Here is a 72,089-nt window from a genome sequence, read left to right on the forward strand (position 1 = left end):
CGGGTTTTCTCCCACGTAAAATTGGAAGTGTCTTGGCGACGTTTCGACGAAGTCCCATTCGTCATCTTCAGGCTGGTGCTTTCAGCTTCATGCTTTGAGCAGCAATGTGAGTTGCTGCTCACAGTTGCACAGTTGCTGTTTTCTGAGGTTTTCGCAGCTCAAAGCACGAAGCTGAAAGCACCAGCCTGAGATGACGAATGGGACTTGTCGAAACGTCGCCACGACACTTCCAATTTTACGGTGGGAGAAAACCCGAACAACCAAAGACCTACATATTATATGTGCTTTGAGCTGCGAAAAATCTCAGAAAACAAATATATATATATATAATATATATATATAATATATATATATATATGTATATATTTGTTTTCTGAGGTTTTCGCGGGTATTTGTATGTAGGTCTTTGGTTGTTCGGGTTTTCTCCCGCGTAAAATTGGAAGTGTCTTGGCAACGTTTCGACGAAGTCACCATTCGTCATCTTCAGGCTGGTGTTTTTAGCTTCGTGCTTTGAGCAGCAATGTGTGGTTTTAGCTGTTTCTTCCTTTTAACTGCCAGTGAGGGTATGAACTGATTGGGTGGGAGCTTGGCTGTGTTCTGATTGGGTGGAGGTGTGTTCTGAATGGTTAGGGGCTTGGCTGTGCTCTGATTGGCTGGGGGAGTGTTCTGTTTGGTTGTGCTCAGGTTAGTCTGAGTTGCAGAGGGGTTTAAGATTTTGGGGTTAGGGAGTCGTTTGTCAATAAGGGCAGGTTTCCAAATGGCTGGTAGGCGGGAGGTATCATCTCGCTTGTTCATGCTGTGTGGGCGTTTTTCTATCTCGATGGCTTCTCTGATTATTCTGTTATTAAAATGTTCACTTTTGGCAATGGTTCTGGTATTTTTAAAGTCAATTTCGTGTCCTGTGGCTTTAAGGTGTTGGACCAGGGAAGATGTTGGTTCCTCTTTTTTGACTGAGTTCTTATGTTCTTCAATGCGTGCACTTATTCTTCTGTTGGTAGAAGAAGGTGTTGGACATCTTCCCTGGTCCAACACCTTAAAGCCACAGGACACGAAATTGACTTTAAAAATACCAGAACCATTGTCTGGTATTTTTAAAGTCAATGTAAAAGCAGTTTTCATCAACTACTGCCTTTGCTTTTCATCTTATTAGGTTAGACATCATCTGCAGTGATATCAGGACACAGAATCAGATCTGTTCACGTAACTTTCTATCAGATTATTACAATGCACTTTTCATGGGATATGCAGAAAATTCAGTTACTTCAAAACAGATCTTAGATTACCAGAGGGTCAGTACAGTCAAGTGACACCTCCAGTAAATAAATCTGGGCAAACAGCTTCAAGGGAACTCAATTTACAGTGGGGCCCACATGAAGTATGACCTTTGTTGGAACCCATGCTTTGGTGATTTGGTGCCAGACTAAAGCATTTATCTTCTCACAGGCATTTGCACAGTTTAGTTTTGGATTTAACTATCTGTTTTCATCAGGACGGTGGCATTTAGATTTTTCATATTTTTATTTATTTTTTCCAATGCTACAAATACTGTATATCAGTTGTTAATGCTTTACTATTTTATTACGCTTGAATGTAATAAAACTTTGGCTAAAGATTAAAAAATAGCAAATATCTGTAGAATAGCCATAAAGCATAATAGCAAATGAAACCCTTTCCTATAGCTTCCCGCTTGGGAGTCCACTCACTCCTAGTGCTACAGGTATTCCTCGACTTATGACTGGTTGCTTGGCAACTTTTCGAAATTACATCCAAAGGCACCTATTAACCTGGTTCCAAAGTTCTGATGGCTGTGTCCTCCCAATCATATGAATGCATACCAGATGTTCCTCAACCAGCCACATTTACTGCTATTTGCAGTATCACACAGCCACATGATACTTTATACGTTTTTGCCTGTAAAACTATATTTACTTCTAGTTTTCAGCAAAAACGGCCCATAGCAAACAATAAGTTTGCTTAATCAATGCAACATTTGCTTTACAACCACCAGAAAAAGAAAATATCGGTCCAGTCACATGGTGGCATCACAAAATGTAATGGCCGGCTCCATTATGGTTGTAAGAAGGACTGCCTGTATTCACTTCTTAAATCGCCTAAATATTACATGTACAGGTGAACAACCTATGTCTGGACATGCATGTGCTGCAAAGAATTTGGTTCATAAAACTGTTCACAGTTGTCCTTTTTTGCCAGCTATCAATGGCAAGATACTAAGAAATCTGACAGCAACTAACAGTCAGTTGATTATCCACTGCATAGGCCATGGGGTGGCTAAGAAAAAAAGGGGAAAGAGATGGTATTTGAAAGGGGAATATGAAATATGTATGTACTTGTAGTTTCCAACTTGTGCATCTCTGTGGCTTTCAGGACTGAAAATATTATCCACTTTTGCCATCGTCACTGAATTTGCAACCTCAATCTATAGGGTGTACTTAATTTTAATTGCTATGTTTATTTCTGCGATATTAATAAGACAGCAACATTAAATACATTTTATTATCCAACAGTTGGGTATAAGTGTCAGAAAATTATTGTCAAAACCTAAACAAGTATTATTTTGCTTTATATAGAAAGTGTGTGCACAGGAACTTTCTGACTGTGGCAAGTTTAAAAGAGAAAATAAAATATTCTAATCAACATGCGGAAGGACAATTTGAGGAAACAGTTGCCTTTGAAATATACTAAAAGGGCAGCAGTGCCAAAGTGAGAATGCCATGGTGCTGCTTATTTATGAATGATTGATTACAATTAGGAGAATGTTAATGTCATAGCATTGTTTAAAAAAAGGGAGGGGAGGAGGAAATGAAAATAAAAGAAACATTTAAAGAGATTGAAAACAGCACTGAGTGCTCTTCTAAAGGTAATAAAATAAACAAGCTGTACTAATTTTATATTTATATTGGGGCCTCAAGACAGGTGGCAGACTAGGTCTTCACGGTCTTTCGGAAAGCCAGGAAATGGATGTGGACCTCACCTTGAGGGGCATGATGTTTCAGAGGGCTGGAGCCGTAGCAGATAAAGTTCTTCTCTTGGATCTGCCAGCCAGTCTTCCTTGACTGATGGGATCAGTAGCATGCCCCTTCTGCTGGAGCAGGTAGGGTGCGCTAATCCCCTCAGGGTGAGATAGTTCCTCAGATAACCTGGACTTATGTCATGAAGGGCTTTAAAGATGATAACCAACACCTTAAATTGGAAACAAACTGACAACCAGTGCAGCTCACAGAATAACAGTGTAGCATGGGCCACCCTAGGGTAGCACATTGCAATAGAGGTAGTCCTTGACTTATAACAGTTCAGTGACTGTTCGAAGTTTATAACGGCACTGAAGAAAGCGACTAATGACCATTTTTCACACAACTGTTGTAGCATCCCCATGGTCACGTGATCAAAATTCAAACGCTTGGCAATTGACTATATTTATGATGGTCACAGTGTCCTGGGGTCATGGGATCACCTTTTGCGACTGGTTGACAAGCAAAGTCAATGGGGAAGCCAGATTCACTTAACAATCATGTTACTAACTTAACAACTTCAGCAATTCATTTAACAATTCTGGCAAGAAAGCTCACAAAATGGAGCAAAGTTCACTTAACAATTGTTTCTTAGCAACAGAAATTTTGGGGTCAATTGTGTTTGTAAAATCGAGGATTACTTACATTCCAAACATAAGATAACCAGGGCTTGAGTACTGAGCACAGGGACTCCCAATCCAGGAAAGGGTGCAACTGGTGCACAACATGAAGTTGCACAAAGGCTCTCCTAGCCACAATTGCCGCCTCTCTGATTAGGAGTCGCAAGTCCAGAAGAAGCCCTGAATTGTGTACCAGGTCTATCTGGGGGCAGTGCAACCCGATCCAAAACCAAATGTTAAAGTCCAGATCTCGAACTCCACATATCCAAAGTCCCTTAGTTTTACCAGGATTCAGCCAAAGTTAAATAGCAGAACAGAAATGCATGGAACAGCATTTCTCCTGAAACATGTGCCTGCTTTTTGAAAGACGTTAAAAATTTGGGTCTTTTAATCCAGCATTGAGTTGAAAGTGATATTTCCCTGGCACATATTTTTGTAAGCTGTTTTGGTTACTTTTATACTTTAGCCTATTGTGTGATCTTTGCTGATTTACTACTGTTTATTGATCATGCACACTGGCTTGAGTTATGTGCCAGCAGAGTGGGCTTTATAAGTGATTAAACAAATAGGATGGCCCATGCCTACCTGGGGTACAGTACCTATTTTGGTAAAATAGTTCTGCTTACATTTATGCATTTTTTTTTGTTTTAGGTACAGAGTCTGATTCAAATGGGAGACTTTCTCAATCTAAATTAGAAATAAAGAAATGGGGTGTATTTAAGAAAGCAACTGGCAACCACTGTATCTCCTTCCACACAGGATGATATGGCATGTCTATAGTGTCACTTAATGTAATGGAGCCTGACCATTAGTTACAAGCAGAGACAGCCATTAAGCAAGACAGCCTCTACAACTTCCTGATGCAGTTGTAAAATAAAAGTTCTAGTATTGAGCGCATGGTGCCTTAGGGCCAGGGGAGGCCCTGGGAGGCCACATACAGAGATACCCCGGGCTCCGGTACTCAGCCCTCTGGGTTCCTCACAATCCATGGGCCTGTTTCTTCACATTTAACTGTATTGTTTGCTTATGGAACAAATATGCAATGTTTTAACTCAGGGGCCTTCAAACTTGGCCCATTTTAACTGGTCTGCAAAGACTGCAGAAATGCAGATTGGAAGAGTGCTATAAGAAGGTAGCAAGAACAAATGCAAAAACTACATTACTATTTGCTTAAGCACTCTGAGAAGGTCCTTGGCAGAATTTTTATTGAAAAAAAAACGCAGTGAAATTTGGAAATGGGGGGGGGGACTTCATGCTGAGCTAGGGTACACAGATCAGTTTTGCTTTTTAGCAAGCCATTGGGAAATATATGCATACAGGAAAAAAAAAAGTTTATGTGCATTTGCTGATTTAATCAATAGGCTTGCATCGTGGAATTTTTGCATGAATAGAAAGACTGCTGAATTATATTGCTGAATTGCTCTATTATGTTGCCGAATATAAAGAAACATACAAAGCATATATTCCACGATATCATTCGTGTTTTTCGTCACCACTAAATGAATTTAATATCAAACTAAAGCATTTTAAAGTTTTAATTACATTTTAAAGAATAAGTAACAATGTTTTATTAATTCTATACTGAAACTAAAAAATAAAATCGGTGAAAATCCCGATGATTATTGATCTTACTTATATCAGCACCACAGCCCCCCGAAAGAGTCGAGGCACAAAACAATAAAAGTTACACCTCCATTTAAAAATGAAGGAAAATGCTATTCTTTTCATTGGGAAATATTTCGATCCTCCTTTTCCATCCGGTGGGAAGCTTTTTAAGGTAACAGGAAAAGTTGACTTGTAACTTGGCAATACGTAGGGCACATAAGGTTTGGGCCATTCTTTAGTTCTCAGGAAAGGCGAAGAGGTAAAAGCCAGGGCTGGGGAGACGCAACCCTGCCCGAGGGGCAAGAGGATCGCTTTGCATTCATTGGCTGGAGACTCGATCGACTAAAACCGGCCACTGGAGAGTTGGACTGCAAGCGCTAGGAAAGTCATGTGCCGCTCCAGGTCCCTTTGCAAGGCTGGGCCCGCTCAACTGGCTGGCCGCGTTAAAGTGGCGGTCACGTGACCACGCTGGAGACGGGCTCGGGGTGCCGCCGGACTCGGCGTGCGTGCTCTCGGACAGGCAACATGGCGGCTACCGCGGCAGCCCGGGTAGCTCTGAGGCTCTTTCACCATCGAGGGGGTTCAGCCCCGACCTCGTCCTCCCTAGGCCGCGTGAGCCCGAGGAGCTGTTCAGGCCTGCTCGCGCCCGTGACAAGATACAGTTCCGAAGCCAAAGGCCTGGAGGAGGAGGAACTGCTGGTTCGATATTTGGATGAAGAGCATAAAGGTAACGGCAATAGCCGGTGTGGAAGGCGCGGGGTCTTTTTTTTTTTTTTTAACCTGTCGGCTGCAACCTGAAGCTCCATTTCCCAGCTCCAAAACCATCTGTCCCTCCCTCCCCCCCCCCGTTCTGCCCAGCAGGTAAGGCTTGGATGTCCCTTTTTGCTTGTCAGCAGCGGAGACTCGTCTATGAGACGCATCCACCTCCAATTATCTGTCCGAAATGATGAAGCTGCCTGACCCTTTAAATTCTCCCGTTGGTGGGGGCGGGTCGTGCAAGCTGTCTGAATCATAAGGCGCATGCGCAGCTCGTTCTCGACTTCCCTGATGTTGCCTGGTTAGGGAAAGCCTTTAAGCTAGTTTAGGAGACTGGGGAATATGGAGGAAATAACGTAGGTTGTAAGATCAGGTTGTCCAATGTGCAGACTTTGAAAGCCCTGTGTTTTATTTGAAGGTGGCTTGTCTTCTATATACAGTCTATATTCTTATTTGAATTCTTATGTTCTGCGTCTTTGAGAATGCAGAACTTCCTGGAAAAATATACACAGATCAAATCATCTTGAAATCTTAAATTTATAAATATATCAAAAATTTCTGCCCAGTCCTTAAATAAAAGCACAATAAAGTCTATGCATTTTAAATTGAGCTGATTGGACGCACTGAATACAGATATACTGATTTCTGTAGTGATGTACAGATTATCTTTTGAATATCATACTTTTGAATTTTACAATATATTCAGAGATCAATATAAATGATTATTTTAGATAAGTGAAATGAGAAAAGTGCACTTTGAGAGGAAAATCATTAAAATCGTGCTTTGTGAGAAAATTCATCTCTAATTTTATGTTTGCTTTAATTCACTTTTCCTGCCTTTTTAATAAACGTGGAAGATTGGGACATGAAACACATCTATTTTGATTTCTAGTGTATTATTTATAGTGAATAGAGAGTTCTAGATTAAATTTTCAACTAGTCATGCAGCTGTTGAGAGGCTGAGGCGCATAAATTATGATTTTCTTCTAAGGGATGTTGACTTTCTTAAGCATTTGAGTATAATTTATTTCATAAGTATATAACAAATCTGCAATTGTATTTTTGTCTGAAGAAAGTAGGCACAACTATTGGTTTGTAATTTTGCTTTTTTGCCATTTCGTACTGTTTGTCTTTTACATTTTTGGAAAGTAGTTTTATAGTACAGGTAGTCCTTGACTTACAAGAGTTCATTTAGCGACCGTTTAAGTTATAATAGCACTGCAAAAGTGACCTGTGACTGGCTTTCACACTTAACGACCGTTTCAGCATTCCCAATTCCCCATGGTCATGTGATCAAAGTTCTGAGTCTTGGCAACTGGCAACTCATATTTATGATGTTTGCAGTGTCCCAGGGTCATGTGATCATCTTTTGTAACCTTCTGACAAGAAAAATCAATGGGAACGCCAGATTCACTTAACAACTGTTTTACTAACTTAACCCTTATAGTGATTCATTTAATAACTGTGGCAAGAAGTTCACTTAACTGTGGGGCAAAACTCATTTAACAAATATCTCACTTAGCAACATAAATTTTGGGCTCAATTGTAGTCGTAAGTCAAGGACTACTTGTATAGTGATTGATCATAAGTATTTACTCCTTTAGAACTTATATTTTATTATTCTGTTATTTCTAATTTATTTTACTTTCCTTGTTTTGATATTTTTTTTACAGTTTTTATATAATTCGGTTACATGATCATATGCTGTTTTAGTCAGAGACATAATAATGTTCTGTTCTGAACTATTTAGACCAGTGGTTCTCAACCTTTCTAATGCCGCGACCCCATAATACAGTTCCCCATGTTGTGGTGACCCCCAACCACTTATACATCACCGGGTGCCAGGGGCATGACCAAAGAAAAAGGGAAAAAATGGCGGACAGCCTTGTTTGGCGACCCCGTGAAATGGTCGTTCGACCCCAAATGGGGTCCCGACCCACAGGTTGAGAACCACTGATTTAGACAGTCACTATATGACACATATATGCCTATTATATTTTATTTATTTGGTAAATAAATAGCTGCTCAACTCACATACATGACTGATATACAAGTTAAAAACAAGACACAGTAGAACCGCCCCCATAAACAACAACAAAACTTATTTTAAAACTGTAGAAGCAATAAAAATTATATAAAACCAAACCATAATCTGCACTGGTCCCCTAATCCATTTTATTATGATTTGGGCATGTAAAAAAGAAATAAAACTAAAGTCTCAGTCTATCGTTACTTGACAATGGTTATGCTGCAAATATGATATGATCCCAAAGGGAAAAATGGAGCAATAATGTAGGTATAAATAAATAAATTAAATAATAATAATAATAAATTAAATAAACAATATAAGTATAAATTAAGATTCAATATGTTAAAACAAATTTTGTGTTTTAGAGGGAACCTGTTTTCTCTAGTTTCAGAAGGAGAAGGTACATTCTCAAATATACGTTTGCGATAATAAACTGTGCATTAAAAAAAGGTGTGAAAATTTCCTACTTTCTGTTGATCGGACTTTGGAAAATATAAAAAGCAAACTAATTTAACAAGTAAACAGATTTGTTCCAAAATATTCCTGAAACTGAACTTAATTGACATTTGTCTGTCAGTTTCAAGTAAAACAATTACACAGTAGTATGAAGTTAACAGTTTTGCTTTTGAAATCCTAACCCTTAACTTTGTAGAAAGAATAATGTTTTAAAAGAGAAAGATGTCAGTTGTTTGGAGATAGACATTCTTCTTTCTCCCCATCAGTTATTGACAGTGAATGCTCTATGCCTAATTGCTATATAGGGGCACTTGGTAGGACATTTTGGGAGGAAAGGCAAATCCACTATAACACAATTCTCAAAAAACTATATGATATAGACTCCCATTCATTAGATGTATCAGTTACACACATCTGCCCTTTAACATTACTCCTTCTTACAATTCTCCTCTGTAAGAATGTCCATTTTAGTAACATAATAAATGGAGCTCTGGTAGTGTAGTGACTAAAATGCAGTATTGCAGGCTAACTCTGCCTACACTCTGCAGTTTGATCCTGACTGGGTCAAGGTTGACTCATCCTTCCAAGGTCATTAAAATGAGGCTGACTCTGTAAACCCCTCACAGAGTGCTGTAAAGCACTATGAAGTACTATATAAGTCTATGTGCAAATGGTATTGCTAATTCTGCCCACAGCCAGACGCTCGATCCTGACTAGCTTAGACTCGACCTTCCATCCTTCCAAGATGACCAAAATAAGGATCCAGATTATTGGGGGCAGTATGCTGATATTTGTAAACCACTCAAAGAGTACTGTAAAGCACTATGGAGTGGTATATAAATCCAAGTATTATTGCTATAATGGAATTGTGTTTATGTAAAGCTAGGTCATAGAAGTATTTTTTAATGTTATCAGCACTGTTACAGCCTTTATTATAAATACTATAATATGCAAGTAGTCCTCGAGTTAAGAATGTAATGGAACCTGCCCATTCCATTTATAACTTGAGAATTCGTAGGAGTAAATCTCGTACCTTGAACATGATTCACTCCCAGCTTTTGCCCATGCATCCGCTAATTTAATGGGGTAATGCACGGCTTGTTAAATTAAGATGAGTATCTCAGGGTGAGGAAGGCCATGGGGGGGCCTAGTGATGGAATAGGCCACCGGCTTCAGACCACCCAAGTCCACCCACTGAGATACTTCATGCTTCTGCCCCTGGGGTCCAATAGTTGCTCTGCCCCCCTAATCCTGCCACACTGGGTCATTTACCTTGTGAAGGTCTGTCTCCTCTCCAGCCTCACTGTTTCTTTCTCTGCTCCCAGCAAGAGCAGAGGGAGGCCTCGGAGGTCCAGAACAGGCCTCTGGAAGCACATGGCTGAAGCCCACAGACTCCATTCTGGGCCTTCAAAAGCACGGGGCTACCACCCATGGCCTCCAGAGGCCCGCGGAAGCACCCCTGGCCTCCTTTCTGGGTGGCAGTAGCCTGGAAAAGGCCTTTCTGATACCCGGATCAGGTCTCCGGAGGCACGCAGAAGCCTCCCCCAGTTTCTGTTCCGTTCTCTGTTGCAGAGAACAGAGGCCTAAACTACTGTGAAATCACATGAGATCAGTAGCATGAGATCTCGCACCACTCATCTTGCGTGATCTTGCATTACTTTAGTCCTCCATTCTTTGCAAAAACACCGAAGGCCTGAGCAGCCAAGAAAGCGAAGAATCTCTTGATCTTCACAAGGTGAGTATCCATAGGCCTAGTGCCTAGGGAGACCCGGGGTGGCAGGGGGGAGGGAGGGAATAGCCAGAATGAATGTTGCAGGGCCACTGCGGTTGTTTGTAAGGGTGAACGATTGCTGTGATACGGCAACATTCGTAAATTTGGGACTTTTTTATAAACACTAGGGGGCACTTATTGCATAACTTAGAATGTTCGCTAAGGGAATGCTCGTAACCTGGGGATTACCTGAACTGTATATGTTTTATAATACCCCAAATTATTTAGTATAGCAGTTTTTCAAATAAGAAATATATTAAAATGTATTTATCAACTAAGTATTAATTGTGTATTTTCATGCTAGTAATTATGATAGCTATTTTAGGAGGTAAGAGATATAGGTGCATATCACCTAAATTTTCAGATAAATGCCCAGCAATAATTATTCATATAAATTCCTGCATTTTCCCCAAAAGACAAAGAAGTCTTAAAAATTAGCATTAAATGTTTTGGAATGCTTAACTGAGTCTTGTAATTTTTTTTGTCCTGCATACAGGAATTGTTGTACTTGGAATAAACAGAGCACATGCAAAAAATGCACTTAATAAAAATCTTATTAAAATGGTAAGTAAATGAACCTTTAGCTAATTATTAATGTGGAAAACTGAAAATTAGTGTTGATACTGTCCACACCTTTTCTCTGTAGATATCAAAAGTTATGGACGCTTTGAAAACAGACAAAAAAGTACGGACAGTTATATTCCGAAGTGAAGTTCCTGGGGTATTTTGTGCTGGTATGCAAACTTAATTTTTATTATCCATCTGGAAATCCATAATCTATTATACTCAGCAGAAATAACTCAGAATCCTTTATTTGGGAACTAAATATAGATAAGTTCTATGTCTAAGTAACATTTGCTATGCCCTTTAAAAAAAAGTTCCATAATATATAATGAGATATGTAGACTGGAGAGCTTTCCTGACTTTGCGTGTGTGTGTATGTGTGTCTAAATATTTATATCTGTGCAGGTAGTCCTCAGATGATGACCATTTGTTCAGCAATTACAAGTTACAACAATGCTGAATGATGAGGACTTAAGATATATCCTTGGAATTACAGCTCTTGCCATATCCCTGAAGTCATGTGATCCATATGCTTGCACCTGGCTTGTGATTATGACCTCTCAATAAGCCACAGTCACACTATCGCAATGTCCAACGTTGCCCAATTGCTTCTTAAAAGCAAAGTCAGTGGGGAAGCTGGCAGGAAATTGCAATCATGTGACGTCCTGACTTAATGATCTAATGCTTTATATAGCCTCTCATCACATTCATGATTCTGGATGGCTTATAGTTAAAACATAAACATTTAAAATTGCCATTCTTTTAAGGACAGCAAATATTAGTTCCATAATTGTCATTGTTAAATGAGGCAATCATGTGACTTTACATTTTATGACAGTGATAGAGGTCCCAATCTCAATTGCCATCGTGATCCATGGACTACCTTTGTCTGTTTTGAACTGAAGCCTCTAAATATTCCTCAGTAGGAATTAATTAGGGCCTGAGCATAGAAACCTCCTGATCTAGGATTGGGCGTGACTGGAACACAAATGAAAGCTGCACAAAGACTCTTCTAGCTACAACACTCACCTCTTCAAGCAACAGTTGTGACTCCAGAAGATATGCCCCTCCCCCAATTGCATATCTGGTCTGCCTGGGGAAGTGCAACCACGTATAACTTAGAGATCAGTAGCTCTGATAGACCATGACAATCCAATATAGTATCTGAAATTAAGCATTGAAACAAGATCTGTCAAAAAGGACAAATATGGTGAATTTTGTATCTGTTTGCATTGTCTAAAATTAGAAATGTAGTGTATATTATAGCTTTCTAAAATTTGTTAGTTAAGGGTGTTTAATCTGACTCTTCAGCTGCATCTTTGGAGCATCTTATGATCAACAAGAAGCAACGCTTTCAAACCAGTAAAGAAACTTAGGCAACCTGTGACTCACTGGATCACTGTTTCAAAGATATTTCCTTACTTAAACAAAGATATGGAATGACCATGGACAGCAAAAACTCAGTGGGAGGAGGAGTGATTTTGAGTTTCTGTCAGCTTCCCCATTGAATTTCCTTGTAGGAAGCTGGCAATGAGCACTGGAAATCTCTTCTTCCCTTCCCCGTCCTGCCCTGCCCTTCCTCACAAAGAATTGTGTGATTGGCTAGGAAGCTGTTAGGGAAAGTTGGAAATGAAGATCACATGACTATAGCAGTGTGGTTGCATTACTGAAACAGTAGTAACTGGCAGGCTGAAGCATCCACTATTTCCCAAAATTTTCATTCCTTTGGGGAATAATGGGTGCCCGCATTCTGCAAGTTAGTCATTTTAGATATCTTGGTTTTAAGATTACAGACAGAAGATTTGTAATAGTATATGGGTGCAATAAAAAGCTACAGAAGAGGGTTAGCCTCCTCTCTTACTAATCATTTTACAGTGTTAGATTTATATTGAAGAAAGATTTTTGAAGTAGAGTATCTAGTTTATAGCAGCCAGTAAAATATTACTGTTTACTCCTCATATTGGGAGTGAAGCAAAACTATATGTTTAAATATCTACTCAGTTCATTATTTTATGTTGCTACCATGGTATGACATCTTCTCTCACTTTTAAAAGTTTCACAATGTAACTTGAGCCTTATGCTCAGATAATTCAGTATTGTTTAAAGTACAGTGCTACAGTAATTGCATATTCATGCAGCTCACCGTTATTAATTTTTATCCATTTTAGCTAAATAGCAATTGTAAAGACAGTACATATTTTATTGTAAGTGTAACTAGTGGCCAAGACAATAGTTTTGAAGAGACTCTTATTTCTGTTGCCATAATTTTAGCAGAGATCTGCTGAGTTGTGTAGGCTGAGAATAACCAGAACATATCATAATGTTATTTTCTCTTCTGATGCCACTGACTTAGTGCTTTGTCAGTTGTTTAAATTTTCTGATACTTAAGTTTGATTGCTAGATATCTAGATAAGATTATAAAAAAGGTATATACTCTGCTATTGTTGCTATAATTAGAGGCAGAAATTACATAGCTGGAGAACGAAGAACCTTCACCCTCATTCAAACATTCTTCCATCTAATAATTCTTCTAATTATAATCTTTCCATAATTGCACTCCTCAATTTCAAATCCAATGAAAATAAGTTAAATGAAGACTAATATAGTAATCATTGAAACAGACAAGATAAATTGAATATTTGTAATTTCTTCAATTAGGGGAGCATATAAATTATATATCAGTAGAAAATACTGTAGTAATTCTTATGTCCTACTCCAAATGCCTGATATAAATCTGGTATCTCTGAAAATGTACAAGTGGCACTTTTTAATCTAGCTCTGACTCAGATTTTTTTTTTTCTTGTTATTTTTTTAAAAATCTTGGCAGAAGTAAAAATGACTTGCATCATTAATTTTTGTCATCTTGGACTTTTAATATATGTGAGTGGGATAATTATATGAAATGTTTCAGTCACATTTAATTATGGGTACACATGCATGTGGGCTACAATCATAAAACGTTTTATATAGCTTTTACATAGAAAACTTGTTTTTAATTTAAATTTAAATAACTGGCTGTAGAATTAGTAAATTTCTTCTCTTGTTACATTGACTGTATAAAGCAAAGCCTCTTAAGCACTCTAATGGAGTGCTTTGTCTCAGTAGAGATTTAAGCATGAAATTTGAAACAATTATTTTCTGGTGTTGGATAAAATGTATGACTTTTATAAATCATTTGTTGGATTGTTTAAGAAGACATTGTGTTCCTTATTTTCATTTTCCTTATTTTGTTTGTAAAATTATTCATTCTGTCATAACATTCAGAAGATAGGGTCCTGTTTACTGTATAACACCAAGAATTAGAGCTAGTTTTCAGAGTTATCATGAATAAACAAATCCCTTTTTACATGAACAGTTGCACCCATCTGGAAATTACCTTGATTTGTTTTATTAACTTTCTCCTTTTCTTGTTTTGTCCTTTATGAAATAAGGACTGGTTTATTTCCATGTTTTCTATGAAATATACATATAAAACATGCAATGAAGTACATTTTAAATACTTTGTAAATTGTATATTTTTTTTTACTTAATATCCAAATATTTATAAAGAGAGGTGACTGAATTTCCACATCTTGTCAAGAAATAGATTTACATTTACATTTGTTCCATGTTGCTTTTCCTGAAAGTATGAATGGATTATGCCATTTTGGTTTATTTCACTATATTGCCTAGCTCCCAGCATTCCTAGCCAGCGTGACCATTCATGAAAATGCTGAAGTTCAAGCATTTGAAGGATATTTAGGTTGGGGAAGATGGGTTGATTCAAACAGAAACTATGATGGTATTTAAATATGACCAGAAAATGTCATTTGCAGGTGCTGACCTTAAAGAAAGAGCTAAAATGCATGCTAGTGAAGTAAGCTCTTTTGTCTCAAAGGCAAGATCCACTATTAATGAAGTGGGTAAGTACAAGTCTCATTGAAATATTGCTGATAGCTAATCAATCATGAATAGTAGTAGTAAGTAAATTCTCAGTAATTAAAAAAGCCTGTTTAAATTTTCATAACTCTGTAATAAATTAAGACTAATTATCATCAGCATGACAAAGATATATATCATATAATTGTCACTAAATAATATTTTCTTATACCTTTCTCTGCTGTTAGATACACTAATATTGAATTGAGTGTAAATAACCCCTCTAAATATATAGACAGTTAAATGAATTTATTTCAGTTGGCAAGTAAGTTAAACTCTCAAACAATTTCAGTAGGGTCAAAACAGAAAAAAAAATCAAAATGTTTCCTACAAAACTTTCATCAGAAACTTCAACTGACTGTTAAAACAAATGTGTTCATTTCTGTTGATGATGAATTAAACAGTGGATTGAGGGATGTAGTCAGAAGGAGTAGAGTCCAAGGTATTTCTTTTTTCAACAGTATCAGAATATCATACTAGTAAATAATTCAGAGAGCTTACAATTATTTTATAATTACATCTCAAACTGTCAGTTCTGTTTTTTATTTATTTTATTTATTTGTTAAATTTATTTGCCGTGGGGCTACTCTAGGCAGCTTACAGTAATAAAAAGAGTGTAAACAGAAGTAAAATAATAGAACAGAAAAATAAACAATGAAAAAGGAAACAGTGAGAATATTACATCAATGTGATAAGCAAAAAGATGGATGGGTAGAGACCAGAGGGCAGGGGAGGATGGAGGCTGCCATCAATCTAGCAGCCACCTCTGTTCATGGATCTATCACTGAACATGCCAGTTGCTAGATATTCTTTTGTAGAGCGGGAAATTAAATTAGAAGGAGTGTTTCCAAAAATTCATAAAACGTTTTTGATAATGTGGTTAAGAATTAATATTGTAGGTATGCTTGAACATGTATCTGTTATTACCTAAAATTGGAATGGCTATTTTTTAAGTATTTCTTGTCCTTCAGCAATAATTTCCTGTTAGGATTTAGTCAGTTAACTTATATTGAAACAAGCAACTAATTAAAATTTACATATTCACTGGTAGTATAGGTGTGTGAATGCTGATGACAAGCAAGGAATAGGGTTGTTATTTTCATGCCCTGCTTATGTGTTTTCCAGATCTCTATTAATAATTTTCATCTGATCCTCTTCATTTTATAGCTCCTACTTGAACAAAAGGTGGAGTCTATATTCTTGGCTATTTGGAAATGGAGTGAAATATAAATTAAATAATAAAGTAAATAACTTCCATATGTGTTAGTTTCATGGATAGAACAACATCTTTTGATTTGCATATATACAAATCAGGAATTGCTGTTTTATCATAATTGCTCCTTATTACAATTAATTCTGGTATCTTGTTCTTTTTTATTGCTGTTAATATCCCAAATATCTCTGTAGTCAGAATTTAGTTTGCAATTAATATTGGAAAGAAACAAAAAATGCTATTATATAGAGTTGCCATAAATTAATAAATAGAAATTTTGTAAAATTAATTTTATCTTAGAAATATTGACAACTGGCTGAAATTATTTTTGTTAATTTTTCCTTTTAGCTAATCTTCCAGTACCAACTATAGCTGCAATAGATGGCATTGCATTAGGTGGTGGCCTAGAATTGGCTCTAGCCTGTGATATAAGAGTGGCAGGTAAGATTTAGTCCTATTTTTAAAATTAAAGCATTCTCTAAACTTTTTTAGTTCAAGGGTAGAGAAAATGATTTCTTAACGTTATTTTAATGCAATTTTGAACATCTCAACTGTGATAATTGTTATAATACTTACATTAGTGTTAATATGTATCTTTTAATTTTTGGATCCAGGGTAAATGTATTTAACTAATATAACAATTTTGTAATTTGTGTCATGAAAGGGTTGTTGCTAATAAGTATAAAAGAGGATAAAGAAAAAGGAACAAGTTAATGAAGTGTTCACATTAAGACAATCATTTCCACTTTACAGGAGTAGGTGAAGGATTTTTAGCGTGTCAGCTTTCTTGGAAACATTCTCCAGCTAGGAATATTGGATGGAGGGCCAGAGATGGTTGCCCAAAACTGGAATGGATTCTTCACCTCTTACTTGTCTCATTCAGATACAGAAAATTACAACATTAATAAAACCAATGTTGAAAAAAGATAATCAACCTTTGTACAGCAGTAGATCAGGCTTTTCAAGGCTTTTACTCATAGAACCAAACACTAAATGTAGGCAAGATAATTGTATGATGGATATTGTTCTGTAGCCTTGCTCTAAATGAGGAAGTTCACAGGAAGGGAGGATGAATTAAAACTTCCTGTAACTTCATGCTCCCTTTAGAAGCAGTGTTTTTAATATATTAATACATTTATACCTTGCTTTTTTCTTTGCATAAGCAACTATACTGGTTTACAGCAATTAAAAAATAAAAATATAAACAATAACTTCAAAAGCAATAGCAATATATCCCAATTAAAATATTTAATCATTGTACTGTTCAGTTTACTACAATTTGCCTAGTTCAGCTGGAGATCTATGTATTGAAAAACTGATATATATAGAAGATTATTTTAAATAGCTGTATATTGTACGTAGAACAATTGCTGTACAAAGAGTTTTGTTTTCCTGGGTATGAAAACATTAGAAAATCATGACTCATACTGGCATTTTACTAAGAACAGAAATGAATCTTTGCAATGGGCACTTTACAGGTTGATTTCCTACATCCTGCATGCTTTTTCTGAAAAATGAAGGGCTACAGAGCCTACTGAGAGAAAGTTTTTTCCCATACAACCTAAGGCACAGTGGGATTTGTTTTTGGTTATTTAGTAAACCATGGCTTAGTGCTGAAGTGAAATATAGCCATTGACATTCTGCTCTTTTCAATGCTTTCACTTTTATCCAAAACTGTTACAGTGAAGTTACAGCTTATTTTACTAAGTTCCTTTTATTTTCTCTAAGTAATTTGTAGGCTTTTCAAAAACCAACTTTTTTTTTTTTTTTAGCTTCTTCTGCAAAAATGGGTTTAGTTGAAACGAAATTGGCGATCATTCCTGGTGCAGGTATGGATTTTTATTCATAATTATGTAACCGTTCTTTTTGAACTTTTTTGTTATGCTCCATCTCTTGTATGTTGTCCAGAGGCTGGTCAGTTTTGAACAACAATATTTTCATTCTGCATTCCAGGTCATGAATGTACTTAATATAGTCCTGCCTCCTATTTTTACCACAGCAATAACCCTGTGAGGTTGCTTGGGCTGAACCAAAGTGATTGATCCAAAATCATCCAATTGGTTTTTATTCCTAAGGGAGATCTAAAACTCACAGTCTCCTGGTTTCTAGGGCCAGTATATTAACCACCTCATCAAACTGAATACAGTTTTTGCATATCTATTATTTGGTAACTGTCATAATGTTGTGAGTGTCTTATCAATTTATGAGATCTAAAATGAGTAGTCATGGAGAAAGGAAAATGAAGCCAGGTTGGGCTGGTGAGGATACCTACCTACTCTTAGACTGTATGGCATTTTGCCCTCTAGTACTATTGTCGAGCAACATGCGGATATGCATGCTGCCCATTTTAGCTTGTGAAGATTTTTAGCATGAGGGAACAACATAGAAATGCACTCCTTGGTATTAGGCCTGCTACTTAGTTTTCTTCAGTGCAGCAAAAGTCCCCAATTTATTCAAAGGGGAAGGAGAAGTTGCACTTCTTTAATTTTCTTCCTTTGTAGCCCTTGACTTAAAACCACAATTGGGACCAGAATTTTCATTGCTAAGTAAGGCAGTTGGTAAGTGAGTCTTGTCTGATTTTTTTTTTGTCACAGTTGTTAAGTGAATCATTGCAATTAAGTGAATTACACAGTCCGTAAGCAAATCCAGCTTCCCCCATTGACTTGTCAGAAGCCAATGGAAAGATTGCAAAAGCTGATCACATGACCCCAGAACTGCTGCAATAGTTATAAATACACGCCAGTTGCCAAGTGCCTGAATTTTGATCATGTGACCGTAGCTATGCTGCTACGGTCATAAGTGCGAGGACTGGTCATAAGTTACGTTTTCAGTGCTGTTGTAACTTTGAACAGTCTCTAAATAAATGGTTGTAAGTTGAGGACTACCTGTAGATATAGTTGCGCTGGCCAGAAGATGCTTAGATTTGGCTGATGAACATTGAAGATCCTATTTTAAGAATATAAGAGTTAGAAGAAAGGAGAAACAGACTTATTCTATATTGTTTTGTCTTGGCTTCATGAAGAAACTATAAATATGAACTATTTCCTACTTCAGTAAATAAGGTCTGAAATGGGGACATGAAGAGAAAAAAATTCTGACTGTTTATCAACTATGCATCACTTTTCTTCATGATAGGTAGCTGAATATTTTCTCTTTCAATATTTATTATATCTGTTTATCATTTGTCTAATGTTAAATATTTCAAAGCTTCATGAATGTGTATAATGTAAAAATAGCTGGTTTGTATAGTTACAATGCTAATCTGTACCTAAGCTAACAAAAAGAGAAGGGTTTGTACACACACACAAAAAGAGAAGACTGTTTTCACCGGGATGTTTATCAGTAACTTCATGGCAAAATGTTGGAATGAGGTTGCCATTTCATTCTCTAGTAGATACTTTGTTTATGACATGTCTCTAGGGCGGTGGTTCTCAACCTTCCTAATGCCGCGACCCTTTAATACAGTTCCTAATGTTGTGGTGACCCCCAACCATAAAATTACTTTTGTTGCTACTTCATAACTGTGATTTTGCTACTGTTATGAATCGTAATGTAAATATCTGATATGCAGGGTGTATTTTCATTGTTACGAATTGAACATAATTAAAGCATAGTGATTAATCACAAAAACAAGATAGCAATGCTCGATGGAGAAGCTTCCTTGCTCAAAAATGTTGGGAGAGAGGGAAGGGGAAGGAAGGAAGATTGAAGGGGAAAGGAAGGAGATGGAGAAGGAAGGAGATTGAAGGGGAAAGGAAGGAAGGAAGGAAGGAGAAAGAGATTGAAGGGGAAGGGATGGAGATGGAAGGAAGGAAGGAAGATTGAAGGGGAAAGGAAGGAGATGGAGAAGGAAGGAGATTGAAGGGGAAAGGAAGGAAGGAAGGAAGATTGAACGGGAAAGGAAGGAGATGGAGAAGGAAGGAGATTGAAGGGGGGAGGCACTGCCAAGGATGCACAAGCAGCTCCGCACAATTGCCCAGGGAGGGGGGAGGCTCTGGCGGAGGGCCTGGTGGAGAGACAAGCAGCGGCACCTCCGCGGCCTTGGAAGTCGCGCGGAGGTGGCAGGGATGGCGGCCGCTGCTGCATCATCGGAGTGTCCGCCGCTCCCGCGCTGCCTGGCCTGGTCCTCCGTCCATCAATGGAGCCACAGTGGGGGCTGGTGCCGTGCAGCCCACCAGCCCCTCTGCCAGCCCAGCTGCTCCCCCCAGGTACCCCTCTTCCTCCCGGCGCCCGCCTGAGCCGCCTTGGGGGCAGCAGGAGGAAGAAGGAGAGAAGAAGGGCGAGAAAACGGCTGCTGCTGTCCCCGCCGCCCCCCACTGCCCGGCCTCGCCCTCCGCCCATTTGATAGAGCTGCGGTGGGGCCTGGTGCTGTGTGGCTCACCAGCCCCTCGTCTAGCCTGGCTGCTGCCCCCAGGCACCCCTCTTGCCCCGGAGCCTGCCCGAGCCGCCTTGGGGGCAGTAGGAGGATGAAGGGGAGGAGGAAGAGGTTGGCAAGGAAGCCGCTGCCAGCACTGGGCCCCAGGAAGCGTCTTTCCTCTCCTACCTTTGCTGAATCTCCTTCTTCCTTCCCAGCAGCCTGGACTCCAGCGCGCCTTCCTGGCCAGCGGATCCAATGGTCGGGCTGGCTGGGGATCGCAGGGGCTGGTCTCCCTGCTTGCGGGAGGACTGGTCCGCTCAGCGGAGCCTCCAGGGGGCCGCTCCCAACAGGGATCCCGGGGCTTCTCTGGGTGGCTCCAAGGCCACGAGGCCCTGGCCGCGCTTCTCCCAGGGGTGGGGCACCCGGGCACAGGACCAATCAGGAGCCCTGCAGTAGGTAAGTCCGCCTGAGAGAGAGAGAAGGGAAGTGAAAGTGCCTCTCTGTCTCTCTCTGTCTGCAAATGGCGGAGGAGGCCATGCAGAGACGGATACGGAGCGGTGTCTCAGTAATATGTGTTTTCCGATGGTCTTAGGCGACCCCTGTGAAACAGTCGTTCGACCGCCAAAAGGGTCGCGACCCACAGGTTGAGAACCGCTGCTCTAGAGTGAACTGTGCAGGAATATACATCCCCAATGATAATAGCAAGCTGCAGAAACTCCTTTATTACCACATAATAAAAATTCATGAAGGTGCAGATTGGCCATTGAATTGCAAAACATAGTATGTGGTGATTTACAGTAGGGGAAAAATTATTTGATCCCCTGCTGATTTTGTATGTTTGCCCACTGACAAAGAAATGATCGATCTATAATTTTAATGGTAGGTTTATTTTAACAATGAGAGGCAAAATAACAACAAAAAAATCCAGAAAAACGCATGTCAAAAAAGTTATAAATTGACTTGCATTTTAATGAGTGAAATAAGTATTTGATCCCCTATCAATCAGCAAGATTTCTGGCTCCTAGGTGTCTTTTATACAGGTAAGGAGCTGAGATTAGGAGCACTCTCTTAAAGGGATAAAAGACAAGTGTATAAAAGACAAGTGTCCACAGAAGCAATCAATCAGATTCCAAATTCTCCATCATGGCCAAGACCAGAGAGCTGTCCAAGGATGTCAGGGACAAGATTGTAGAACTACACAAGGTTGGAATGGGCTACAAGACTATCGCCAAGCAGCTTGGGGAGAAGGTGACAACAGTTGGTGTGATTATTTGCAAAAGGAAGAGACACAAAATAACGGTCAATCTCCCTCGGTCTGGGGCTCCATGCAAGATCTCACCTCATGGAGTTTCAGTGATCATGAAAACAATGAGGAATCAGCCCAGAACTACACGGGAGGAGCTTGTCAATGATCTCAAAGCAGCTGGGACCATAGTCACCAAGAAAACAATTGGTAACACACTACGCCATGAATGACTGAAATCCTGCAGTGCCCGCAAGGTTCTCCTGCTCAAGAAAGCACATGTACAGGCCCTTCTGAAGTTTGCCAATGAACATTGGAGAACTGGTTGAAAGTGTTGTGGTCAAATGAGACCAAAATCGAGATCTTTGGCATCAACTCAATTCACCGTGTTTGGAGGAGGAGAAATGCTGCCGATGGCCCTAAGAACATCATCCCCATTGTCAAATGTGGAGGTGGAAACATTATGCTTTGGGGGGGGGGTGTTTTCTGCTAAGGGGACAGGACAACTTCACCGCATCAAAGGGACAATGGACAGGGCCATGTACCATCAAATCTTGGGTGAGAACCTCCTTCCCTCAGCCAGGGCATTGAAAATGGGTCATGGATGGGTATTCCAGCATGGCAATGATTTAAAACACACAGCCAAGGAAACAAAGGAGTAGCTCAAGAAGAAGCACATTAAGGTCCTGGAGTGGCCTAGCCAGTCTCCAGACCTTAATTCCCTAGAAAATCTGTGGAGGGAGTTGAAGATTCGAGCTGCCAGACCTCGGCCTGAAAACCTTAATGACCTGGAGAACATCTGCAAAGAGGAGTGGGACAAAATCCCTCCTGAGATGTGTGCAAAGCTGGTGGCCAACTACAGGAAATGTCTGACCTCTGTGATTGCCAACAAGGGTTTTGCCACCAAGTACTAAGTCATGTTTTGCAAAGGGGTCAGATATTTATTTCACTCATTAAAATGCAGATCAATTTATAACTTTTTGAAATGTGTTTTTATGCATTTTCTGTTGTTATTCTATCTTTCACTGTTAAAATAAACCTACCATTAAAATTATAGATAGATCATTTCTTTGTCAGTGGGCAAACAGCAGGGGATCAAATAATTCCCCCCCCCCCCCACTGTAGCACTGTATCTTTTTTGGAGCTGTGAACTTAAGAGGATTGACATGTTTCTTGAATGATACAAAGAGGCACTTACAAAATCAAAGGATTTTTATATGCAGAATTTAAGTAATTATTGTAAATCTGGCTCTGACTATTTGAATTCATCATTAATTTGAAGTCTTGATGTTGTAATCAAATTATTTCTCATCATTACTAATTTGTATGAAAACTTACTTTTATTTGCTTTTTACATTATTTGAAAATGTTTGTTTTATGCTTACAAAAATAAATACCCTCAAGAGAAACGGTAATTATATTATAGTATAGAAAGCAGATGTTTTAACAGCCAATCTTATTTCCAAATAATTACACAATGTATCTCAAATGCAAATAGACATGAATTAATTCTGTGTCTATAAATTAAGAAGAATAGTGTGGCTTGTATGTGTTTCCTGCTTGCTGTCCCCAAAATAGAATTTGATTCACATGAATTTCATTGTAACTGATTTAATAATCTAGTAGTAGTTCCTCAAATGTTCTATTATCTGGTTTTTTTTAAAGCTTCTTTGCATTATTTATATAGCATGTTAAAATACTTTTCTAAGACGTATCGATAAACTCTCTAGAATTCTTAGTTCTGCTTGGAATAAGTAATATAATATCAGGTGACTTTAATTACAGTCTTGTTGGTTCAGGGTATTAGCTTATTTGTGTGGAATTTGATAAATATGAGAAACAGAATCTGTTTATATTATCCTTTCTATACCCCGGCAAAACTGACCAAAAACCTTACCCCAAGTTTCGGTGCAGATCAGTAGAGTTAGAAAAGGGGAGGAAGTGGGTGGTAAACACCAACTGATGATGTTTAGTAAACCTAAGCAATATTGGTGGAGTCTTGATTTTGAAGCTTTTAATTTATGTATTACTGCAACTGAAAAATACAGCTATTGAGTGAAAGCCTTCAAAGTACAACATAAATCAACACCAACATCAACATACTTTGAGTTACAGCTGAGTTAGCATAACCATGCATTTAAAACATAGATTTTCTTTAGTCATTATAGAACATGAAGCATGTATTCGGAAGAACAGATTTTGTAGAGGTGATGATTATCCACTTTGCAGGTCAATTCCTGACAACTCATTTAACAGAAAAAATTATCTACCCTTTCTCTGTTGTTTTTTCTGCAGGCCACAGTGCATCACACTTTATGTTTTGCATTGTGGTATATTTTAATTTAAATATGTGGTTTTGTTGATGTGACTGTTACTTTAGATTATACATAAGACAGAAAATATAGTATTGTGGACTCAGGTAGTCCTTGACTTAAAACCACAATGGAACCTGGAATTTTGATCACAAGTTGTTCCAGACATAAGTCGAGGCACCATGTGATAATCTTCCTTAACTTTTTATTCTGAACAATAACCTAGTACTGCAAAGTAGCAGTGTTCTCAGCAAACCAGTATGATGACAATACATGCACAATGATGTCATCATATAAATGCTACCTACCTGCTTTGGAGAGAGAGTGTGGAGGATTGTTCTGAATTACAGAAAATCAATGTATACATTTTACATTTGGTTTGAATGATGCAAGCTTAGGTTATTAGTTTTTAGCAAGAAAGCTTTCATAGAATATTCTGATTCTGAAATTGACCACTTTATGAATTCTCTATATTCTGGAAGTGATCTGAATTTGAAATAGGCTGTTTAGGCACTAGGATGATCCATTGTATGGTTGGAATGGTAGCTTGGGGTCAAGAACACTTCCAGAATACTTGTTAGGTCCAGAGTTAGAATATTAAACCACAAAATGTTTGGTACATCCCTAATTTCCTGTATGGTAAATCGGATGATGATTGCTGAGGGTTTTTAATGTCTTACAATATTGTCCTAAAAATAGAAAATTCTACAAGGGAAATGGTATGACTTTGATTGTGAAGCCTAAACAGTTGCCTCTTTTTAGTTTCCTCCAACTCCGTGAACAAAATTGCTGATATAAATAGCAAGTGATGCATACACAAACTTTCACAGTTTGCTTTAACAACTAGGACATAATATTACGGTACTTTAACAATATATCTTGTAAAATGCAGAAGTCACCTTCCTCCCTCTCAGCTGTACTTCGGATAATAGGGAGAAAACCTGGACAAAAATATTAATTCACTTGAAATTCCTGAGAGCCACCGCACATTTTGTTGGGCTAGAAAGAGCTATATGAATGTGAGATGTTTTCCTATTTATATGAGAAGCGATAGTGAGATTGAAATTAATAGTGAAACTTTAGTTAAACTATAAATGGATGAGAAAGTAGATTTATGAATCTGGATACTGGTATATCTGGGATCTATATGGAGACCTTAAAACTATGATAGCTCAAGCTCTTAAATTTTATAAAGATTTGGAAATACTGAACTTATTTTTATATCACATGGAATCAGAATTAAGGCCTTAGAAGAAAAGGAAAAAATATCATAAATACATTACTTTCATTAAGTATCACATACTTAAAATACATAGACAACTTATCTGAAATAACTTTTAAAAATTAATTTGCTTTTGGACATGCAGACCAGTTGATCTCTTTGTTAATTTTACATACAAGAATGTAGTTAGGAGGTCTTCTCGTTGGTAGCTGATTCTAGCTGTGGAAATGAAATAAGTAGGAAGTAAAATAATGATTTAACCAGTTCTTCCTTTGCAAGTGCTAAATTTAAAGAGGAAAATGATTTGGTATGTCTGTTGACAGGAAACAAGAAACTTAATTATTTTTACATCCAGCAACCTACTGTCATTCTTTTGGGAGAAAATAATTTAAAATGTACCCATTCTGTCATGTGGAGTTCTTACAACCTTTGCATTTATCTGATTTGTAACAAACTTATCTCCCCCCCCCTTATTTCAACAGTTGTTGCTCCTGTATGAATACAGAAGTTTCTTTTTCTACATTTTTATATCTAGGGTCAGAGATGTGAGGAGTTTTAAGCCAGAGCCTATCGTAGATTTATAATAAAGGGCTTTTTTGCCCATTTTTAATATTAGTATAGTAACATTTGTATTTTTGTTATTATATTTTTGAATTATATTTAATTTCTTTTAGTTTAGATCTGCAATCATTATTTAAATGCTTCCTCTTTATGTATCTACTATTTTTTAAGCTTCCACAGAACAAGATGTCTGCCATGTTGGGAAATGGATCTTGAGAAATATTTTACCTACATGAAGGCATGGACCTAAAGTAATCAACTAGAATATAATTGGGCTCAGATTAAAAAAGGGAGTGGGTGGGGAAATTGGTAAAGCAGGAAATTTTTACAGCGAGATACTATGTTGCAGAAAATATTCTACCAAGTGAACTACTTTTCTTGAGGCCTAGAAATTGGATTGGACAAACCTGTATTACTATATGGGTAGTTATTATGCTTAATAGCAATTCCAAAAGTGATGTACAATAAAAGCTTTGTGACAGTGAATGATGCTTTATTTTCTTATTAGAAAAGATCTATTAATAACACTATTGTTCTGATTGACTTTTATGGCTTCAAGAATAACTTCTTGAAATATTACAAAGATGGTTTCCTAAACCTTATTACATTCTGTCAACTCATCGTGATTTTAATTTAATTCAGAATTCTCAGTTACGCCAGAAATTCTACAAATGATCCTGTTACCTATTCCCACAGTTTGAAAGTATTCCAAGAATGCACACTTGTTTGGTGTATTTGAAAACTAAAAATTAAATGCACATGAAAACATTTTAACTAGATTTTTTTTAAAAAAATTATCCTGCTCTGAGTGATTCATTTTTATATAGCACTTAATAGGATTCATTTCAGTTGCAGGCCATGTTTCAGTGACTCATTTTGAAATATTAAAAAAATGATAAATCAACCAATTTCAGATCTGTCTGAATATTTCTGTTATAGATTTTTTTTTCTTGGAACATAAAATAAATGAAAATGGTTTCTTTTTGCTACAAAGATGTTAGCCCTTTGAGACACTTTTATATAAATAAAAAAAGAGCATAAAAGAGCAAAAAGAGACTTAGACATTTGTAATAGGCAGCTGGAAAATATGGTTGAAGACTCACATGTTGTTTATGCTAGAAACCCCACAGATAAATCATATCAAATATTTATACTGTCTAAATTGGCTACTACTTTGAGAACAATTTTTTGATATGCATTAATTAGAATTTTTAGGAATTGGGTGAGAAAACAGGAAAGCTTTTTTGGTTCCTTTGAATCATCTGTAATAGATGATTTCAATATCATGGTTATTTGTGCAGTGCTGATTATAGATTATTGGCACTGTAATATTTAGGTAACCTAGACCATTAAATAGGAAAAAAGAAGGTATTATATCAGTATTAATTATGATTTAAAATGTGAGTGTTAATAAAAGGATAATTTAGCTTTTACATCCAAAGCTGAATATAACAATAAAAAGTAGCTGCACATTACATTAAAATATTTGTTATACAGTAAAGGTTTCTGTCTTAAGCTGATTACTTAATATTAAGGTCTCCACTGTAATATTATTTACTGTTGATTCATGTTGAGGAAAAAAAGTCAAATAGCCACAACTACTAAAAAGAAAAAGAAAAAACAAGGATATTTGGTTTCTGACTTCCCCCTTTTTTGTACTTCTGCTAATTTACAATATTCATAAACATTTAGGTTCACAGAGAAGCCAAACTGTAAATGTTTATATTTGCCATGCTGCATGATATCTTGTAATTATTCTTGCTTACGTTTAATTAAAGTTTTTGTGTGAATATATATTGTTAATTTTGCCATTACTGCATATTTTCCAAATTTACTGTAAGTTCCCAATTAAATATTGTTGGGATTATATCTTCTTCCACTGTGGGGCAAAATTTATTCTTCCTGCCATAAGCATGTATTTCAGTAAATTATGGTATTTCTTGTTGGTATCAAGACAGTGTTGACTGCTGGTGACTGCCTGAATTAGTCTTTACAGTTTTCCTGGCAAGAATTTCAGAATTGTTTTGCCATTGTGTTTTTTCTAGGACTTAGAGGGAGTAACTAGCCCAAAATGACTCAGCTGGCTTTGTGCTTAAAATGGTACTAGAAGAGTGATCCCCAATTGTTCCAGCTTTGTGCCCAGCGGGGGGGCAGAGGGAATAGTTACACGCAAATAAACAGCTCCATTTGCGTGAGTGGTGGGCATATGCGCCCGCACAAATGGAACTTCACGCATGTGCACCAGCCCACCACTCACATGGAGCTGCACATGTACATGTGCTCACCGACCACTACCGCAGTCCAGTTCTGGGGGTTGGGGACCCCTGGATTAGAACTCACTGTCTCCCAGTTTCTAGTTGCTTGCCTATATCAAACTGCCTGTCATACTGACTGCAATACAATTATCCATAATTACATTAATCAAGAATATCTCACATCCTTGTCTTATTCCCTTCTCAATATTGAAATCATTTGCTAAATATTCTACTTATTTTCATATATATCTTACTTTTAAATACACTGCTTTTACCACATAAAGCAGCCATCCTTCAATATCATATTTAAGCAAAACATTCCATAATTCAAACTTTCAACTTCATCATATGCCTTATTCAAATCATCAGAGATACATAAAATTTCTCGTATTCAATGTATCCTGTATGAGAGTACACTTCTGTGGCTCCCAGATATTTTGTTGCAGACAAGAAAATGTTGGTTTATAGCAGGGGTGTCAAACTGCCGGCCCACGGGCCAGATGCATCATAGCAAAACCACACCCACCCCACCCTGCCGGCGCAGTAGAAAAAAAGTCACGATAGGTCGCAACACATCATGTGACGTTGCAAGTTTGACACCCTTGGTTTATAAAGTAGTCTGTAAGACTGTACATCTAAGCTTGCACAAAATAGTAAACTTTGTTGGGTAAAACTGGGCTTTGATTATGATTATTGCATATTAGCCAAAGTATGCCAATAGTAATATTATTAATTTACTTATTTAAATGTATTATAGCCACTCACTCCTATAGATTCTCTACCTCTTACAAGTACACACTAATAAAAACAGTTAAAAGTATATAACCCCACAAGCAGCCCAGACTGAAACAATCAAATCATAACAAATAAAACCAAAATTCATGAACCTCACAAACACAGAGATCTAAGACCAAAACCAGTTCTGAAATATTTTTCAGAAACATAAAGTGCTTTCTGTATCTCCATTGGGAGGGGGGAGGGATTGGTATTCCAGAGCAGGGCTTTTCAATCTTTTCACAGATTGTACCACTTTTAGGACATGACAATATTCGAGTACCACCAGTGCTTAGCGAGGTGTCAAAAACTTGATGACTAAAAAGGGGGGGGGGATTTTGGGTTGAGGATCAATGTTAATGCTTCCTTCTACTGCAACAGAGGAAGTTGGAAATCAATACCTTTTCTTTTTCCCTTCTCCCCTCACTTTTTCCCCTTTTTCCTCCCCACTGGGTCTTACTATTTGCTTTTGTATTTTTGTATTTTATTCTATAATCTAATAAAATGTTACAAACTGTAAAAAGGGGGGGGCAGAAAGTACTGGTTATAATTTCTTTGGTGGCGGTTCCTTTGTTAAATCACTTTCGTTTTACACTGACAAATGTATGAATTTCTCAATATTTATTAATATGCACCACAACCTTGATGGTCAGGTGGCTGGCCAGCCCTTCTTCCTTTTTCCCTCTCTTCATCCTTCGCTCGCAAAAGCCTCTCGTGTTCTCACTCTTTGCTCGCAAAAGCCCCCTCTCTTACACACTCAAACTCCCCAAAAGCCTTTCCTCTCTGCCTCTCTCACACACACCTCCCCAAAAGCCTTTCCTGTCTCTCTCACCACTTCTCTGACAAAAGCCTTTTCTCTTCTGACTCTTTCTCTGAAGTCTTTTTTCCCCCTCTTCCTCTCCTGCTAAAACTAACCCTTTTATATCTTCTCCTGTCTCTGCCCTCCTCCTCTTTTCTCTTCCGGGTGTGCCAGAAGTGTTGATCCTGTGGCCTTTGTCTTGACCCAGCAGCCCTGCAGCTCCCTAGGACTGTCTCTCAGGGCAAGTCCTGTGGTGCGCTGTTTTAGTTTGTTCCCTCCCCCCACTACACTTGTCTAGGCTGGGCAGAATCATGTACCACCTGCCAGGTGCCAACGTACCACCGGTGGTACGCGTACCACCAGCTGAAAAGCCCTGTTCTAGAGGATGGGAGGCACAATAGAAAAGGCAAGTTTCTTCAGTTCCACAAGATGATAACATTTAATAGAAGAGACCTGGAGTGTTTGCTATTTATTTATTATTTTTATTTTTATTTTTTTTTATGCTGCCCATGTCCTGTATAAAATGATTCTGTTCCCATTCTGCTATCACATATTGGGCAGGTAGAAACAATTAAATTGGGTAGACCCTCAAATGAATTCACCAATGAATGCACCATCCCAGCTTTGCCAAAGGTCATTGACAAGCATGACTAGCACTGTCTCCATAGAGTACCCCAGTCTAAAACGCAACTGAAACGTGTTCAGGTAATCCATTTCATCCAAGATCCTCTGTAATTGTTGCTCAACCACTTTCTCTACAACCTTTACCGTGAAGGGGAATTTGGAGCCTGGAAAATAATTGTCTAGAATAGTGCAATGGCCAGTGATGGCCTCCTCAGAAGGGGGCATGCTATTGCCTCCTTCACAGACAGCAGAACCACTCCCTCCAAGAAGCAGAAATCACTGCACCATCCTATCCCTTCATTATGCCCAGGTCACCTTCATAACTGGGGAGAGTTCAGGATCTAACAAATGTGTCTGAACTAGCATCAGAAAGTCCTTCAGTTAAAGACTGAGTATTATTTTCTCTGATTGGTAAGAAGTATACTCTACTTACATGTTATCATTGTCTAACATCCATCAGCAATGTAGATTATCTGGTTTTTTTTTTACTGCAGCTGATGTCTATATAATAAAGGGTACTGATCTGTTAGTTAATGAAAACTAAAACTTACTTCCTTTGTTGGGCCAAATTTCAGCGTATATGAGTTCTTAAATTATTTATGAGAGAGGTGCAATTTTATAAATAGGTTTAACTTATTTTCTATGTTGAAAAATTGCTGAGTCAAGATGACCTGTTAAAATTGGATATGTTTGCTTACCTTGAGAAAGAAAAGGGCTCTGAATAATGTGTATTATGTTGTGCTTTAAATACATATACATTTTCTTAAAGTACTTGAACTCTTACTCTGCTTATTTTTTTGTAGTAATATCACTCTTAGGTTTATTAATCAGTCACACCTTTAAAACTTGATATATGATGAGACTCCATAGCATCAGTATTTGTGTTTTCTCTTACATTTTCTAAACTATAGGCGGGACACAGCGACTACCTCGTACCATTGGTGTGTCTCTGGCAAAAGAATTAATATTTTCTGCTCGTGTACTTGACGGTGAAGAAGCAAAATCAGTAGGTTTGATCAGTCATGTGGTTGAACAGAATGAAGCAGGGGATGCTGCCTACCGAAGAGCTTTAGCCCTGGCAACAGAATTTTTACCTCAGGTACAGTCTCAATGGATGATATTCTTCATTCTGCCATTTTGTTGCAATAGATGACAGTTATTACCATAAAATATATTGAAAGCCCTTCATTACTTATAATTACTTATAATGCCAAATCTTCCTTCCTTGGTTGTCATTATAGGCATATTATTCATCTATCCATGATCGTGTTACAAATCTTAAAATATTGAATTAATGATAAATATTAGAGGGTTTTGTTATTATTTAAGCTTTAGTGCTTTAACTTTGCTTAGTATCCATCTTTTTCTTAGGCATCTTACTATGAAAATTTGTAAAATTCTTTTGTTTCTACATTTCCTAATTCAGTTTCCCAAATAAATTAAAATTTTGACTTTCTGTTAATCAGTAAAAAGTTGTGAAGTGGCACTTTATAGCCCAAATATTAAATACAGATTCCATTAACTTAATGGAAAGTGTATACTTATGAATGTATTTAAGTATGAGGCTTTATATATTACATAACATCCTCTATAATAATATAATATTTATTTATTTGATTACTATCTAGATATAGTGAAAAAATATTTTGATTTTTATTGATCTGAAATTAAAAAGAACTACTATGTCTAACTTTAACATTTTAAGAAACAATAGATAAAAGAATATTTTCTATTGTCAAGTATAGTAGACCTAGCATTGTCTTTGTTAAAGATCAGTATCTTCAAGCTCTCAAGCAGCTTTACAAAGTACATTTTAAAATTTCCTCAGGTGTTTATGTAGTATAAAATCTATTTTGTTACCTTCTGCAAGGGCCTTTATTATTCATCTGTTTATTAAATTTGTATGCCACCCATCTATCAAATCATAATACTTACCATCCCATTAATACTTTTCATATTAATATTAAAATAACATTAATGTTATTAAAGCATAACTCAATGAAAATCTGTATCAATTTTATTATAATTTCTTAAAAGTTACTAGAATGATTAGATAATCATTCTGCTTTCATGAAAGCTGTGATTTATAGGTTTTTGTGTGCAATTTTTAATGCTCGAGTTTTAGTGCTGTTTCTTTAATATGGGGAAGGAGATAGGTACTGTTACCATTTTGTGCATTTGAAACAACACACCTACCAACCAGTATATTCAATAGGTTTGTGAAGATGTAAACTTGGATCTTTCTCCTAACTTCTGTCGATTTGATATCTGTATGATTCAGTCCAGCAAATACTAATTCTAATTTCTTTTTAAATTGTTTCTGTATTTATCTCTTTATGGTTTTGTAAGCCAGCCCAAGTTACCTTATTGGTGAAAGGGACAGCATATAAATTTAATAAATAAATTCAGAAAGTATTTTTCAAAAATAATTTTTTAAATATCTTTCCTACGTAATAGTGTTTAATAATGCTATTGTACTGTTATATAATATTAAATAGAACCCTACGTTATATAGATTAAGAGTGGAACTCTCCCACTTTGGCTTATACCAGCCCCATAAAAAACAAGCAAACCAGCATAGTGCATTGCTTCCCACTTCCAGTTCATGCACAATGATATCATGGTTCATGGTACTGAAGGGTGCCAAGAAGAGCAAGAACAGATGCTTGTCCCTGCCCTACTTCACTAGAAATCATTCAAAAGCATGACTGTGTAGTCTCGGTCCATGTCAGGCCTAGATCCTGACTGAAAAGATCCAGATAATCTTCTTTATCAAGGGGCCTGCTGAACCTGCTGCACAACTACCTTCTCCATAATCTTCCCTAAAAAAGAGAGAATAAACACTGGACAAAAGCTGTCTAGTATGATAGGATCCCTTCAGGGTGAACTGATACCTCCCTAAGATGTGGAGGAATAACCCTCTTATGAAGAATTAAGCCTTCCATCCAGATCTTAATTCCTTCTGCTTTACAGCTTGATGGCATATAATCAACCAATCTTACAGCTTAGATTTGACAGTCCTTCCAAAACAAGATGGAAGTGACTCTGTTAGCTTCTCAGAAGCTTTCTATAGAGCTAAATGGAAACGCAGAAACAGTAATTGAATCCTGTGCAGTATTGGGGCCACCATATTTTTCACATTGTCTTGCATATGAAATAACAAAATTTGGCTCACTCTTCAGTAAAGTATATCTTGTAGCCATCCCTTCCTTCTCCCAATTGCTCAGCATTTCCTTTCTTTTTCATAACCCACAAGTGAAGTATTTCATGAAAGCCCTAGAACAGTGATGGTGAACTTTTTAGACACTGAGTGCCCAAAAACTGCCCCTGCCTCCCCGCCTGCCCCACTCTGCGTCCTACCCGCTTTGCCCCCGCTCCTCCGCAAGGCCACCCACTGCCTCCATGGTCCACCGCAGTAGATCTCCCAGGTGGCCCAGCAGTGCCATGGCAGCCACACTCTCCGCCCATGCCCTGCAGCATCATCTGCACGTGACGGGACGCGAGGGCAGAGTCTTGTCCCTACAGCCTGGCTGCCATGTCCTTGGCTGCGCTGCTCTACACGGACTGCGCTCAGGGATGACTCTCCTCCAGGGGGGCTGCTGGTGAGGAGGGGGCCACGGGGGGAGGTGGGGCTGGGGTGATGGCGTGCATGCCACAGAGAGGGCTCTGAATGCCGTCTCTGGCACACATGCCATAGGTTCGCCACCACTGTTCTTAGAGAAAGAACTGACTCAAAACTACCAAGCCAGTTTATGTGCCTATAGAAGCACTATGACTCATAATCTGATTTTTAATCCAGCACTTCTATCATTAGTTCCAGATTGCTGATACAGAAGAAGTGTTAGATTCAATATTGTGTTTACTGAAGTCAGCTTGTCAAAATGAAGTTACAGATTTATGTCTTAATTCTTTCCCTCAAAAGCTGTTATGGTCTTCATGCATTTCCTTCCCTCTAAATCTAACAATTAATACAATTGACTTCTGACAAAAGGAAATGTTGATATTTGAATCCTTTTTAAAATCACAAACCTTATTTTCTGTGTTGAAACTTACATTTCTTTTTAATTTTAGGGACCCATAGCAATGAGAGTTGCAAAATTGGCCATAAATCAAGGAATGGAAGTAAGAAAATCTATTTGTGCATACTATTTAATCTTTTTCTTTTAAGGGGCAAAATAGATGTAGAAATTGTATACTTGATATATATGGATCAAAATCTGTAAAATAGTAGTTGGATGTATTGTCTCAAGCACAGTTTGGAAAGTTTGGAAAGCTGAATCCTATCCATACTTTTTTGTTGACTACTACACTTCTAGTCTCATAGCCTCACAGAATCGGGAAAGTTTGAATGTTACCCTCCTATTGCACATAGAATAATACGAATTATGCAGATTCCTCTCACAACTTAGTCCTCAGTTTGAAAAGACTAAACCTACAAATCAGCTTATTTATTCCTTAACTTTAGAAAGTGTGCTAAACTATGATTTCTTTGTTCATTTTCAAATTATTATTTTCAGCACAACATATTTTTATCGGATTTGCAAATTTCTATTTTAATAAAGACAATATATTTCTTTTCTATCCTCACCAGGTTTCTGAAAATACGTATTCTAGCACAATTATAATGCAGAGTAGTACATTTAGACCTCTTAAATATATCCTTTAACCTATTTTTACAAAGCATAACCATAAGCTATCTTCTTTAAAATAATTTTATTAAAAGTTTTAAAATCAAGAGTAAAAATTAATACAAACTAAGAGGAAGAAAACATAATAAAGAAAATGTAAAAGAGAAAGCTAAAGTGCAAGAAGAAAAAGGCAGAAAAATTGAAAAGGAAGAAAAAAATATAAATATCTCCTTTATAGCAGTTATAAACACAATTATAGACTTATCTCTTTCTCTAAAGTTACATTGTGACTCTATTTTTTAAAAAATCCTGATTGTTACAACCAAAGATCCTAAATTCATTTTTTCTGCTTCATGTAAAAAGTTTAAAAGGGATACCAAAAGCTATCTTCTGATGTATTTTGTGATACGGTTTTTTGAAGTATGATATTGATCTATGTATTGCTTTATAGAGGTATATATATTTTTATAGGTAGTTTTGTATCCCGGAGTTCTTAAGGAATATGAGAAACATATAAGCGCACAGTAAATGTACTCATCAAAAGTATTTGTGAATTTTTGTTGAAATAGTTTCTCAAATGGAAATCCGAAATGGTGCTTTCAATGCCCTTAACTGTAAATGGAGAATATATCCTGTTACATGCATTTAGTTGTTTTAGAATTTGGCTAAGATTGAATTGCGGTTAAAATGTGGGAAAATGTTAGGGATCACTTGATTTCTCATATTTTTCTTATATTTCATTTCACCATGCCCACGTATCCCTTGTGGCTTTGTACACATAAATGTTTTATATGGTTCTTCATTTTAGTTTATTTTTTTAAAATATTATATCAGTGACTTTACTATTATTCATATAAAGTAGTCATAAAATGGAATGCAGTGTGCATCATGTAGCAGTTAGAATATAAATTCTTGGAATAGTATGTTGACATCCTGTTAAAAGTAGTTCAAAGACATTAGCTGGATTTGTGTGTAATTGGGACACATTTTCAGTATAACAAAACTCTAAATAAAATTTCAGTGGCCTATCATTATAATACAATTAGATTAGGGCTACAAAACCCTTTTTAAGTACAACATCTTTATACTTTAATGGTGGGGAAGCAGTGACTGTCCATTAATTCCAGCAAACACAACCAAGGATGAAAGCTATTGGAATCTGTCATAGATTCTGTACATCCTTATGAAATTTGAACCTGAGATTCAACTATTATTATTAGATTCAACTATTATTATTATTAATAAGAACTCATTTTTGAACTGGTATGCAGAATATTTTCTATACTGTTTTAAATTTATTCCACTTTTGTTGTTATTTAGGTAGATCTACTAACAGGTTTAGCAATTGAAGAAGCATGTTATGCTCAGGTATGAAATTAAAATTATCCATCCTTGGTGCCTTCCAAAATGCCTCCCCTCAAAAATTATTTTCCATGTTTAAATATTGGTAATATGCAGATCATAATGTCATCACTCAATATCAAACTAAAATAGTTGATAGTTCAGTTTTAATGATGGAGAATTACGAATATCTGCTTTACACCTCATGTACCTCACTTTTTGGATCAGAACTTTACTCATTTACTGTTCAGTTGTATATGTGCCTGCTTAGAAATAGGACTTAATTCCAGATTAATATGTACACATTTACAATGTTAGAGTGCTCATGTTGAAATGATCATCTATTCTCATGAATCAGCAGTGTTCTTAAAAATTAGCCCTTGGCCTACCTCTGTGGGTGATGCCAGCATTATTTAGAAATGCAGACTTCATAATACAAACACCTGTCTGTTATCTTCTCAGTTATCCAGGTTTTGGTTGTCCCAAAGGTGCTTTTTCAAAAGGCAATTGGACTTTGTTTTTCCTTGAAGATGTTTAACTTCTCATTCAAGAAGCTTCTTCAGTTCTGCTTCTTCAGTGAACTGAAGCAGTTCTTGGATGAGAAACAAAACTTCTTCAAGGAAAAACAAAGTCCAGGTGCCTTTTGAAAAAGCTTATTTGAGACAAACACCTCTCTTTTACCTTGTACTACTTACAAACCCTCTGAGTTACAGGTCAATTCATAAGAGTCTTCCTCATCACTATATTATTTTCCTATATTTCAATATGTTCACTATATTGAAATTTATCAAACGAACAATGATGTAATCTGAATAATAACTTGAAATAGATCAGCAGCACTGTCGGTACCAAGGCAGTTCTTATACCCTAAAAATGTCTGGGAGGTTTTGAAGACTTAACAGGAGGTGGGCTTTTTCTTTATTCTTGAGTGTACCATACTAATTCTGTCTTCCATGAATTGTGATTGGTTTATTTGATTAAGACAACTAAAACTGGAAAGAGTCATCCAATGCTGTCCAGTTCTTGCAGGAGTATTTAATTTTCCTGCAAGATCAGTTTTAAGAAGCCATACTTCACAATTTACATCCTTGTCACAAAATTAATAATTATATATGTAGATTATTACTGGAGAAAACCTTGGTTCAGAAAGAACAAATTTGAGATACTACTCTCAGTTTTATCCCATTCCTGATAACCAGCAAAGCTTTGATTATAGAAGAGCATGATTGATTTACAACAGCTGCAAGCATTTTGTAACCATGGCTCAGCTTACACTTTTTCTTAACTTTCTGCTCACCCATATCTTTGGGTGATGTTTCCATGTAAATGTAACTAACTAACAAGAACTGAAAAATATTTTCTTCTTTGTAGACTATCCCAACAAAAGACAGAATTGAAGGTCTTCTTGCTTTTAAAGAGAAAAGACCTCCTCGCTACAAAGGAGAATAAGGAAAAACTTCTTTTAAAATGCAAATGAAATAAAAGACTCCTGGAAGGACTTTTAGCTTACTCTTTGCCTCAGAATGTGGACTAATGCAACCATGGAAATAAACGTAAATACCCATAGGTTGATATTTATAATGTACATGTACTGAAGGCTTTTCTGTGAAATTGCAAGGTCATTGAATTCTACAGCACTTTATTCCAAGTCTTTGAATTGTATAGCTTATCAATTAAATATATACATTCCTAAAGAGACTAAACAATGTAAGTGTTTTGCTGTTGGAACAAAATAATTCTGCACACCAGATACTGTAGATTATATTGAATAAATTTATCAGTAGATCAGCAAATGCATTTTTATTCCATCTGAATGTGTAAATTTATGGCGTTTTCCAAATCGATGAAAGAACCACTGGGAGTATATTTATATACTTTTAAAACAACTGTACAGCTTGTATAATTGTAAAGAGTTATTAAGCATATTAATTGTGCTATGCTTCCATCATATGATTTTAACAATAAAACAGAGACTGAACTTAGATTTTTTTTTTGGTTGGGATTATTTGTATGAAGCACGAAGATTACGAGTTTAGCTTTTTTGTGTATAATGGCACATGAGTTTATTATTGTGTGCATACAGGTAGTTGTTGACTTACAACAGTTCATTTAGTGACCATTCACAGTTACAATGGCACTGAAAAAGTGACTTACGACTGTTTTTCACATTTATGACCACTGCAGTATCCCCACAGTCATATGATTAAAATTTCGATACTTGACAACTGGTTCATACTTATAATGGTTACTGTGTCCCAGAATCATGTGATCACCTTTCTCAGCCTTCCAACAAACAAAAGTCTATGGGGAAGCCAGATTTACTTAACAACTGTGGCAATAAAACTCATAATTCACTTAACAAATGCCTCACTTAGCAACATAAATTTTGGGCTCAGTTGTGGTTGTAAGTCGAAGACTAACCTGTAGGTGTGTACTCATACATGCATACACACAATCACACATACACACCCAGCAATGACAGGCATTCTAACTAAATCCAAGAATGAATGTAAAATAGAATTAAAACAATAAATGCATGGTTGAAAATATATTAATAAAGCAAACTTAACAGTGAATCAGATAGCGTTACCCTACATGCTAGTCAAAACAAAGAACCTTTTAACTTATAAATCTGTACATTTTAAGTGTGTATAGGAGTCTTAATAATTCATTTAAAAATAATAGGAGACTTTACCACCTTATGTTACACCTTATGTATGTTGCTCATATAATTTTCTGCCGTTGTGTTGCCTACTAAACATAGCTCTTCATTAGAAGGCAGATAAACTGAAATTGCTATAAAGAAAGTGACACTGCCAGCCATGGGTTCCACACTCCTGATGGCTCCTGAAAAGGAGTCACTAGCGCTGCAACATCCGTCTGCTTGGAATTCTTGCAGCTTTAGAAGCAGCTGTCTTCTGTTAAGGAGGTAAGAAGCAGCACTGATTTTTGTTTTACAGGTCATCCTCAATTTACAACAGTTCATTTAGGCACCGTTTGAAGTTACAACAGCATTGAAAAAAGTGACATTACCGTTTTTCCCACTTAGGACTGTTGCAGCATCCCCATGGTCATATGATCAAAATTCAGACACTTGGCAATTGACTCATATTTATGATGTTCGCAGTGTCCTGGTGACATGTGATCACCTTTTGCGACTTTCTGTCAAGTAAAGACAAAGGGAAGCCAGATTCACTTAATAACAGTGTTACTTAACAATTGCAGTGATTCACTTAAAAACTGTGACAAAAAAGATTATACAAAACTCACTTAACAACTGTGTTGCTTAGAAATTTTGGGCTCCACCTGTGGTTGTAAACTGAGGGCTACCTGTAGTATAATTTACAGTTTAGGGATGTGTACAAGGTTTATTTAAGGTAACTCCTTGTTCTTTTTTAAAAAATCGAAAAGAACGATGGGAGAAAAATGCAATTAACTAAAATACATGTTGCACTTCAGAAAGCTTACCCTTTGTAGACAGCTAAAATTAATAAAAGATCATATGACTATGGCCAATCTTTTCTTTCTTCAAGGTGATAAAGGGGCTTATAAGGATTCTTACTCTCCCAACATCATTCATGCATAGTATTACCATTCTCTCTGTGCAATCCCCTTCCATCTTAAACAGTAGAACCAACATGTGACCTGGATTCATTTTCAGCTTTTTGATATCATTTGCAGCTTCCAAGCATGACACATATATAGATGATGCCCAATTTTTTTATTTTGTTTTTGTTCCAAAGCTCTTTGGCTGTTAATCTACCCTATCCTTTGTAGGGAAACTTATTCTATCCACTAAATGCAGTGTATGCCAAGTTTTTTTTTTTTTTACATATTCTATTACCTAACATTGTCTGTTATCATGGACAAATTATATGTAATTTTGTATGTTGCATGTCAGTAATAAATATAAGAATGGATCATAATGAAATAAATATTAAAGTTAACATTCCACTTTTTGATAAAAATACTTCAGTGGACTTATCACTATGCTAGTTGACTTACCATTTTATCTATAACAAGTATAACTTAAGAAAGAAAGAAAAAGTCTCCAAAAATATTAAAATTCTGTTTTCATTGTGTAAAATGAAATGCTTAATAAAGTCATGCATCCAATTAAATATTGTATACTGAAGTGTACAGACATCACTCAGACTAAATACATCTAATGTATAAAAATAACAAATTATAATAATTGCATGAGGAATATCATTCATCAGAATCACTTATAAAGGAATACAAAAATATCTCTACTAAACTGAAATATTTAGTCATATTTTGATGTCGTGTGTTTTAAAAATTATCCTGATTTAAGAACATTATTTATACAGATCTCATTTTTTTCCTTCGCAAGAAGAAGTATTATGTTGCTATTTATTTGCAGGCCCTTTATCTGGTTACTTCTGTGCATAAAATATGGTATCTAAGTTGTAATGAATTCCAGAAAAAAGATTATTCAGAAATACCGCAGCATGTCCACATTAGGCAATAATTTCTCCTATGTTTCTCCCTCATTTCTCTTTAATTTATGTTGGTTAATCATTTGCCAGAAAGAAGGGGAATAAATTGTCCATTGCCTTAACACTTGTTAAGCTGAAAATTCAGTACATAATCCTTTTGTGCTGATTCTGTTTGTGCCCACCATGTTAACCTCGAAGCAGAGTAATTTCTCAATCTTCTTAAGCTTTTTTGGAGAAAAGAATCAGCTGGGAGGAAAAAAAATGTTATTCTTAGATCCTGTACAAGTAAAGCGATTTATACTCATTCAAAAAAAAAAAAAAAATCCAAACTCTTATCTCTTGCAAAGTGAATATCCAATTAATATATTATTTATAATACATTTATAATGCATACTCTTTTAATTTAATTATCTCAAGTGGAACCAAAGCATGGATTATTTACCGGTAATTTTTCTATTACAGTGTGATGTATAAAATATAATCTTTAGAGAACCTGTAGCTTTCTATGAAGCATAAGGGCTTGTCAATATGTAATCACTAAGTGAGTTACACATTTGGATTTATTGCTTGCCATAATTGCCAAGAAAAAATGCGATGGCTTCTTAAGCCATTTCGCTATTTACTTGTTTTTGTTATAGATCATTGGAAGATCAAATTAGAAATGAAATTCACTATGAGAAAACTGGATTTATAGTGAGACATCATAGGAGTATTTGGTAATATTGGAAAATAAGAATCCTTGATCTTTTATGGGATTTCCCGCTCATATTTTAATTTATTTCCTGTTTACAGAATTTGTGATGAGCAAAAATATGTAAATATATTGTTTGCCCATCAAATTACAGAAAAAAATTGCAAAGGAAATGGATCATGTTCTATAGCAATCCAAACAAAATCATTATTTCACTGTACATTTTTGCCTATAGTTTTAAAAATGAAAATAAAAACTGAAAGTATTCTAATGGGGAAAAAATCAAATAAATCAAAGAGAAAATGAAGTTGAAGAAAGAGAAAAAGTTAGAAGAAAAATAGAAAATAAGCATTCAAAGTAACTTCAACGCTTCTTTCCAGTTAAAAGTATGATTATAAATTTGCCTTCTTATTCTAAACAACATGGTTCTCTTTCTATAATTTATCCAGTCTAATTATCAAAGAAGTCAATTTGGCCATCTCAGCAAGTTCTATCATTTTCAACAACCATTCCTTTATTGTGGATAATGCTAAATCTTTCTTTCTTTGTATATACAATAATCTCATTGCTATTGCCATATACAACAACAAAGTTCCATGGCTTTTTTCAAACTGACCCTCAATTCCAATACAAAAATCTCTCATTTGTTTATTTTAACTGTTACTTTAAAATCCTTTGAATCAATGTATCTATTTGAACTTTTTTAGCTTTTTTACGTGTCTACCAAGTATGATAAAATGTCCCTTATTGTTCACAAGGACTCAGGAGGATTCTTGTTATTATAATGATTCTAGGAAGAAGACTCCAAATTTTGCAATGTTGATATTCAGTTAAGTACCAGATGTTTTTCAGTTACTTATGAAAATGCTTATTTTGGGGAATTGTATTTACATAATTCATTTAAGGCATTTGGATTATATTGGTATTTCCATTTACTAACTGTAGCTATTCAAACTATTTTCCCAGCTGGTTGAAAAGGGAAAGAAGATTGAAATAGCAAACATGTCATAAGTTGGGTGGAAGCCTGGAAGAAAGAGAAACATTCAGCAGTAATACTTTATATCACTATGTGAAATACTCCTGAAAACTCAATTGTTCTAGGGATCAAAAGGAAATTACATAACTTCCTTTCTCTGTGTCTTCATCAACATTTCATCAACATATATATTCCTTTAGTTCAAGCATTTCTGTCAAAATCATTAAATTTTAAGTCTAGACAGAGGGGGGTTGGTATCAGCTTATAATTCCCATTGATGAAAAACAACTTGCTTTACATTTCTTTTAAAAAATGAAGGGAAATTTGTAGAAATGCTTGTGGATGAAGTTGTTGCTTTTAATGGATTCTGATGAGCAATGGACAAGAAGTCATGTCTAAAAGGTACAATTCCAACTCTCTATCCCATTAAGTGGAGGTGGGGTGATAGACAAGCTTTGCAGTGATGTTGTGCCAGCACTAGGTGGATAATTGTGGATAATAAAAGCAAATTAAAGCAAAATGTGGGGAGGACAATCTGCCATGCATCTTATTTGATTTTTTTCCTCATCCCTTCTTTTTCTCTTATTAAAAAAAAATCTTCAGATGGGGGGGGGAGATTTTTTCCACCTTGAAGTTACTTGCCAGTAGGTAATGGATATTTTTAGAGGGTGGCATCATGAGAGAAAGGCTAAGCTTTATTTTTCTATTGTCTATCTAAAAGCAACAATGAGAAATGGCAAGCTGGATTTGAAAACACCTTATCAATTTGACTGTATCCAAGTTCAAGAAATTGGCAGTTCCCAAACTGCCCTCTGCTTTGTGTTACTGCTGTATATGTTCCAAGCAAACACAGAGAGAAAGAGACACACACACACGAACGACAGTGTTGTACATGTAGGAAAGAAAAAGGAGTATATCAGATTCTGATTAGAACATAGTCATTTGCTGTTTTCTTACATGTTTTTATCGTTATTTTGATATTCCATTTTTCTTTGTATTATATGTCCCAGGTTATCCATCCTTTGCACAGTTCTGAATGAATTCCTCCTCCTGTATATCCTACATATATCATTACTTAACAAGTTTTTAGGAAGGCAGTTGAGCTAAGAACACGAACAAATTGCAAGGGAGATACACCAATTGCTGACTCATTGTATTATCACATACTGCATGTATTTTATCACTGTATTACCTTCCATCTACTTTATCCTGGAACCAGATTATATATTTTATTTTTCTTTTGTCAATGACACAAGCTTAATCAATAAACTATTCTAAACATTTTAATTCTAATTCATTATTTATCAGTTTATCGCTCATATTTCTTTTTCAGGAATTTTGCAATTCAACTATACTTTCTATTAACTCCAGCCAGCCTCTGGCAGAAAGAAACCTGGTTGATTTTGCCTGCATTAATCGCAAGTTCACAAATTACAAAATGGTTATGTGTAGAGAAAACTATTGATGCACTCTGAAAATTAAGCTTTATTTTGATAAGAGAAAATACAAATTTGGATCATCAATTTTTTCAGCTAATTACAAATTTCAGTTGGAACGGTCTAAAAATTTGGGGAAAGTCCAGAGGATGGGTGGGAGTCCTATTATTCCATTCACACAATGGGAATAATATGAGTAATAAAGTTTGGCTTCGTGCAGAATAGGCAGATTTAAAACTTACGAGATCTACATTATTTTGCTAGAACAGTGTCTACCCACCTGCAAAGCAGTATATTGAGAACAGATTATATATTCAGAACAGTGAACATCTCCTCAGCCAACAATTTGTTTTCAATTCTACAAGTAAACTAGCCTCAAAATTTTGTCAGACCAGTGCACTCTTATTTATTTAGTAGTCATTTCTTTCAGTTTTTAAAAATACATTTTATTAAAAATTTAAAAAGTAAGATAACTGATACAAACTAATATAAAATAAAGGGGGAAAGAAAAACAAAGTTAAAAGTGCAAGAAAGGGGGAAATGTAAAACAAATATAGAGAAGAAAAAAGGATGCAGAGTATCTTCCAATCTTCTTTACAACAGTTATAATTATGATTAGAAATTTACCTCTTACTTTATGGTTACAACATAACCCTCTTATTAACTGGAAGTTTTTAAGAAGAGACTGGACAGCCACTTGTCCGAAATGGTGTAGGGTTTCCTGCCCGAGCAGGGGGTTGGACTAGATGACCTCCAAGGTCCCTTCCAACTTTACTAATATGAACATTTCTATAATATATCCTATCTAATCGTCAAAACCATAAATGATATGTTCATTTTTTTATGTTTCATGCAAAAACTTTATAAGGGATTTCAATAAACAGATCATATATATTTTTTTTTGATCAAAGAAAATACAGTCATCTCAGCAGGTTCTATTACCCTCATCATCCATTCTCCATTGTGGATAGTCTCACATTTTCCCAACATTGTGCATACAATAATTTGCTGCAATTACCCTATATACAAAGTTGAGATGTGTTTGAATATTAGTAGCTCGGGTTGGTAGTTGGGCTGTTGGCTATTGATCTCTGAGCTTGACGTTTTAGTTGCAAACGTTTCATCTCCATTCGGGGGTGGGGGAACATCTTCAGTGCGCTTTGAATTGTGCTTGTGTGTGTCAGAGCAAAAAAACAAGTTCCATAACTTTTTCTCAACTGTTTGTCCATCAATCCCAAAAGAAAGGCCTTTGGTTCTTTTTTTCCCATCTTTGCAGTCTAATTTTAATGAATTTAAATTAATACAGTTAGAAATATTTATTATAAATTGTCCAAGGATTTTCCAGTATTCAATCTTATTTTCTACCTATACCTGGTTCAGCAGTTTCCTTATATTCTGCCTTTACTCTTAGTCAGTTCATTGCAGCTTCCACTCTCGCTATGAGAGCTAACTGGAACTTCTAGGATATATTTGGAATATGCCAAGTTGGGAAATGACTGGTTTCAGTGGGAATTTAGTCATTTAACAACCGTGTTCAAGATTTTACAGAACAAAATGGATGCCATCAGATGGTAAAGATATTTTTATGTTCATGGTATCTACTATCTATAATAGTTTTAAGTGTGTGTTGTTCTTTTACAAGCCATGGCTTCCTTTGTTCTTCCTAATTAAACTCTGTCTCCAGAAATATTTGTGCAAAGAGTTAAAATTATCTTGTGCTGCAAAACCCTTTTTATTATAATTACAGCATGCTTGCCTGAATGGTTTCGCAAATGTTCTTTTAAGTAATACTAGTAGGAGATTAAGTAACAGCTTCTCGCTAATGTCATTGCTCAAGAACTTCAAACACCATTGTTCTGTGCTGAGATTTGATGTGCCATCCATTCTTTTGGCTGTCTTTGTTCCTGCAACCTTTATAATTCTTTGGCAAATAAAGCAATTGTGCGTGAGGGTGCATGTGTGTGCACATGTTTCTATATGAGCATGTGTTTTCTCTCCTACAAATACCAGGAACCGTTTGAAGTCTTTATCGATTCCAGCTTTTAAAAAGTGGTGTTCTCAGTGGACAACGTGGCTGTGATTACATTTATTACAGCAGAAAGTAAGAACTTGAAAGCTGCTTCTTAAAGGTTGAAAAGGAGACAATTTTGTCTTCTTTCATATCATCAAGTCTAATTATTGGCATTAAAGTCCCAGTTGGCAAGAACAGCATATCACATGGATCCATTTCTGTCTTAGGAAAGGTCAGCATATGGCAAAAACACTTTGTATTATGTAGCCTTGTACTCTGATCACATAACACATGTTTTAGAAAGCATTATGCAATGTTATGCTCCTGACTAATGACTGCTTGCACAAGACATTTTTCATTAGCCTGAATGTTTATATCCTGGGAATGATTAACTTTGTGACATAATTCTCATCACATAAATATGAAAGTCTCGAACTTTTCAAACTCACATTTCAAAAATGAAGCCTTTTCTTCTTGGTAATGTAGTTCAGCTTCAAAGTTCAGAAAAGAGCTTTTTGTTTGGCAAAGGGCATAGATGATTTATTTCTGGATTGCTAAATATTACACATGATTAATTTTGGAAATAGTTACAATCATACAAGTATAACTCATTTTATCTAAATAGTCAGATGTGTTTATTCAACAATCAAACTTAACTATTCTTTTCTGGCCATTATCATAATTATTTCAATTATATTATTATTATTGCTTTTTATTAATCCAGCTGAAGATGCTAATCATTTACTTATTTGTGTATTTATTGCTGTTTTAACCATGAGCTTTTATCTGGATCAAGATAATACATTGAGTATCTCCCGTTATTTTAATCTCAAAATAGCCCCCTTGAGATGGGTCCTGTGTCATACAGGGGCCTCTATAATGAAACAGAGACTTGAATCTATCTATCCCATGCTTCCCTTGAACATTTTTATAGCACACCACCCATGCTCTCAGTAACTTCAGGCCCAATATCTGCAGAATTGCTTCCTTTCAACACAATCAGTATACTAAGCTATAAAACATGGTTTGCCACACCAGCAGTATTTACACACCGCACTAAACCAAAACCTAACATATCCCAAGATGATTTAGTACTAGACCCTAGCCACTATAGCTAGGTAATAGTCTTTTTTTTAAAAAAAAAATACCGTTCTTTATATAGGTTGGGCTCTTTAGAATATTGATCCATCTACTGACATAGGAAGAATCAACATGCTATCCTCTCCTGCTGCAACTAATTTTGCATATCCCGAAATTACAGAATACTATTTTTAACTTGAAAAGGGCAGCATTGCCTTTCCCCTCTTCAGTGAAATATTTGTCTGCTTGGAAAATGGTCAGCCTCAGCACAAAGAATGAGTAAGCATCACTCACGTAAGTTCTCCATGGAAATTCAGTGTGTAAAAAGGGTGCATGACCTGGGTGAGAGATTCATCCATATTCAGCTGGGAGAGGCAAAACAAGAATGCTACCACAGAATAAACTGCAGCTACAGCCAAAAGCAAATAAAAAAGTCAAACATTGACTTTAAGTGAGTTCTTAGGAATTTGGGCAATACTTCTTCCTGCATTCCAGTTCCAGCAAGTAGTAACAGCAGCAGGGGGGGAAAGGAAAAAGTTTTGGTTACCATTGTTTACTAGTATGTGTGCAAGCTCACTCTCTCTCTTCTCCCTGGGTCTACGTGCAAAGCCAGCTAGTTTTTCAGCTGGGATGATGAAATAGCATGCCTTTCCTCTTGGAACAGTACATAGATAAGAGGCCACTTGTTATGCTGAAGTTTCAAATGAACTCCATGAAGAATTTCAAAACACTGTGTCACAATTTGATCAGATTTCTTTAGCAACCAGTTTATTACAGAAATCTGTAAGATAAAAGAAGGGAAAGATGATTATGTATGTGTGGCTGTGTGTGTGTACTGCATTTTCCTTTGTGGTTTAGCTGTTTTCAGTTTGCTAAATCATGATTATGAAGATGTTAACTTTTATAAAATCTCACCCTTCTGGTGTCACAACATCCAGTACTGTAATGTTTTTTTTTTCTTGCCCATTAGGTCTGTGTTTAGAAAAACAGTTGCTGATGTGGTAAAGAAAATGATCTGTTGCCAGTGGTTATTATAACAAACTGGATTTTGCCATCTAAAGTCCTCCAGGCAAAAGTTGAAGTGAGCTGAATCTCATTATATTAAGGAAACTTGAAACCATTTCCAAAGATGAGGCAAAATTGAGTACTGATATATCTGTATGAAATTCTGTAAGTATGTTTTGATCATTTGAACTATCCTCAACTGCAAAGAAAGGAAAATGACCACTCATTTCCACAGTTCATATTCTTCTATGCCTCAGCATAACCCCCATCAGATACAGTATTTTAATTAATGGGCAACTTCTTAAATAGGATATTTATAATCTATATTAATACAAACTATCTCTCACTGTTTTGTCCAGGAGCTGAGCTTTTAGGACATTAATATCAACACTTTAAATTGCGCCCCAAAATTAATGATCAAGATAAGAGCTTTTAACACAGATGTAATATGTTACTAACCATATACTGTACCACATGTACAGTAACTTTTAGATAGTTTCCAAGAAGTTGTCAGATGACAAAGATGTAGGCAGCTATTGCTAGGTCCAACCAAACTCAAAAATGATGGATTAGAGAGAATGCAACTGCAAACATGGCCGTCTGATAATCCCCAGTTGTAGCACCTTCCTTGCAGACATTTTAATTTGAACTTGTTTTCCTAATGCTCAAAATCATTGCTTCAGGTTGCTTGGGTAATGGACCACTGCAGACCAGAAGAAGCATCACTTACCCTTTCCCCATCTTCCCTGTTCCATGCCTTTATTTATTTGTCAAATTTAAAAACAAAAACATCTATGTCCCTCACAGAGGGATTCTGGGTGGTGTACAAGCACTGGGCCCTATGGCAACCCACAAGTAGGCGACAACTCCTCACTCCTAATCAACACTAATTGAAACCTTAGAAGAAGGAGATGAACCAACACAGAACTGTGCCACCCACCCACCCCCAACTCCTTAAGTCAGCCCAGAAAGATACCATAGTTGAGACTTATCTCCACCAGTAAATGGATTTGGAAAGTAGGGAGTACTGACTGATCTTTGAAGACAAGAAGAAACATCACGCAGAAGCAAATTCACTCTCTTGGTCCTGAGAAATGCTGTGCTGATTGGGAATATCTAGGTTTCTGTGCCACATTTCCTACACGATTATGTCTTCAAAACAGTCATTTCACATTTTGGGCTATAGCTCCCAACTGCCCATGCAACCATTAGCTGTCAAACCGTCCTCTTTGAGCTTCGCAGCAAGCAAGCCAGAAAACAGGAACGTGTGACTACCAACAACTTTATTGCGATGCTGGAAATAAAGTTAGCTCTGGAGGTGTCTTGCTCCGAGCGTCAAATATATCATACACGTGCCCCGTCTGAACGCCGCCCCACCCATACCTGGCCCCACCCTACCGCCCCAGCTTCTATCCAATCCCCATGCACCAGCCTCACCCACCTGTGTGTCCATCCTGGCCCTATTCCCCAAGAGCCCCCAACTACCTCTCAAACAATGCCCATTGCCCGCTGCGGCCTACCGTCTTCTTGCGGCCCTGCCAACTCGCCTGAACCACATGGACTCTGCCGGCAGCACCCAGCTGTTTGTCAGCCCGGCGAGGCATTCTCTGGGTCCTTCCCCGCTTCCCAGCCCGACGAGGAGTCCTCTAAGGTCCGTCCTTGCTGCCCGGCGCACCTTGATGATGTCATCACAGCTAAATGCACTTTGATGATGTCATCACATTGCAACAGCAGCAACATCGAGGCAGGGGCCACATCACAGAAGCAGGTAACTGGGCTGGTGGGTGAGCTGGACTGGTGGGTAAGCATCACCTCCGACTAGGCTGGAATCGGCTAGGCCTCGCAGGGTGCGACATTAGCAATGGTCAAGGGAGACCAAAACATGGGGAAGGAATAGCTTGAAGCTATTTCTTTTTGTCCCTTGGAAATAGTTCCCAGAGCAGCCTTGCATCTTGATTCCAACAAATAAAAAACCCACCAGACCTGTTTTCACTTCGTTTTTATTCTGAAATATTTGGGACTACTGTTAATTGGTTTGGGAATTAGTATGGAAACACATTTCCTAAAATGGCATATGCTGTTATGCAAAGCTGAAGCCAAAGTATTTGTATTTATGCAAATACTGAAGCCAAAGAACTGTGACATATGACATCTGATTGTTATCTCCTGTGGCTAAGCCCCTGTGCCATAGCAATGTGGCAAATAACTATTCAACAGCTGAACCTATAGGCCTGTGGCACAAGTGTTAACAATAGGAGAAAGGGGATAACAGCTAGACACAAACAGCTTCCTAAACTGGGCATTCAGAATAATATTTCTGTGTTTTGATGTTTGATTACCTGTGTCAACCTTCCATTGATTTGGCTGAGCTTTAATTCCACTCTCCAGCACATGGTTGCAGAATCCAGAGAGAGCTAGATTCAGAGAATAATATAATGCTTTTCCCATTATTAGCTTTCTTTCATTATCTACATTATGATTTGAAAGTATAACAGGAGAATTACATAAAATAAAATTATGCAAATATTTTCATGAACTATTGTCCACTTCCTCAATAACCTGGGAAGTAATAAATGTTCTTTATCAGTACTCAGGAGTTTTTGTGGTTGCTGCTGGTTTGACAAGGTATCTTGATTAGTAGCCCTTCTAGACATTGTGAGATGGAAAACCTAGCTGTTCCTACACAGCTGCAAAATAAAACTGGAGTCTAAATATATTTGGCTCCAATCACAACAAAGTGCATTTAATTAAAAGAACAACATTATAACATCCAATGGACCATTCAAATGATATACTTTTAAAAGGGGGTAGAAAGAAAATATGCATCTATGGAGTGTCCTTCTAGAACAATGGTTCTCAACCTGTGGGTCGGGACCCCATTTGGGGTCGAATGACCATTTCACGGGGATCGCCAAACAACGCAGTCCACCATTTTTTCCCCTTTTCCTTAGCTGTGCTACTCCCTTTTGTTCTATTGGCTTTTGAAAGCCAATAGAATAGACTCTCTTGAATAGAGTCTAATTCTATTGGCTTTCAAAAGCCAATAGGAATTGTCCAGGCTGTCTCTGCCCTGCTGAGCCCGCCAAAAGTCCCATTCTGCAAACGGTGCTACAAGTTGTCTGCAGTGAAGGCGAGCTGTCTGGAAGTTTCCACCCCTCCCTGCTAAGCAACTACTAAAAATGTAAGTAAAAGAAGGCCAGGGGTGGGGGTGGGAGGCCAGTGGGCGCAGGGAGGGTTGCTGGTGCACGTGGGACCCGGCGGGTGCCTTACCTCCCTTGGGCTGGGCCAGCTGGTGGCCCAGCCGGTGGTCGGCCTGCGCCGTCTCTGCCGCTTGCCAGCTACGCCTCGGCTGGCACAGGGGGCGGCACCATGTATGCGTGGTGCTCCTGGGCAGGGAAAGTCCTTGACTTATGACTGGTTGGGTAGTCCTTGGCTTACGACCAGTTGGGTAGTCCTCGACTTATGACCGGTTGGGGGGTCACGGCATTAAAAAGGTTGAGAACCACTGTTCTAGAAGGACTCTAGGAAAAGGCAGCCAGTGACAGATTATGCAATATTCTGTGATGAATGTATTTCTTCGTAAAATTTATTGGCAGCCCATCTCACCACAGGGTAGTTCTGGGAGGCTTACAATCTTAGATTTGGAATTTGTATTCCTATTCTAAGTGGTCATGAAAAAAAATCAGAGGTTATTTTCTAGGTTTCACTGCATTTTATTTATTTATTTGTTAGACATTTGATAGGCATGCCTCAGGTCCTGCCAACCTAGCAGTTCAAAAGCATGTAAATGCAAGTAGATCAATAAGTACCACTTTGGTGGGAAGGTAACAGCATTCCATGTTTCACTGTATCTTTGAACTGCAGTACGATGTTATGCTGACCACATGACTGTGCAAACATTTTTGGACAGGGCTAGCTTAATAACTTAAAGAAAGCACAAGAAATCAGGAGCTAAGGTGACAAATGAATACAGGTTCAATACATGCTAACACTTTCTACAAGAATCTGAATTATTAACAGTCAAAGCAAATTGGCGGTAGATAAGAGTCAATGGAACTCAAGGTGGGCTAGGCTTAGATCTCTTGTGGGTGTGAAGGAATTTAAGATTGATGAAATGCTTGATCTCTCCCTCAGGCTTAGCCTGGACATCTCCTACACATATTAAATAACTTAGCTAATAAAATCTTGTAGATGTTTATTCAAATATACATTTTAGTACAGGTGTCCCCAACCCCCAGGCCGTGGATCAGTATCGGGCCATTGCATGCCAGCAACCGGTCTGCACAAACAAGGAAAACCCCATATGTGAGATGCAGGCCGCACACAAAACCATGTCCCCTCCAGCCGTGGAAAAACCTCTCTCCATAGAACTAGTCCCTGGTGCCCAAAAGATTGGGGACCTCTGTTCTAGTGTATTAATTGGTATTTATTCCCATATATGTAAACTTTCTAAAACAAAGAAAATACTTTTCTATCTAATTAGGTATTTGAACTTGAATGCTCTGTCTACACAAAACATTTAACCCAATTAGGTAACCTATTTAGTCACTAACTCTCTCAAATCTCCTTACTGGTGATTCTAGCAGCACATAGTCATTCAAACTGGGTCAAAGTTTTCTATTTTGGATATATAAAGTTCCCGTTCACTTTCTCCAGGAAGCACCTGGGTAATATTAGCAGGAATTCGTGTCATCTACAACTCTAAAGTACAGAAATACCTGAGTGAAGTTAAGTTAGACCAGTGAAATACTGTATTTGTTTTGGATTAAATCTAAACTAGAATTTGTTGACTGGGGTAACTGTTCCCTTTTTAGTGTTTCCGCAGCATTTTAACCCCTTCAGTGAACTCAGTCAATCATGTGATAAGAACAAGATCTTATTTGTTGCATATTCTTGACCTTCTTGCTATTCTGATTACATGAACTCAAAGTATGCCCATTCCTCATTTTTGGTGGTTAGGGCTAATCGAGTCCAATCAACAATGGCTCTATTATATACAATTTTGTTTTTTTTAAAAAAAGAATATAAAAGCTAACATAAACTAATAGGAAGTAAAGAAAAAAAGTTTTTCAGGTTGTGCTGAAATGGATAAATTAACTTCTTTGATTAGAAAAAAGACATAATCTACATTTATTATTGACTGGAAGCCTCTTATGGATTTGATGTGTAAAAATGAAAAAAGTGAACTTGTGACATGATTAGACAGGATACATTATAGAAAAAAAAGGAATATGGTGTAATTTTATGGAGGGAGGTTAAAATAGATTTGTACTTATAACTGCGTTGAAGAAGATCGGAAGCCACTGTCCTTTTTTCCTTTTTTTTCTATTTTCTTTTTTCTTAAACGTTTTCTTTTTCTTTTGATTTCTTACTTTTTCTTTTTTCTTCCTTACTTTCTACTAGTTAGCTTTTATCTTCTGGTTTAAAAGTTTTAATAAAAACTATGCATAAAAATACATTGGTTCAGACTGTCCATTATTCTGGACTGCTCTCTCAGGAAAAGATTTCAGATCACCATTGTTTACAATATTCCCCAAAAGCAATCATATTATGCCAATATGACATTGAATAAATGTGCATGGACTGATGAACATCATGACCTATAGTTAGCCCTTGACTTACAACAGTTTGTTTAGTGACGGTTCAAAGTTACAATACCAATGAAAAAAGTGGCTTATGACCGTTTTCCATACTTATGACCATTGCAGCATCCCCATGGTCATGTGATCAGAATTCAGACGTTTGGCAACTGACTCATATTTATGATGCTTTCAGTATCCTGGGGTCATGTGATCACTTTTTGTGACCTTCTGACAAGCAAAGTCAATGGGGAAGCCAGATTCACTTAACAAATGTGGCAAGAAAAGTCATAAAATGGGGCAAAATTCTCTTAACAACTGTCTTTCTTAGCGGAAATGTTGGGCTCAATTGTGGTCATAAGCAATGGTGGGATTCAAATATGTGAACAACCGGTTCTCTGTGTGGATGCTGTTTCCAGAAGTCCATTCTGGGCCTGGGCAACAAAAAATTAGCTACCGGTTCTGCCAAACTAGTGCCAACTGGCTGAGTCCCACCACTGGTCATAAGTCAAGGACTATCTATATTTGCTTCTGACCTCATAATATATCTTGGGTACTATCTTTTCTAACCTGATACCTTTTAGCTAAACTGAGCTGCATATCCAGAAGAAATAAAGATAGATACAGTACACACAATTAGCTAATAAGGTAGGCAGATGGATGTTTCCATGAGCATAGCTTATTTCTCTCACATTTTTCAGTACAATCAGTCAATTCCCTAGAAAGTGACAAAGAAGTCATTATACTCTCGTTCAGGACAGAAGTATGAGTGAAGACACATGCAGGCTGACAGAATTGTGGTTTTTAGTGATGGCAATTTTCTACAGTTACAGGCTTGATGGCATACACTTGGTGGCATTTCACACTTCCCCCTAACAAAACTCAGAATGAAGAGAATTTAAAAATAATAACTTTTCATTTGATGTTTCAGACGACCTCATGCAGAAGACGAAATAAAGGAACAGGAAGATAGATTATTAAATCATGTTTTTCTGTGCACACAATCCTTTATCTGAGAACAGTTTTCCTTTATAAAAGTTCATTGGATACTTAATTGAAATCACTATTTTTATCTCACTATTTAAGAGAACAGAAATAATTCAGAGTTAACATTCTCTGCAAAAATACACAGTCAGCACATTTCTTTTCTGAGCTAAAGCAGTCAGCAATTCTTTTTATATATTATAATATGGCATGTGCTTTCTTTCTTTAGATATTATCATTAAATAAAATACCTTTATAATGGAGTCAATTTTAAAGTGGCAAAATGTCAAAAATGCCATTGGTCTTCTCCCATTGCTCTGTCATCTTGATGAGGTCAGCTCTCTGTTAATGTTGAGGAGCAGAGTGATATGAATTAGAGTTCAAAGTCTGATCTGAATCTGGCATCATGAAGGTAGAAGCTGCAGATGTTTAAGCTCTAAAGCTATACAAAGCTAAGCAGTGTGAATTGTGGCCAAAAGAAAATCATTCGCGCTGTGGCTTCGACAAACGTCTTTAGACATTTTCATTGTGTTTGTATCATAAGCACAGTGATGTTTCACTTAGTAACCGCTTTGCTTAACAACCAAATTGCTGATCCCAATTGGGGTCACTTAAATGAGGAACCCCTGAATGATTTTTTTTTTCATATTCAGTGCTATAGAATGTTATAAAACCCGTACAGGTAGTCTCAACCTAGGACCACAACAGAGTCCAAAATTTATGTTGTTAAGTGAAAAATGCGTTAAGGGAGTTTTGCCCCATTTTACCCCGTTTCTAGCCACATTTGTGAAGTGAATCACTGCAGTTCTTAAATTAGCACACTTGTTAAGTGAATCTGGTTTACCCATTGATTTTGCTTGTCAGAAGGTCGTAAAAGGGGATCACGTGACTCTGGGTCACTGCAACCATCATAAATGTGAGTCAGTTGTCAAACATCCAAATGCAAATCACATGACCGTGGGGATGCTGCAATGGTCATAAATGTGAGAAATGGTCCCACGTCACTTTTTTCAGTGCCATTGTAACTTTGAATGGTCACTAAATGAACTGTTGTAAGTCGAGGACTAAAGTGTTGAGTTTTAAGTGAATCATATTCTATTCTTCTGCTCTTTTGCGCTATCAAAGAGAGATTTGAAAGTGAGGTATTATAATGGAAACATGGATAGAAGTCTAGCTTTGCAATCAAGAACAGTTGCACCTTGGATATTCGGAATTCTAAAGGTAGAAAAGTCAGTATTGGATCCTTCCTCTTCCCTGAGAAAATGGAGTATTGGAAAACCTACAGGCTAGTTTCTGAACCATTATTTATATTGATTTATTTTTTTCAAAAACTGAAATCAGGATCCGGTCCAATTGCTGAACTACTGCCTCAGTCATTGCCCTTCATTGCTTCCATTACCTGAAGTGACTGTTGACAATCTATGACCCCAGATCGGCATATTATTCTTGAAAGCCTTGGGTGTGTTCCCAGTTGCCCAGCTAACAAATTGTAATTTTAATGTTACAGAAGGGGGAATTAATGTATGGAAAATGTTTGCTTCCAATGAATTAAATTAAATTAAATTAACTTGTACTTAATCATTTTTAGCCTCATGAAAAACAAAACATTTAAATTAAACTTTTGTATTTGTCTTGCCCACCTGTTTTTTCCTTAACGCCCCCACCCCACAAAAAAAATTAAGTCTACTGTGGATTTTGGCCCCACCCACTTCAGAATACAATTCTCAAACATGTCATTTGAAGCAGGATGGTCTTGGACCATAAATAAATTAATACATTAAAATACCATTCAAAGGTTAATGGAAGTACTTTTGATTTGATCCATCACATGCACAAAATCTAATTCTGTTTTAAATAAGTAGATTTATTTTTCTAAAAATGTATAATATAAATTCATTCTCTTTCTATATAAAATCAGAGTCATTTAACTGTTGGAATATGTGTTTCTTTATTATGGATATTTTCCTGCTACTTCAGTTGAGTGAATCTAAACAGTTTTGTGGTAACTATTAAGCATGTTGCAGAGCAGAAAAAAAAATCTGTTGCAAAAACTTTCATCTGCCAAGATACTTTGCATTATTTCATAATAAGGAAAATATTAAAGAAGGCAATTGCCCAGAAGGGAAAATTTGCAGAAGAACAACATGATAAAGTAAAGGCATCCAATTTGAAGCAGCCAATCAAGTTTATAATTCTGTAAAGACTTCTATGTAAATGTTTATTGGTTTTGTAAACCTTCCAGTTATAGTGGTTAATGAAAGAAACCTTCCCATTGTGCAAGGATTGGGAGAATTTAGTTCTTATTTATTTTTCCCTCAAGAATTGTCTCTGGAATCATACTAAATCCTGTATGGGCTCTATCACTGAACTGCTTTCTTTCCTATTGGGGAAAAGTCTCAAGGTTTTTAGATAGAATTGATATTTTATAAATTATTAATTTATTTTTTGTCTGTACTGCTGGGAGGGAGACAGATGTTAAACAAGTAGTTTTTAGCTCTTGGACTGTGTGTCAGCTTTTCTATTTCAACTGAAAAAATAAAGTCAGTTTACTGCAATTGTAGAATTCTACAATCCTCCTTCACTCAAAATATCTTTTATGGATTGTGGTTCAGGCTTAGGCTTTTATTCATTCTAAATATATTATGTATGGGCTTCTTATTGGAGCTGTCAGTGGAATAAATAACAGGGAAGAAGATGCAGAATCAGGATTTATGCCTATGAATTATAGAGAATAAAACTGACATTCTGAATTACAGGAAAGGAGTTCTATTAAAGAGTTATTCTAATAATAAATTAAAAGAAAACAGGACAACATCTACACATAAGAAGTCACAGGCAAAATAAACCTGTGTGAAATGGAAGCTGATAATTTACAGAAGAGCTTTGCTGTATTTATACGGCCTGACATTGTGATAAGGTCTTGTGAAACTGTTGAACGTGCAGTCTAAAACACACACAGTCCATGAGAACAAGGGTCAGCAGGTAATACAAAGAATTTCCCATAGCTAGTAGTTTATTCTCTAGAGGCAGGAAAATACAAAAATCCATACAAAAGAATATATCTTTCTCTTAAGCTTAAGGTCCAAAATTCTTTATGTGCCTGGTGTTTTTCCAGAACATTTTATCAGGCAGATCCTTTACTTATTTATTTGATAAATAGCCTGCCTTTCCTCCAAGAGCTCAGAGAAGATTAGGGATCTCCTCTTATTACTGTAATTAATTATTTTATTAAACAACAGAAACCCATAGAAGTAGGTAAGGTAGGCTGAAAGGGAGCGACTGGCTAAAGTAACCTGGTGAATTTCTAATACTGAAGTAGATATACTGTAAATGTGGATTTTCCCAGTCATAGTTCAATACCTCAACCACACTGTGCCACACCAATTCTTGTATACAAAGCAGGCAACCTAAAACTAAAGAGATGACCTCATCAAGATGATAGAGATAAAAAAACTAACTTTGAAAATAGATACATAGACAGAGCTGGATCCATAAGACCATGATGGTATTTGTAGTTTCATGTTAGTTTTGAGTTCGAGGTGAAACTGAATGAAAACAGGTTAGAATATTGGATTACATCCAGTGGAGAAGAATATAGGAAATGGCAAGTCCTCCAGCTTTGCAAATGCAAAATCATGAGGTCCCTACCTGTCAGTGGCAATACAAATGGGCACCTTGGCCTGGCAGAGTGGAGACACAGGAACATCTTAGTACTAACATAAGTAACACCAAGTACTAGTACTTAGTACTAACATAAGTAACACCAAGTACTAGTACTTAGTACTAACATAAGTAACACCAAGACAGTAATTTTGAATTAGCTCAAAGTTAATTCAGTTATTTTTGCATTTAATTATTGTGGTCTAATACTTAACCCAGATGAAAGTAATATTGTAATGCTTGCAACAGCTAGGAGGCTTCCTCATTTTCTGATTAAGGCAATGGATACAATTGGTACACTGGTTTTTAAAAGTCTGAGTAGCCCTATTGAAATGAGAAAGAGACAGCAGATGGTTTTCAAAATAATGTGTTATTTGATAAGTGCTTGTAACTATCTACTTACAGTTGCATTTTCTATGTTCTATTTAGCTCAGATACTGCTCAGAAGCTTCCCTTCTCATTCCAAATGTCTTAATCATTAAAAAAAAAAGTGATGTATTCAGGACTGGGCCATACAAAGCTATTAGTACTTGCATTACTATTCTGTATTCTGCAAACACAAAGTGTAAATTCTGATTCTCATATGTCATTAAGTAGGTTAATCTCCATGATGTGAAGAAGGTCAACAATATAGGTCAATAACTATTGTCACTCCACAACAGGTGTAATCACAGCCTTCACTAGTTAATTAGTATCTTTCAAACTTTTAGGTAATTCCAGCAAAGTCGTAAAGAATGCTGGATTTTATTTCATTAACTGGAGTAAGTTGAGGCAGATACTTTCCTAATATAGGTCAAAGTAGTGTGGTTAATTATAACAAGGATTATCCAGCAAAGCACTACCTATTATTATATAAACTCTATTACAACAGCTTGAGGGCAGCTTGTTCATAGTGCGTTTTACAGGGAGTATAGAAATAATGGTCAGAATCACTCTTATGACTAAGAAATATAAGAATAAAAATAGCCAAAGTTGATAAAGTCATTACTGTACAACGTAAATGAATCAGAATCTAGTTCAAACTGGCTCCAATTCCATTTAGGGATCTAATCTACACTGGATGATCCTAAGCATTATTTGCTGGCATGTGAAATTAAACCTTAGTATGATATATGAGAGTTTGCAGTTATCTCTCTCTCTCTCTCTCTCTCATTCTCTCTCTCTCTCTCTCCCTCTCCCCCTCCTTCCCTTGCTTTCTCTCTCTCTCTCTCTCCTATGCCACAGTATCTATGCTGATGTTATGCTGAAAGCCTATTTTCAGAATAGCAATGAACATTTTTTTTAACCAGAGGAAGGTATGATGAATTTTCAGAGAAATAAGGAAAGTTCTGCTTTTATTGAAGCACTTTCCCAATACAGAAACCTCAACTTGTTTTTATACATCTTTTTTAATTGCTGTGAGGATTATGCAACCTTGTTTATAAGAATAAAAAAAGTAAAAATGGCAATGAATCATTATTACAGCCTTGAGGTTTTTTTTTTTTGCACTTTTGATTTTACATAACTCTTCCCCTCTTAAAATGACATGACATTATGCTTTTAGGTATGTGCAAAAACATGGAAAATGTATTTTTAATATTGATGTGTTTCCTCATTGGAACTGCATTTTGCTAGCTGACATTAAATGATATTCCCAGAAACCTTGCACAGCCCAAAGAGCTTCTGAGGGCATAAAACCAGCACATGTGAAGAATCAACACAAAGACATTTTCAAAGATCAGTTATTCTCCACTTTGGAGATGAATTGGCAAGTGTCTTGTTTGGGCAAACATGTGATTTTTTCATTTAAGGTTCCCAACTGTGCCTTGTGGGCTGTGCGGTGGCTCAGTGGTTAATCGCTTGGTTTGTCGGATGGAAAGCTGTCAGTCCAGGTTTGAGACCCAAGCACCATGCGATGAGGTGAGCTCCCGTCCTCCTCCCAGTGTCTGCCAACCTAGCAGTTCGAAACATATGCAAATGTGAGTGGATAAATAACTACCCCCTCGGTGGAAAGGTAACAGCACTCCATAACATCATGCTGGACGCCTGAGGTAGAAACGTCTTCGGACAGCGCTAGCTCAATGGCCTTGAAATGGAGATGAGCAGCCAGAATGACTAGCAGAGTAAAATCCGCAGAGATTTCTTTACCTTTTTACTGTGCCATGTATTCAGTATTTTGGTTATATTTGTTTTACCTCATACACATGGCTTTGCCTGTCAAGCAAAAATGGTAGTTTCAATGAGTAAGATAGTACCTGAATTCTAACACACACCTCTCTCTTGAGCTTAGATTCTTGGATATATTGTTTTACTTGGATCTTTTATGAGTTTGCTTGCTAACAAAAATAACAGTGTTTTGAGATTAGCCCTGTAAACAAAGGCTACCTTTTTCTGAATGGAGAAGCTACTCTTTTCTTCACCTGGATGTTTTATGGGATTGCTCACAACATGGTTTCAACAATCACATAGTTGTTTTATGTTCTTTGTGAACAATAAAGAGTACATAATCCATAATATAACCAGTGGGTCTCCACAACCACCCTACCGTAAAGAAGAGCAGCCAAGCTTTTAAAGACTTTTGGATCACCTTCAGGCACTCTATTCCAGAAGGGCAGGCATGGTGACAGAGAAGGCATGCTTTCTAGGTTCTGTTACTAAAGATGACATTGTTTAATCGAGGGAACCTGAAGTTCATCAACTCTGCTGGATTTTAATATATGGACTGAAGCCAGGGAAGATAGGCAGAACTTCATGTAACCTGGCCCTATGCTATGTTGGGCTTTTTAGATTATATCCAGCATCTTGAATTATATCTGAAAAATTATTGCAATCAATGCAGCTCATATTACAGTGGCATCACTGAGCATACCAGGCATATTGTACTGTCACTGCCTACAAAATTGCATGCTGTAGCCTCTGAGTGGTCTCCAAGAGAAGCTGCATGTAAAAACCATTGTAGTGGTCCAACTATGAGATGCCCTGGGCATAAATGACTGCCAGAAAGGCCTCCTGATACTGGGGTGATGCAACTAGTGCATTACGTAATTTAATTTAATTTAATTTAATTTAGCTTAATTTAATTTCTATGCCTCTTGTTTCACTATCCAGAGTGACTCTGGACAGTTTACAATAGGATATTATATTACATTAACTTGTGCATAGGTACTCTTGGCCAAGTTTTCTCCTGCTCTACAAGTAGGAGGTATGATTCCAAGATGACCCTCAGATTGCTTACTTTACCAGTCTGATGTGCAACACTATCCAACATTAAAGATGGAAATTTCCCAGACTGGGGTGGGGCAGGGACAAATTCATAGTTACCTGGTCTTGGCAGGATTAAGTCTGAATCAGTTCTTTATCATCCATACTGACACAGCCTCCAGAACTGTGGCAGGACATTGAATACAGGTGAGCAACCAGGAGTGTGACCTTTGCCTCTACCAATACTGACTGCAGAGAAAAGAAGTGAATCACCATAATACAGTGTCATAATGCAGGAAACAATGATTAAAGATATTGAAAGCTAGTGAGACACCAAGAAGCACAAGGATGGGTGCAACACCCACACCCCAACTCTGCAAGATGTTATCAGTAAACACGACCAGTCCCATGCTATATTCCAGCCTGAAACAAAACTTCTTGAGAATGCTAAGCTTGTGCTTCCCAATAGGTTGATTTCAACTGGGAGAGATGGTTTGTTGCACATGTTGTCACCAATGAATCCCATATCGTTATAGGACTTCCATTTGGTGACATTATATTCTGTTTATTACTCAGAGGTTGCCACTTTGCCTATTCTTATGCCACTTTGCCCACTCTACCAGGTATTTTAGGTGCTGCTATCTACAACAACTCATTGTCAACACTGTATATTTGCACCATTAGTTAAAGATGGAGTTCTGTTGTTATTAATTGTTTCCTCCTGCTTCATCTCACATTCCTCCTCTGTGTCCTGTTATCCAGACTATTTTTGTAGACAGAGTTAGCTCTCTCTCAGAAAAGTGTTAAGCTGAATACATAAATAGCCTGACTGACAAGTACAGGTATGGAGCACCTCTGAAACTGCTACCTGTTTATTAAGCAATTTGTCAGTTGACTAAATCAGATATTCCAGGAACCAGTAATGATGGCTGGACAATTTATGTCAGTATGAATTCCTGCCAGCTCGGATATTGAAGGATAACATTTACAACAGCGTAAGTAATTATGACTAATTTCCAGAAACACTTGGTGAGATTGTTGAAAACTTGTTATAATCAGCATAGACCTTTAGTAGTCCCCTGTGCAGTGTTTTAACCCTGCCAAACCCTTATTTGCCTGCCAACATGTTTAGTATGATACAGGCCTTTACAGAGACAGTTGGTAAATAGAAGGCCAGCTCTATTTACATCGTTTCTCAGAATTCTGTCTAGTTTGGGGCAGAGTTCAATAAGTTCATTTGATGACAGCTAAATCTAGAAATGCAATACCAGTTTCAAAGTTTTATTCATTGGGTATTATGTAAGGGCAGTGGAACCTTAAGCAAAGCAACTGCACCTTTTTGTAGGCCTAAAGATACTTGGTGTCCCTTACCCCCATTCCAGCTTTCCATTTTCTTCAACCAGAATATATGTTGACTTAGACTTTCATTCATAAACCCTCATGCATCTTTCAGATGAGAACGATACACATCTAACATATCCAGAACCACCTTCAAAGAAAAAGGCTAAAAGCAGTAAGCCTTGCAACAAGGAAAAAAGTGGTCAGATGAAAGATCTCCTCAGAAATACACCAGGAAATGTAAAAGGGAAATCTAAGAAAGGCAGTACCGTATTAAAGTTTTCAGATGGATGTACACCAATGCACAGAATAAGAGGGACAAAAAGGGAGAAATAGGTCCTAGTATGGAACAAGGGAGGGAATACAACATTGACTGATAAGATGGAACCTGTGATTGGACTATGGTACTGGAAGGATACAGTTTGTTCAAAAGAAACAGACACAACAAAAAAAAAAAAACAAGTGGAAGGGGTGACATTATATGTGAAGATCTACTATAACAGTATAGGAATCAGAAGTATTTGACTGAATATTAAGAAGGAAAGAAACAATAATATTATTGTTGTGCATTACAGGCTACCCAACCAACAGAAGATATAGATGAAATGGCTGAGATGTCAAGGAAACATATTATTTTAATAATGAAAGACTTCACCTACCCCCCACATCAGCTAAGAATCAAAGTCTTCAGCAAGTGGAAGATGCAATAGATTTTTTTTTATTAAAAGTTTTAAAGATTTTATACAATATATATCCCAAATCCCTCCCACCCCTCCCCCACTTCCCAGAACTGATTACAGGGTTACAAATAAACAATCATAATCTAACTAACATTACCCAACTATACTAACAATCAAATCCATAACATACTTTAACTCCTTTTCAAGATAAATATTAACAAATTAAAAATGAAAATAATAATATAATTAAACCATAATACTATAACTAATATAAATTCAACCATATTAAACTATTAATAATAATCTAAAATTTACTCATAAGCTGATGCAATAGATTTTTTATTATCCAAAAGATGGAGGAGAAAACTGGACTTAATGCTGATGGGAAAGAAATGGTTGAGGACGTGAAATTTGTAGGAATCTTGGGAATCCATGTGGTCCAGAAGATTGGAAAACAATGTTGTTCTAATCCTTTTAAAAGAGAAAAAGTACAGGAAACTACAAACCAATCAGCTTGACATCAGCACTTTGGACATTCCTAGAGAAGATAAACTTAACTTAAAAGTTGCCTAAAAAGAAATAAAGTGATTATTAGAAGCCAGCACGAGCTTATTAAAAATAAATAATTGCTTTTTGACAAAGTGATTAGACTAGTAGACAAAGGGAATGTTGTAGATATAGTGTACCTAGACTTCAGCAAGCCATTTAATAAAGAGGTCCATAGTGTCTTTTCTGATAACAGATAACAGTGTGGGATGACGGTCCCAGTATCAGATGCATTTGAAGTTGGTTGAGCAACTCTACCCTGTACATGATTTAACAACACAGAAGGCACATTCAGGTTTTAAAAGGATCTTGATGGACTTCAACATGAGCTCTATTTGACCAAATAGTATTTAACAATGAAAAATGTGCAGGTACAAGATGGGAAGTACTTGGCTTGGAAGTAGTACTGTGTTTCCCCAAAAGTAAGGTCTACCCCAAAAATAAGCCCTTGTTTCATTTTTGGGGGTGGGCTTAATATAAGCCCTATCCCAAAAATAAGTCCTAGTTTGAGGGCGAGGTGCATGCCTAAAAATCAAGCTAGGTCGGGGGTATTGCAGCCAGGCTTCCCATGGATCGATACTTGTCTCGTCGGCCCACTTCTTCTGCGGCTGAAGAAGCAGCTTCATTCTGCAGCTGAGAATGGAGCTCTGGCCTGCATTTTGCCATCAGAGGCCTTTCCAGATGGCCTCTGCAGCCGAGAACTGAGCTATAGATTCAATTGGTGTCACCACTGTGAGATGAGTGGAAAAGACACCCTCCCCAAATAAGACCTAGTGCCTCTTTTGGAGGCAAAAACATAATAATATAAGACCAGGGTCTTATTTTTGGGGAAACACGGGTATTTATTGGAAGGATCTGGATGTCCTGGTAACTATTTTTTAAGCACAAGCCAGCAGTGTGCTGCAGCTGTCAAAAAAACAAAACAAAGTAATCTTGCATCAACAGAGAATAATGTCAAGATCAACTGTGATAGGTAATGATAATTTCACTCCACCCTGTATTGGTCAGAGAGTACTTGGGATACTGTGTCCAGTTTGTTTGCCACAATATAAGAAGGATGCTAAGGAACTGGAAAGTGTGCAGAGAAGAGAAAGCAAGATGATGAGGAGCTTGAACACTAAATCCTATGAAAAATCGATAAACGTTCTGACATGTTTATCTTATCTCTATCTATTTTCTTTTCCTGTTTTAGTTCTGCTTTTGGTTTTTAATGCTTTCTAAAATCATTATTATATATTATATAACGGTTTTAGGTGATCTTTATATATATATATATATATATATATATATATATATATATATATATATATATATATTATTAAGAATATTAAAAACAAAACAGTGATTCCTGGGTAGACTCATATTAAACAATAAAATATACGAACACCAGGAAGTTATAAAACTATAAAAAGTTTTAATAAAACCAGAATAAAACCAAGCTTTTGCTGGCATCTGCCAGCATCATCAGGGTAGTCTCCAGTCGATGGGAGAAGCTATTTATAAGTGTGGCGTTCTTTGCGCCCGGCTTCTTGACCTCGTCATGGGTCCCAGCCAATCCACCTGCGTTTTGATCGTAGTTTCTGTGTTGCAAGCTGTAATTTCCTCACTTTCCTTACTTGTGCTGGTACCGCAGCTCTTCCTCCCTTCTTTGCATAACTGTAAGTCGGGGGGACTCCTTAATTCCACGTAATTAGATGTGCACTGTCTGTGTTTATGTTGTTTATTCACCTCATCCTCCTTCTTGGTACTCTCTATTTCTCTTCTCCTCCCCCTGTTTCTCTGTTTACGATCCTCTTTCAAAACTATACCCTCATTGTTTGTCTCTGTAGCCCATGATTCCATTGTGTTTACATCATCCTGTTTCCCGATCCTTCGTATCACTTTATTAACTCCCCTTTCTATTTTCTCTTCAATGGGGGTGATTTTAACACCCTCTCCAGAATTCGTGGCACCCACAAATTGATTGCTGACCCCTTTTTCCAAGGGAGCTGTCCCTTCACTGTTGTTTGTGTATTCACTCATTACTTGGGGGTATGCAATCTTCCTTAAAAGGAGAGGGGCGGAATCCTTACAGTCGTGACTTGCATCTCCTTGTGCATTCCTACGGGGAGTCGTACCTCTCAAATGTCTGTAGGAGCGTGTGGAAGCTCTAAGATTATAGCGAACAGGCTTCTCATCTCCCCGTTGTTCTCCTGCGTTCCCAAGGCAATAACAATTCAAATGGGAAATGTCATTAATAAAGTTAGTTGCAGGATCGCCGGTGGAATTACACGTGGCACTCCAATCCTTCGAATCATGATTGTTTAATAACCCAAAGTCTATACCAGATCGCTTTTTTGTCAAACTCCTCGCTGTTCCCGGGGAGACCCTCAATTCATCGGCACTTGGCTCTTGGTTGTCAATCCACTCCTGTATCCATAAGGGAGGGGCATATGTTTCAGCAGGTGGAGAGTTACTCTGCTGCTGGTTATTCCCTGTCTGGGTGTTTCCAAGGCCCGTCTCCTCTGTCAACCCTCTTTGCCGAAGGCACGCAATGTTACATCGTTTTTCTCTGGAGGGACGGTCACGCATTGCCCATGCTCTTAATATTACATGTGCTGGGCATAGGTCCACATGTCTGTTGATGGATTCTTCGTTAGAGAGCCACGCCTCTTTAAGGAGCCGGACCGCCCTTCGTGCTGTCACTGGCCATCACCTGCACGTTGCTAAAATCGAACCTATGCCCAGATTCTAGCATATGCGCCCCGATTTGGGAATACTGGTCGCCTCTCCTTACCGCCAACTTGAAGAGTGTTCTAATACAGCTGGCCTATGATAGCAACCATCCAGTGGCCCACAAGGCCAGCTGTATTAGAACACTCTTCAAGAGAGTAGGCTCCCACTGCAGCACTGCCAAGGCTAGGACGGAAGAAAAGAAGCACCTTTTTAAGGTGTGCAGGCACAATGGTTACCCTATGAAGTTCATCAGGCGCCATGGACTATCATCCAGACCCTCCCTCCCCATCAGGTCCCATATAGAAGAACATACATCACAGAGACTTCGTATCACTCTCCCGTATATTAACACCGTCTCAGAAGCCATGGCTAAGATATTGGCACCCTATGATGTGAGGGTGGCACATAACCCCAACCAGATGCTGCGATCTAAGGTGATGAGATTGAAAGATCCACTCCCCACCATAGAGAAGTCCAATGTCATTTACAGGATCAACTGTGAAGGTTGCTCTGCTAATTACGTGGGGGAGACCTCCAAACATGTCAAAACTAGAATTCACGAGCATAAGTTGGCGGTAAGGAGAGGCGACCAGTATTCCCAAATCGGGGATTTGGGAATTTCATGCTTCGAGGAGCACGAAGCTGAAAGCACCAGCCTGAAGATGACAAATGGGACTTCGTCGAAACATCGCCAAGACACTTCCAATTTTACGCGGGAGAAAACCCGAACAACCAAAGACCTACATACAAACACCTGCGAAAACCTCAGAAAACAAATATATATATATATATTAAACAATAAATTATACAAACACACCAGGATCTTCCCTGGTCCAACACCTTAAAGCCACAGGACATGAAATTGACTTTAAAAATACCAGAACCATTGCCAAAAGTGAGCATTTTAATAACAGAATAATCAGAGAAGCCATCGAGATAGAAAAACGCCCACACAGCATGAACAAGCGAGATGATACCTCCCGCCTACCAGCCATTTGGAAACCCGCCCTTATTGACAAACGACTCCCTAACACAAAAAATGATACCAGACCCACACTCACAAAAACCACACAGGATGTCACCACCACACATCCACGCAAAAAACAAACCCAAAGCCACACCGATGATGAGGCACGACCACAAACCAGAAGCCAGACCACAGCTGCATCATTAGCCACTTTAAACCCCTCCCAATCCATACATGAAGCAAACTGACACCCTCCATGAAGAGGAGGCACGACCACGAACGCGAAGCCAAAACATAGCAAGGCAGCCCAAAATCTCAAACCCCTCTGCAACTCAGACTAACCTGAGCACAACCAAACAGAACACTCCCCCAGCCAATCAGAGCACAGCCAAGCCCCTAACCATTTAGAACACACCTCCACCCAATCAGAACATAGCCAAGCTCCCACCCAATCAGTTCATACCCCCTCTGGCAGTTAAAAGGAAGAAACAGCTAAGACCACACATTGCTGCTCAAAGCACGAAGCTGAAAACACCAGCCTGAAGATGACGAATGGGACTTCGTCGAAACGTCGCCAAGACACTTCCAATTTTACGCGGGAGAAAACTCGAACAACCAAAGACCCACATACAAATACCCGCGAAAACCTCAGAAAACCCGAACAACCAAAGACCTACATACATACATACATACATATATATATATATATATATATATATATATATATATATATATATATACACACATACATTGGACTCTTTGTTACCCAGAGTTACTTTCCACTAGGTGGGCAGCCCTATAAATTTGATAAATAAACAAGTTCTGCCTAAAGAGAAATCTAAAGGAAGGCATGATAGCAATCCTCCGTACTTGAAGGGATGTTCCAGGGAAGAAAGTCTGGATTTATTCTCCATAGTGGCTGAGGGTAGAAGAACCAACAGGCGGAAGTTTTATAGAGAGAGATACAAAGGTGAAATAAAAAGGAATTTCCTGACCCCAAATTAATTAAGCAGTGAAGATCATGCCTCCTGGAATAATGGGAGTTCCATCACATTTTCTTTCTTTTTTAAAAAAAAAATATTTTTCCTTTTTCGCTTTACAAAAACGAAATACATTTTTCTTTAATAGTACTGTGTCATATATCTCTTACATTTATTTACAATTATTTACCTTTATTCTTATACTTTTTTATTTCTCTGTTCTAACCAATTGTACCACTTATCCCATATCTCATGAAATTCTGTTTGTTCCTTGTCTTTCATTTCTAAGGTAAGCTTGTACCTCTCGGCGCAATCCAATATCTTATGGATAATCATGTTGTTGTTTGGTATGTTTTCACATTTCCAACACTGCGCATAAGCAATACGTGCCACTGTTATTATATGTACAATGATGTGTCGGAGTTGCTTTTTAATCTTTGGATTAATTATACCTAATAGAAATAGTTCAGCTTTGAATTCAATTTGTTATCCTGTTATCTCCTGTAGCCATCTCCTTATCTGTTCCCAATATTTTCAAACAAAGGTTGGAGGTATTTTGTTCTGGGCAAGGATTGGACTAAAAGACTTGTGCAGAGTTGGACTCCACCTGGGCAAGTTAAGTGAGCTCCACAAGGCACAATCCTGTGACGATATAACGCAACTTTTTTCACATTGCTGGAGTTGGGGTGGGCGTGGCCTCCACATGATGCAACCGGCCGGTGGGCCAGCAGTTTGACACCCCTGTTCTAAAGTGCCTTTGGGGGGATAGGAATGTGAAGCACTGTGTTGCAGTGGTTCTCCTCCTTCTGTCTAAGGCTGCTTTCAATTGATGTTTATCAATGGTGGAAAAGATTACTTCCACAGGCCCTTACTGGTGGGGTGCCTCATCTCCTGTCCTGTTTAACATTTACATGAAACTGCTTAGTGAGGTCATCCTCTGGTTCAGTATTATCAGTACAACGGTCTCAATTCACAGAAACTGAAAAGAAATAAATGAAGCTATTTTAAATCCTCTTGAGAATGACACTACTGTACAAGCAGGGAAATGTTTGATTTTTTTCCCTTCTTCAAAGCCAGATATAGTAGCAATTAAGCTAGGATAATTAAAGGAACAGTGATAATTTGGTAGAAATCAACACTGTTTTTTACCAGACAGTCAATCATTAACTCGTTGTCTCTTTATACCATGCAAATATGATACACACTAGTCAAACATAAGTAGTTAAAAACTTAATTTGCCAAATGTCACTTGAGAAAGCGGCCTAATAAAGAGTGTGGCTTGTTGTTAACTCAAATTAATCCTTCAAAGTTAGTGCAGGAATAGAAGGTGACAGTCTCACTGTGCTCTTGTTTTTATCTTTATTGATTGGCCATTTACCAGATGCCAAGTGTAAGGTAATTGTAGAGCTAATACCCTCCGTTAAGTAAAGCAAAAATAATCATAGAAACTAGAGTGGAGATACATCATGTTATATTCTAGGGAGCAGGGAGTTCTGTGAATGGTATTTTATTGTTTGTTTTCTATCATGTTTGAACAGAAAATAAGGGCAGGATGTGTTTTGAGACAGAGAGGTTCTAGCACTGCCAGTCAACTGTGCATCTATTAGCTGTTCCATCTCAATGGATTTTTAATGAAAAGACCATCCAGAAGACAAGGGGAGAATTTTATTGCACAATTAAAGACCCAGAAATCTAAGCACTCTACCAGGCTTATTCACATAATACCAAGTCACACTTAGTAAATAGGTGCACAGACTAAGATCCTTGGATGCAACAAGAAGAAACTTTCCAAATGTGGGATCTGAAATGTACAGTTTGACAGATGTGGATAATTAAATAGCTGAGTTGTAATCATATCAATGACTTCAGTATCTAGTAATTGCAAAGCAATATAGTGATGTAATCTCTATGGTAAAAAGAAAGATCACCAGTACTTGTGCATTTACTTTCAATTGATTTGTTTTGTTTCTGCCACTGATTTTTAAGAATAAAGATAATTAAGACTTTTTAGCTTTGGGGAGGGGGGAGAGGCAATTAAATGTTTAATTTTCTGCTCTCCCTGAAGGATGTAGGTAGAGGCAAGGCTGATGAGAAGACATCATCAGAGTAGGCAGGACTGAAATTTTGCTCCAACTTTGTTGTGTGTTGTTTGCACATGCATGTTTGAAGGTTGTTGGATGATGAGGATGATGGTGATGCAGTTAAGAGCCAATTTAATGCTTTTAACAAAATGAAAAACACCAGGGACTCTGGAGGGCATAAATGAGGTGCAGATTGCAGGCAGATTAAAACTGCATTTTTTAAAAAGCTAGAACTGTACAAAGCCTTGCATTTTGCAATTCTGTAGCTTGACAGATTTAGCAACTGATCTGTCGATTCCACATGTTAATTGACTTCCTCTCTACCCCACCTCCCCATGTTTTTTCCTCTCATAAAGGACATGCAAGCCTGCTGCACTCTCATTCAACCTGACACCTGCTTCATTTTAAAAGAGACTCCTATAAATAGAAAAAGGAATGCAAATCTCTGGGGCTTTGAATTCTAGAACATGCATTTTGCAAGCCTGGGGATGGGATAGAATGAAAAAAAAGAAAGAGGCTCTATCATGCTTAAAAATCTGGCAGCACTGTTTAAAAAAAACCTTTGCTTTTCATTAAAATGTTCATTTCTTATTCTATTTTCAGATCATCTCTGGGATTTTAGGAATGTTGAGACGTGCTAGTTACAAAGCCCTAAATGCAACATGGTCACGGATGGCTAGAATGAGGCATGTTCTAATGGAAACAAATCACTTGTCAGTAAGAAGCCTTCAAACTCAGAACAAAAGCTCAGAAAAAAGGCATGTTTGTTGGCTTAAAACATTGTCTGGATGCAAGTCTGTAACACAAACAAGTTTCACACTTATTTAATGCCAAGGAACGGCAGAGTAGCCAACACGAAGATGATGCCCCTCAGATGTTGCAAAAGATCTGATAGTTTGGATATTTATGTCACTATTTTCAATCAGACAACCTAGGTTTCAGGTCTTTGTTGAGACCTCTTTTTATTTATTTACCTGATCCCTTGATCGGAATTGATGATGGCTATTGTCTTCCCCAAACACTATAGGCAGACATGTTGCAGCCATTGATTGCATAGAGTCCTGGTTAGTATGCCAAGGCCCCACTCAAAATGTGACCCAAAAAGGGAGAGCAGAAAAATGGGGGGGGGGGAGAGAGATCTGGACTGCTGTTAACCAGATACTACCCCATATGCTTCCAAAGATCTAGGAGAATGTCACCAAAGGTTTATCAGAGGGAGTTGCATGTTATTTTTTAAACAGCTCAGATACTTAAAAGAGCATACACATACACACACAATCCATTTAATCATCAAAGGATATTTTAAAAGAAAAACATAAGAAGTAATCAGATCACAATTTTTCTTCCATTCGTCTTAGTGGTTGGACTTGTTTTGAAACAAGTCACTTGGAAGTTGTTCATGTGTATATGCAGTACCTCCGCTGTTCATTAAATCAATTGATTTTTTTTTCTTTAGTTTGTTTCCCCCATGCAAAGTTGCAGCTTCTTTGAAATCTCATTAACTTTGATGACTTCTTTTGTAGGTGCATGGAAACCTGAAGTAAGGCAAGCCGTTTTGATGAACAGCGGAGAGGTGAACACTGTATTTGTGCAAGTCGAGAGCCAAAGCCATTTTTCCAAATCTTTTTCAAAGTGTGGACAGC

General features: G+C 37.3%; 1 protein-coding gene across 1 annotated transcript; it reads left to right on the forward strand.

Moving 5' to 3' along the window:
• Nucleotides 1-5,313: 5,313 nt before the first annotated feature.
• Nucleotides 5,314-38,061, forward strand: LOC120317423 (methylglutaconyl-CoA hydratase, mitochondrial-like). Its single transcript, XM_039364053.1, has 10 exons — nt 5,314-5,981; nt 10,763-10,830; nt 10,913-11,000; nt 14,646-14,732; nt 16,310-16,402; nt 17,734-17,790; nt 31,020-31,207; nt 34,180-34,230; nt 36,057-36,104; nt 37,449-38,061. The coding sequence occupies exons 1-10, from the start codon at nt 5,780-5,782 to the stop codon at nt 37,524-37,526; spliced, it is 960 nt and encodes a 319-aa protein (XP_039219987.1). The 5' UTR covers nt 5,314-5,779; the 3' UTR covers nt 37,527-38,061.
• The last annotated feature ends 34,028 nt before the right edge of the window (nt 38,062-72,089 follow it).

Source organism: Crotalus tigris, unplaced genomic scaffold (assembly GCF_016545835.1).
Source record: "Crotalus tigris isolate CLP2741 ecotype Arizona unplaced genomic scaffold, ASM1654583v1 scf7180000019646.118900, whole genome shotgun sequence".
Lineage (NCBI taxonomy): Eukaryota > Metazoa > Chordata > Lepidosauria > Squamata > Viperidae > Crotalus > Crotalus tigris.

Coding starts and splice junctions, on each gene's coding strand:
- LOC120317423 (XM_039364053.1), top strand. CDS start 5,780: ATGGCGGCTACCGCGGCAGCCCGGGTAGCTCTGAGGCTCTTTCACCAT. Junction 5,982..10,762: donor TTTGGATGAAGAGCATAAAG/GTAACGGCAATA, acceptor TCCTGCATACAG/GAATTGTTGTACTTGGAATA. Junction 14,733..16,309: donor ATCCACTATTAATGAAGTGG/GTAAGTACAAGT, acceptor TTTTCCTTTTAG/CTAATCTTCCAGTACCAACT.